Below are 64,671 nucleotides of genomic sequence, written 5' to 3' on the forward strand. Positions count from 1 at the left end.
TTTCTATCTTTTAAAAAATTTGGACTATATTAAAACATTTTCGATGCCAAAAATCTGGGGCTTAATAGAACCTTATACACCAAATAACAAAGATCTCTCTTAAATATTGCAACCTCTATCTTGAATCTTGATTTCAACTGACCTATTGACAGACGGACAAGGTTATATTTACTTAGAATTTTATGCTGATCAAGAATATACACACATTTTGGAGTTTATGTTACCTTCGTTGAAATTCAACGACACATAACAGTGGAAAAGGTTTGGTTTGTTTTGTAAGGTTGCCAAAGATAAACTTCTCATTGAAGTTTTTTCTTTGTTCAACTTTATACTTCGAGCTGACGATTGATGTTTGGGTTAAAAAAGTTTTTGTTGAAGAAGTTATTGAAAAATAATTTCGGTGGAGAATATCCACAAACAAATGGACTGATGAGATCCTGTGGCGAAGATCGGAACTAGTCTTCCCTGTCTTACCCCTTGGCGAACAATGCCAAACTATTTCCACTAATAAATTAGTTTTTTTAAAATAATAAAACAACAACAATGGGAATAAGCCAGACTATTTTGAAAAACAAAATTGTATCAGCTATCCCAATATGAGGTTGTAAAAATGTCATAACCCTAATGTCCAATACTGATAAAATTTTCAAAATATAATGTTATGGGGGGGAACATTTTTTAAAATCGAGATTTCCATTTTATTGATTTTTAGTACATAGGTAAAGAAAAGAATCGTCATTCTAAATATGTTTTTGTAACTAACCTTGACCGTTGCGCTAAAAAAGACTCTAAATTGCGGCTTGATATTATAATATATAATAAGCCGTCTAAAGTCATTGTCGTTTACAAAATTTTTACCTTTTTGCGGTGATATCAAAATACTTATATTTGCAAATATATTTTTGAAATAATAACGCTTATGCTTACAAAAAATATTTAGATCAGAGAAAAAAATGTTAGAGTTATTTCCCTTTTTCGTCAAAATTTCATGCAAAAAAGAAGATATTCCGTTGCAACCAATTTTTGCTTTATAGTATACCTATTGGCGAAAACTTTTAGATAATTATATTAAATCACAAGGAATTCCAATTGTAAATTAAAATAAAGTTAAAGTAAATATTACAAGACTTGAAACGCATAGAAACCGCGTAATAGTGGAAATGACATGGATGCATTTTCTGGGATTGGGACAACAACGGTTGGTGTTAAATGCTGCGTGTGCTGTTGCTGTCGATGGGTCTGCGGGGAGTTTCGTAATCTGACGACCAAGGAGTTACGTAATCTGACGACGACGACTCACTGGGGACTGTATTCACGCAGCATACAGCAACATAGTACCTGCAACCAATTTTTGCTTTATAGTATACCTATTGGCGAAAACTTTTAGATAATTATATTAAATCACAAGGACTTCCAATTGTGGCATAAAATTAAAATAAAGTTAAAGTAAATAATACAAGACTTGAAACGCATAGAAACCGCGTAATAGTGGAAATGACATGATGCCCATCCGATTTTCCAAAACACCGAAACACCCTTTTATTTGATAAGCACTTTGTGATATGCTATTTGGTGACCACTATGTAGCATCTGTTGCATATTTACATTGTATGCGCATCCGATTTCAATGATCACCATTAAAATATGCATCATTCTATGCCGTTTCAATGCGATCCATCTAAAACCGTGTTTTCGCACATTTTAAACAGGTGTTTCGCCCTATTTATCTAAGTACGAGTGACACATCTACAACGCGTCTAATTACGCAATATTTTCAAAAACTTGTTTTGCAAATTTTCGAAATTTGAGGGGTATCATATCCGTCTATCTACTGGACGGATTTAGACGTGCAATGGCCTGTTAGATTTAGAATGTTAGATTGAATACAAAATACAGGTTTTTTAGAAAAAGCTACGCAAAAATTTTCGATTTTGAGCGCAGATTGCCGTGATCCTTTGAAGGTTACACGACCATGTTATACATTAAGAAATGCGAAATAGGGAGTACTACAATCACATGCTACAATCACATAATAAACTTTTAGATAAATCCGACTGCGCGTCCTGATTAGAGCAAAAATTCAAAAAATAAATAATAATAATTGTTCCACAAACATCCCACATGGGACAAGGTAGACTTCTCTCATATCAATGAGAGAGTCCGAGCGGCTTGCCTTACGACACCACTTGTAGAGAGGTTTTACATGTCTAAAATACTCAGGAAATGTTGCCAACATTACTGAGGGGTATTTTGCCAACGCACATAGGTTTCAATCAGGAAATTTTTGGCCAAAACCCTATTTTTGAAGTTTCGAAATTTTAATTTGTTTTTGCACAGAATAATAAAAAACACATCAAGTCATCTGAAAATAATTAGTTTTTGTAAATTTCGTTAGTATTCGTTGATTGGCGCAGTACCAAATTTGACACTTATTTACGTAAAAATAAAACAGACATTGTGCTGTAAAATATACAATTTTTGTTGTATTGCGTCGCTGCATAAATATACAGAAGTGAGACCAAAGTTATTATGAATCGGGAAGCTGTTAATGAGTACTTTCATAATATTTACAAAAAGAACGAAGAAATTTGTAAAATTAGCGTAATAAAATCAATGTTTTTATATATATTGAAAATTATTTTTTACAAATATTTTTTAAATATATTTAAACTTTTAAAAAAATGTATTAATTTGTCCACGACCAAATCGAATTTGGAAGATAGCAGGGGGTCTGTACTAATAAATTCAGAAGTAAAATCGTGCTCAAATTTGCCACAGTTAAAATAAAGTGGATTTTTCTATTTTAAGATGGGAGAATTTTTTGTAAATACCTGTTGTGACTGTACGTAGTATCCAATTGAAATAGAACGGTAATACGCACATCTATCAACCGAGTTCCCTTAAAATTCATATTTAAGGGTTTCAGACTGTAGAAAACAAGTATGTATATTTTTTTTTTTGAAATAGGTCAATTTTTTGTCGTAGCCCCCACATAAAATTACTGTCCGATTTTAGATATTTGTGGATTTTAGCGACACTTTATGACCGATTCGGCTGAAATTTGGTATTTTGACCTCTTGGAAGATATGAATCCTTCGTACCAAAAATTATTAACATAGGTCAATGTTTTGGTTTAGACCCCACACAACGGGACCACCCTGTTCTTTTGGCAGTTTTTGGTAATTTTGGTCGTTAAAACGTAAGAATTGCTGTTTGTGCACATTTATTATAAATAATAATTAATTTCAATACAAAATGGACGTTGAAATAGTTTTGGCCAGAAAATTTGGATTTGGGACCATTGTGCAACGTTGAAAATTGAATGTTGCCTTACCGGTGAATCGAGTCTTCAAAATGTCAGCATGAAAGAGCACCGAAAAAAAAGAAGACACGTGTATCGGCGTTTTGAATTTTTACGTCGGGAAGTAACCTAAATAGGCGTGGCAAGTTCCGCCCATTTCTACAGGTTTTGAAATATTCGACATCAGATTCCTTGGAATCCTTGCATTTTAGGTATAAAGTGTCTTTGGCAATATTACTGTGAAAAAATGTGATCGTATCAGATCAAAATATTCTACAAAATTATTTGTCATAAAATTTTACTATAGGTTCCCGAATATACCAAAAGTCTAAATCGTACCTAAACTCCAGGAATCTGCCAAAAGTAAAAACACGTTTTAGGGTCTGAGTTTATTAAGTTTTGTCCCACAAAACTTCATTCTGTATAGAAGACGTCAAAGACAAAAATAATCTCCATCAAATTTCAATATAAGTCTCTGAATAAATGAAATATGTATTTGCAATCTGTATCAAGAAAATATATACATCAAATTTGCCAACAAAACACCCAAATATTTTTTCAATAAATTTGTTTTGTTTTTTTTTCGAGTTGATGCATGAAAGTAACATGAAATTTAGTTCCAGACGAAACGTGTAAAAAGAAGAAATATTCTACACAAAATTTCCTTGTAGACTCTTAATTAAAATTTATTTATAATAATTGTTCCACAAACATCCCAGACGGGACAGGGGAGACTTCTCTCATATCAATGAGTGAACCTCGATTCATATTAGCTCAATGAAATGGGACCTACTGTTTATAGTCGAGTCCGAACGGCGTGTCTTACGACACCACTTTATAGAGAAGTTTTACATGGCTGAAATACTCAGGAAATGTCGCCTACATTACTGAGGGGTATTTTGCCACCGTTGAAAATTTTGATGTTGCCTGGCCGGGGAATCGAACCCACGACCTTCTGCGTGCAAGGCGGGTGTGCATACCATGGCACCACGGTGCACCCAAAAAAAATGTATTTCATACTGAGTCAAAATCTCCTAAAATACTGCATTTTTTTGGGGTTGTGCCAAAAGAAGAAATGTTCCAAATCAAATTTCATTATGAGTCTCTGAACAAAAGAAATTTGTAGTTATAACATTTAACATCTTCAGGAGCTTGAAATTTAGGACCATATTCACCGTTTTTATTCACATGTTCGTTATCTGCGGTCAAAAATGCGGCGATAGCCTACGGCTATTGTCCTGTGAAAACATATCTGACATACGAGTCCTAACATCCATGATTTTGGCATGGTCCTAAATATTATAATGATGGCAGCTACTCCTGTTCTGATAAAATTGACTGAATTAACCCTAGGAACTGACATACATCTGTGTATCATGAATAATCATAACAAATTTACTTTGGATATGGCTAGTTACTTCGATTTCAAGGGCTAATTCATGCAATTTTATCAGAGCAGGAATAGCTACCATCATTATAGTATTTAGGACCATGCCAAAACCATGGATGTTAGGACTCGTATGTCATATATATATATATATATATATATATATATATATATATATATATATATATATATATATATATATATTCACTGAACAAAAGCCGTATATATATTCCCCGCATTTGCAGATACAATATCAGGAACCTATGACTTATCCTGATGACGTTATTTTAGTTTATAGTACTACAATACGTAATTTTTCAAAGTCCGATGTGGGTTATCAATATTATACCTATATATATTCACCATAGATATATCAAAAACAGTTTGGATCGAGTACACATAATCTTTTGAAAGAATTTAGTATGAAAAACATCAATATAATATATTTTTTGACCGCAGATAACGAAAATGTGAATAAAAACGGTAGAATATGGTCCTAAATCATAAAAAAGCGAAAGCTTCTGGAGGTGTTAAATGTTATAGCTACAAATGCACACTGGTCCCAACCTGCGACAAAAATCGAAAAATCGATATCAGCAAATCTCTGCGACAATTCAGCAAATTGTCTCTAAACATATCATATTTTAATATTCCAGCATTGTTGTTTAATTTATTACGGTATTTAACAAAACAAAACAGAAGAAGTTGACATTTACGTATGATCTCTTAAAAACTTTAAAAACATCAGTAAGGTTGTGACTTCTTACAAGGCAAGTAACTCAAAATTGAAAGTATAAAATTATGTTTTTCAAAATGGAAGTTTTAGTATAAGGTTTCCTAATTATTTTTACATATACATTTGTACACATTATTCGCATAAAATGTGCTGGAAATAAAATTTTTATAATACTTTTTTGTGGATTTTTTCCCAAGTCCTAAAAATTGAAGTTGAGTTTTACTAACTTCGCCATCGTTCGCCACTCCCCAAATTTATTGAAGAATGTTCGAAATAGTGTCAAGTTTATAAAACAGTTGGTTACAGCTGCATATATTTGCATTTCCGTGTGTGACATTAAAAATACTGACGATGCCTCTGGTCGTTTCAGTGGATATGCCGTATTACTGTATTCTCAGGTTCGTCTTTGTTTTGTGTTTTAATTGTTTGTTTTGGTTTTTCGTTAAAGATTTAGACATTTTCGTTTTGGGATCTACTTACGAGTGTATATTTGATGATATTTGTATATTTATGATATATGTATGATGCTACATATAATATGAAAAACAAGTAAAAATGTAAAGTTCGGTCGCACCGATCTTTATTATATCCCCTACCATGAAATATTCTGACCTCAAATGGAATAATTTGTTTCATTTTCTGTCCATTAAGACAGACCATTAAGACCTCCAAAAAGCAAATTACAACCAATTCGAACCGAAAATGTAGTAAAAAAACCTCAAAATAACTGAAATAGGGAGGTACAGTAATATGAGGGCTATACCGAAACATGGACTTAAGACCACAATTTTTGGCGCAGAAGGTTTTTGATCATTGAGAACTCCAAATGGCAAATTACAACCAATTCGGGCCGAAAATGTTGATAAAAACTTCAAAATACCTGATATCGGGAGGTACCGTAATATGAGGGCTATACCAAAACCTGGACCTAAGACCACAATATTTAGCTCAGAAGGTTTTTGTCCATTGGGGACCCCAAATGCCAAAGTACATCCAATTGGGACCTAAAATGTAGATAAAAGCTTCAAAATACATGAAATCGGGTGGTACCGCTACTTGGGGGCTATAGGAAAAACTGGACCCATATTGATGATTTTTTGGCTAAAGTATTTTTTACTTATTTTAAGCATATTGTGAAAAAATCAGATTGATTCTACGATTAGAAGTATTTTTGTCGCACCTTCCCATACAAGTGGGACCACTGTGAAATGTCTCTTGTTCAGAGGCTCTTAATGAAATTTGATTTGGAACATTTCTTCTTTTGACACAACCTCCAAAAAGTGCGTTATTTTAGGAGATTTTGACTCAGTATGGAATAAATTTTAATTAAGAGTCTAAACGTGTAACAAATAATTTCTACCTATCATATCTAATTTTGTAACGTCATTTTCTTAGCAAAGTATTTTACTTAGATATCTAGTTTGTTCTGGGACTTACAATGAAATTTTGTGTAGAATATTTCTTCTTTTAACTCGTTTCGTCTAGAACTAAATTTTATGTTACTTTCATGCATCAACTCGAAAAAAGAACAAAACAAATTTATTGAAAAAATATTTGGGTGTTTTGTTGGCAAAAATTATGTATATATTTTCTTGATATAGATTGCAAATACATATTTCATTTATTCGGAGACTTATATTGAAATTTGATGGAGACTATTTTTGTATTTGACGTCTTCTATCTAGAATGAAGTTTTGTGGGACAAAACTTAATAAACTCAGACCCTAAAACGTGATTTTACTTTTGGCAGATGCAATTTGGAGTCGATTTAGCAATGTTCGTCCGTCTGTCTGTCTGGCTGGCTGGTGCACACGACAACTCTCGAATGGATGACCCGATTTGGTCAAAAATGTATCATTCGTCATATTTTGTCCAAGCTTAGTTTCAGTTCGAAGATGGGCAATACCGTTCCACAACTTTCGGTACTTCCCCCCAATATTTATAAAATGTCACTAAAATGGTATGCACGATATCCCTTTAACGGGGCCACAAAATTCAGAAAAGACCCTAAATACATTTGAGCTGTCGGTAGATGAATGTTTCAATTCACATAGCGTGAGGGTATATTTCTGAGGGCAAAGCCGACTGATACTTTTTTACATGTTTTTCCTATTTTATACATTAATATGACCACAGCTTCCGCTTAAATTATTATTTTAAGAAATCCATCGATGAATCGCAATTTATTTGACCGAAATACGTTCAAATGTTATGGTATGCTCGTAGTACAACTGTTCGCGAGTTACTATACCACATACCTCAGTTTCAACATAAGTTAATTTTCTACAAAAAGGTCGATATATCGACACCTCCAAATAATAGTATGCTAAGTCTAAAAAGTGAGTTTTGCAGGAGAAGCTCTCAAAGTGTGGACATTTTTTTGAACTTCAGTACTATGCTAAGTCAATATTTGTTTATAACTTCTGTTCGGATTGACCGATCATTACCAAAATTTGACAGAATTTAAGTTAAAGGACGTTCGACACCTCCAAATAATAGTTTGCTAATTCTGAACTGTGAGTTTTGCAGGACAAGCTCTAAAAGTTTGGAAATTTCTTTGACCTTCAGTACTATGCTAAGTAAATATTTGTTTATAACTTCTGTTCGGATTGTCCGATTATTACCAAAATTTGACAGAATTTATGTTATAGGACGTTAAATATAAAAATGTAAAGAACTTGAAAACATGCTAAGTCGACTTAGCATACTATTGTTTGGAGGCGTCGATATGTATGTATGTTCTATATCTCTAGTATTTTATGGAGTAGCGTATCACATGGTAGGGCCTGTCCTACTATAACCCTCTCTTACTGGTTTTATTTTATTTCGGTCATTGCTGGTTTTGAACACACGAACTTCTGCTTTGTAGCCGAGCCCACTACACACTAGGCCACACACGCGAACATTAAGGGTTATTTCAACGCTAACATGTTCTTAAATGTGCACTACCGGCGGTGAGCGTTGAATACACGACCCTCTGATTTGTAGTCGGACACACACGCTCGGTGCCACCGTACTCATAAATTAGGAGTAATATAAGTAGTCATTATACCCTCAGCCTTTAGGCTAATGAGGGTATATACACTTTGATACGATGAAAATGTGCCTCATCGAAATAATGGTTTTAGACCCCAAGTATGTTTGGACGAAATGTGTTTCAGACAATTTGGAGTCGATCTAGCCATGTCCGTCCGTCTGTCTGTCCGTCTGTCTGGCTGGTGCGCACGATAACTCTCGAACAGATCAACCGATTCGGTCTAAAATTTGGCTTTCTTAATATTTTGTCCAAACTTAGTTTATGTTCGAAGATGGGTTATATCGGTCCACTCCTTCCGGTACCTCCCCCACAAAAGTTCGAAAATGTTCAGAAAATTTGTGCGCACGATAACTTGATCTTGAAGGAAGTAACCGATTTGGTCCACACTTTGCACATCGTGAAATGTCTACAAGACTTATACGAGGTTCCAATATCAATCGGTTCACGCCTTCGGTTACCCTTCACACAAAATTTCGGAAAAGTTCAGTTTAGGACCTGCTCTGCAACAACTTGTATTCATTGCCCCCCATACGACGGTACAAGTTTCATCAGGGGCAAGTCCATTCTTCCTGAGAAAATAGCCTGAAAGATGCAAAAAGCCCCTATGACACCGTGTGTAATGGATGGAGCTCTAGATAACTCTCGAATGGATCTGCCGATTCGGTCCAAAATTTGGCCTTCGTAATATTTTGTCCAAGTGACCAATGTAATCCATACTTTGGACATCCTAACATATCTACCAATAACATAAGCCATATCGGTCCACTCCTTCAGGTACCTCCCCTACAAAAGTTCAAAAATGTTCGGAAAAATTGTGGGCACGCTAACTCTTGAAGGGAGTGACCAATGTAATCCATACTTTGGACATCCTAACATATCTACCAGATATAGATCAGGTTGGAATATGGACTGCATTTGTCTACTCCTTCTGGTACCTCTCACACAAAATTTCGGATAAGTTCACTTTAAGACCTGCTATCGAATCACTTTGACTTTTGTTGAAGCGATTTGTAATCGCTACCTCCATTACGACGGTAAAAGTTTTTTCAGGGGCAAGTCCATATTTCTTAGGAAAACAACCCGAAAGTTGTAAAAAAATCCCTATGCCACCATATGTGGTTGTCGGTGAGCACGATGACTCTCGAACTGTTCAACGCATTTGGTCCATCATCTTCGTCATATTATATCCAAACTTAGTTTCATGGGGCAATACCGGTCCACAACTTCCGGTACTTCTCCCCAATATTTAAAAAATGTCACTAAAATGCTAGGACGATATCACTTGAATGGGGCAACCAATTTGGTCCAAACTTTGGATCTCCTAATATTTTGTCACAATTTAGTTCAACTTCTAAAATGGCCCATATCGGTCCTCCATAAGGGTACCTCCCCCACAAAGGTTCAACATTTGTGTATTAGTGCAGTTAATTCCTAATCCACATTTTTGTCGGCAAGTTTAAATGTCCAAAAAGGGCCACAAAATTCTGAAGAGGCCTTAAATACATTCGATCTGTCCGTAGGTGAAAGTTTCACTTCACATTGGCTGAGGGTATATATCTGTCGACAAAGCCGACTGACACTTTTTGACTTGTTCTAAGCTATTGGTAACAAACAGAGGCGATGATGACGAGGTCTTAGCACCAATCCCAGATGACGGAACTGAATATATACCACCCAGCCTTAATAAGGTTATGAGAGCAATAAAACGATTAAAACCCAAATAAGAGAGGGCTATAGTCGAACGGGACCGACCATGTGATACTCTACACCACTTCCTCTTGCACGAAATTTATTTTATATGATTGCGAAACATTATGTTATTGATATATGTATGTAATTATTAATTTATATTTTTGCATCGTTCATTATTGATAAAATTAGCATCAGAGGTGAGGTCAGAATATGCCCACAGAATTTAAAATTTTGACCAAAAATGAAATGAAGTAATTGTTGAAGCACTTTTTCCACTTTTCCACTACGATTGAGACACCTCCAAAACATGGTTTTTTTAACGTTTGAACAGCATCTTCCGGAGACAAAAATCGTTGACCACGACTATATTCTTGATATGCCGGGAATTAAATTAAATCATTGGGTTCCTAGTCAGAGCTGTACGGCGAATGACCCATCAATTCCACATTTTGTGTCGATGTGTGAGAGCTCGCATCGTCATAGTGCACAATGATACGTCTTCTCTTATTTCGTTTTTCGAATTTCTTAATAGATTTCAGACAAACAAATTGTTTAGTAGCCGTATAGTAGATGGTCAGTTTAGCCAAAGAAACAGGCGACTATTTGCTTCGAAGTACATCTTCCATAAACCTCACTTTCTTCTATGACGGTGTTAAATGCATTTTCTGAAATCAAACTAATAATAATCGTTCAACATTATGGTGGGTGGGTATACATGATGTCCGAAAATTCCAACAAAGAATTATTTTTCATTAACGATCTCACTGTAACATTTTCAAATATCAGATCTGATAATTATAGAATACATATTTTATAATCTTTTCGACCCATTTTTCTACGTTTTAATTAACCTTTTTTATTTTCTTTTTAAGATTAATTTGTACAGTGCTTGACTCTTTAGTAGTATCGTAATTAATGTGTGGTGGTATGGTATTCCATATGGTTTTTGGCGACCATAGGAATTTCAGTGACTTTGCACATTGACTGGGTTACTATGTCTAGCTTTAATTAAAATCTCGATACAAACATACATTCAACAATTAAATGCATTACAGAAAATTGGGCCACGAAGTAAATGAAACAGAAAAAGACAATGCAACTCTCCCTTAGCCCTTTAACACTTGCTGTTTCTGTTTCTTTTTAAATTATTAAACAATACTCGTTTGTACTCTAACCTCTAAAAATCGCCATTTAGTTCAATCCCCACCTGTTCATTATGTACTTTTTTCCCACTTTCCATATCACGATTAAGACGCAATTTATTTTTATTGTGTGCGAGTGTGTGCTCCTTTCAGAATTTATTTCTGGAATTGAATGGAATGACAAAGTATTACCGTTTAACAAAGAACTACAAAAGAAAAGGTGTTGAGCTACACTTGAACAATTGTGAATAATAAATCCGGACTTGCGTTGACGACCCAGTGACTGACATGAAAATAACAACTTGAACTGTTGTCAAAAAAAGAGAACAGAGATGAAAGATAAAAGGAGTACTGCAAAGCAAATAAAAGTGACAAGTAAACAAACACACACACACACACATAAACAATAGGAGTGAGTATAAAGCGGATAGGGTGGGTAGGTTAGTCGATTACAAAATACGCTACAGGAAGATTGGTCCTTAAAAAATATTAAAAACGTTACGTTTAATATGAAAATTATGAATAAAATCCAAGTTTATTGGTCTGTTGATCCATGAAAAATATGACAAAAATATTCCAAACTTTAGGTCAGGAAAAAGTCCCTGCCAAGAAGGAACCACCTACATATACAATGGATGATGTTGCGAGTGTCATCAGGAACGCAAAATCAACAAAAGCATGGGGCCCTGATTGAATTTGTATAGTAATGTGGAAACAGCTGGTTGAGCCGTAGGTCAACTATGTCACCCAAGTTCTCAACCTGTTGCTAGCCACCCACATTGTGCCCGAAGTCTAGAAAATAGTTCCCGCTACTGAAGCCAGGAAAGTTTCGCCTTTTTCGCCCGTAGCAAAGGCTCTTGAGGCTTAACTCCTCCCCAGCTTCAGAAATAGCTATCCGGTTGTCGATCATCAGCAACGGTTCCGTAAACAGCACAACACGACAACAGCAATGCACGTCATCTTCACAGATATTAGTCGAGGACTCAACCAGAACAAGACGTCCAATAGGACAGTGTTGGTGGAGCTCGATTTTTCAAAAGCCTTTGAAAATGTCGAGCACTCCACGCTATTTGAGGACATTGAGCAGACAACCCTCCGGCCAAGTATGTAACGTTGGATAATCAATTATATGTTTGGACGCCTGTCGTACGTCGAATTCAGGAACAAAAAGTCTAAGCCCGTAGAGCGGAACAGGGAGTTTCCCAGCGTGGGATGATATCTTCGGAACTATTTAACCTTTACATTTCCTGTATCCCATCCCCTCTTGATGGCATTGATGTTATTTTTAAAAGGCCGACCACCTTTTTCCAAGCTAGGAATTTGCAAATATCCGCCACTAAATCCTCAAGAGTCTAGCCGAAAGCAATTGAAGTACAGACAAAAAACCTTGTTGACCGAAATCTTGTTGACTAATCACAATAAGGTGGATAGGAACCCCCCTACCCAAGTCTGTTAGGTGGGATCTTCATGATTTATGAATAAAGCTCCAATGTTACAAGAGAGAATTCCTAGATAATTCAGCCACGACAAACCAGAGTAGTATTGGCTCAAATACGTTGGGGATGGTGTAGACGCCTAAATTCCTATAGGACAAGGATTGATAACACCGTGCAAAGCAGCTGCCCAATATGAGGCACAGGCGCACACGGTTCTCTTCACCTCTTCGACTAATTTGCCAAACATACTCAGCTAATTCCCAAAGCTTTGTGGTTACAGCCCATCGCAGCAGCAACATTCCCACAACTGGAGATAGACCCAGAGCTAAAATAAGCAGAACAAATAACTCACAAACATAACATATGCTGTTACAACAACAACAACAATGGGGCCGGTCTGGCATATGGTTTCTTACGTCTGGGCCCATGAGCTTTGGAGGTCGCTTCTACTGATGAGGTACCCAACTAAGCAGCCACATTCCCACAACTGGAGATAGACCCAGAGCTAGAATAAGCAGAAAAATAACATATGCTGTTACAACAACAAGAAGAACAACATTGGGGCCGGTCTGGCATATGCTTTCTTACGTCCGGGCCCATGAGCTTTGGAGGTCACTTTTACTGATGAGGTACCAGCCTCCACAGTACTATGCTTTTTCTCCATGGCTTTTTGTCCAAAGACAGCTAGATTGACTGTCTGAGAAACAATCGACTTTTCCGTCTAAGGCTACGGCCCTTCGGAGTAGCGGTCATGCTTCATAGTAATATTCTGCAGAACGTGACTCGTCTTCTCAGAAGATAATTGTTCCTCATTCAGTCCGGTAGCCTTAACTCCTTACAGACTATGTGTCTACAATAGACTGTTCTTCAGCTCTACCCTTGTCTTTGGGGATTGAATTGGGGGCTTAGAAGCAAACACCTTCTCCGGTTGCGCACCTTCACGTATTTCGTTTAGTCCAAAGTTCGTTGGTCTTCTTCATAATTTCTCAGTTTGATTTCCGTTTCAAAAAAAAGAACAGACTCGGCTTGAGTTGTTTCAAGTTCTGGGAGAAAGATCTTATCCACCTAAAGCTCATGGTGCATGAGAATAAATTATTTGTCCAAGGACTGTATTCAGACAATAGGTTCTTATAGCTTCAGCCTGCCTGATATTCCTGTTGATCCAGAGGTTATCTTTTGTATCTTTGGACATACCTTTCTAGATTATGAAGATCTTTCCTGACATGCTTGGATGGCTTTGCCTATAATAATTGTTCTACAAACATCCCTGATGGGACAAGGGAGACTTCTCTCATATCAATGAGTGCACCCCGATTCATATTAGCTCAATGATATGGGACCTACTGTTTATCGCCGAGTCCGAACGGCGTGTCTTAATACACCACTTGTAGAGAAGTTTAACATGGCTGAAATACTCAGGAAATGTCATCAACATTACTGAGGGGTACCACCACCGTTAAAAATTGTTTGATGCTGATTGGCCGGGGAATCGAACCCACGACACTATAGTGCCTATAGTACCCAAAGTTTTAAAATTTTCTCATGAAACCGACTTTACTTCTCATGACAAAGACCTTCTTATTTGCACTAATTCCGATCCCATCCCACGAATTTGCGGAGATACAGCAGAGAACAATTATAATGTTTCTCTAACTTCTTTGGATTCTCTGCCCTCAAATGTGCTTCCTGCCTCCAAAGTTTTTTTATCGACATGTGCCGATATAAGTCCACCTGAAACTGGTGTCCATAACCCCATCTTCCATCGATATGACAAGCTCGACGTCGGTCAAGGCCAGATTGAGTTACTTGTCCTCTGGGGAGCTTCTCCTCAACAAATCTCTCCAATCGGTGGAGGATTTATCTACTTTGCTTGTGTAAATTATCCTTAATAGTCCTTAATAGTTAGAGTCTCGTGTAAGCCGTTTCCGCCCATAGTTTCGGTTCTGTTGGGCAAAAACTGGTTTGTACCATTCATGGCTCTATCATTGTCCAAAGAGTTCGCCGTTTCGTCACCTATTCTATTAATATCTTATAATGCATCCCTACCTCATTCAGTCAGATAACAATCGTTTGAACACGACGACACAAGGCTTATAACAACGTTAACCACCGGTACTGGGTTATTTAGGACATGCATTTTGGTCCACAGGGAATCAAAAAAAATCTACAGTATTTAGGATGAAGTAGATACAGCATCCCTCGGAAAGTTCTATCATATTTCCTGCTTTCCTAGAACCGACATACCGAAGGATAGAAAAGACCCCGAAGATTAAGGAGATATGTTGAACCATCTCTGTCAGAGGTTGTCCTTAGACAGTTCTGATTCAACATATTTCATTTCGCATCCGCAGCCCGGGAAAATGCGCCCAAAAGGAGAATGAATGATTAAAAAAATACACGTTTATTAATCCCTAATGGTCTTTTATAAAGTCGATGCTTAGACCCTTTTTATACCCTCGCCCATAATATGGAGAGTATAACTAAATTTGTAACACATAGAAATATTAATCGGAGACCCTATTAAGTAAATATATATATCCTGATCAAAATAAAATTATAATTTGATATAACCATGTCAGTATGCCCCAATGTCCTTCCGTCCATCCGTCTGTTGAAATCAAGATGCAGCTCGTAATTTTTAAGATAGAGCTTTGTAACTTGGTATAGAGATTTCTTTAACTTTTAGGATGTTTGGTATTGCGAATGGGCTATATTGGTCCACGTTTTGATATAGTCCCCATAGAACGCTACCTCCCGATTTTGGGTATTTTGAAGGTTTTAGCCTCATTATCACACCGAAATGGCTGAAATTTGGTACTTAGGCTTAATTGGGAGTATACAACTTTCCCTCAGACATTTTTTGGTATAGGTCCACGCCTTAATAAAGCCCTCATAGAACGGTACCTCCTGATTTTCGGTATTTTGAAGGTTGTGGCCATAATTAAATATTGAAATGGCTGAAATTTAGTATTTAATATTCGTTGGGAGTATTCAACTTTCCCCTCTAAATTTGTCGGTATAGGTCCAGGCCTTCATATAGCCCCATAGAACGATACCTCCCGATTTTCGGTATTTTGAAGGTTGTGACCACAATAACCCACAGAAACGGCTGAACTTTGACATTTAGTCTTCGTTGGGGGTATTAAACGTTCCACTTGAAATTTGTAGGTATGGTCGATGCCTCCATATAGGCCCCATAGAACGCTGGCTTCCGAATTTCTGTATTTTGAAAGTTGTGGCTTTAATATTCGACCGAAATGGTCCCCATAGAACGATGCCACCCGATTTTCGGTATTTTGAAGGTTGTGGCCACATTAGCTCACCGAAATGGCTGAAGTTTAGTATTTGGTCTTCGTGGGGGGTATTCAACCCACCTAACCTATTTTGAAGGTTAGCGATACTGTTATACCGAAATTGCTGAAATTTGGTTTTTAGTCTTCGTTCTGGATATCAAACCTACCTCTCGAAAATTTTCGGTCTTCTCATGGTGGAGGGTGTAACAAGTTCGTCCTGTCCGAACTTAACTTGTTAAATACTTTCAACAATTTTCATGGGTCGCCTATATAATTTGTAGAGCATTCACTCTATAACTATGCTCTCAAACCCCACAACAAAATGCTTTGGAAAGTAGCCGTACAACGTCTGGTAAGAAACATTGGTGCCAACAACAAAAGATTACTATAATCACATTATACCGAACAATTACAATCAATTGAAGGCAATTTATGCTGTCGCATAAGAGCAGAGATCTGATGAAAATTTCTCTGACTGAGTGTGAGTGGGTGTGTGTGTGTGTATGAAGATATTAAGCCACAAATCTTGTTTTCTTCATTTCATTAGCCTGAAAAGACACAAAAAGATGCAAAATAAAACCAGAACACAGATAATGTAAACAAATAAAAAAAAAATAAACAAATAAAGGCTAGGGTGAAGAGTAAGGCAAATAATAAATACGTACATTTCTGATAGGTCATACATCAGATCGTCTTTCAGCAGGCAAGCGGGCAATCAGACAAACCAAAACTGCCATCAACACCATTTATTCAGTCAACTATCCATCCATTCAGCCGTTCATCCATCCATCCACTGGAATGTGTATGATACACTTACATGCCACTGGGCATCATTATCATGTAGTTTTATCCAGGTCTTGCTACGCATAACGACATCTGTTTTCGGTTACGCGGAAATTCGGATTTCAGAGAATAAGAAAAAAATCAATTCAATATATTTGTTTTGCAGAGAAAAAGAAAAAAAGTCGAAAAATTCCTGAAAAAAAAACAAAATTTTTTTTCCTGAAACAAACGTGAAAGGTTTAAGACAAATGAATTGTGACGCTGTATATGCATGGTGTTGGTAGCGTAGCTTCATCACATCACCATCATCATCAGTGTACGGTTGTCGCTGTCGTGATATGAATTTCATAAATCATTTGCTTTTGCAAAAATGGAAGGATTGTGTAAACAACAATATATGTGGAAATTTCTTATAATTTGCTGCATTTTTGGATTATTGTTATTGAACAATTTCACAGAAGCGGGTATGTATGAAAAAGGGGATGTGGTGGATCAGAAAATGTGTCCAGGATTTATATAGTTTTACTTTTGTAATTTGGAAGGATTTATAAGTTATTTTTCACAAGGTTTTTGTTCATGAAGATGTGGCAGGGAGGGGGGCGTATGAGTTGTGTCATTAGTTATACGCTCACCATGAACATCAGATAATAACATGCTTACCGACTAGAACATTTGGGGAGGGGTTGTATTTACAGTTTCCCAATTGGATGTTATCGTGCTCAACAGCCATTTTAGTGGATGCTGGCAGAGTTCTGATGCAATTATTTTACAAGGGCAACCTTCCGTAAAAAGTCTCAAACGATTCTTGAACACTTTTTATACTACACTTTATCAAACATTTTGAACTTTTCTGGGCGGAGGACTTACTCGAAGGAGTAGACCGATTTGGTTCAATCCGAACTAAATCTATGTTAGAAAGAAATATTAGGATGTACAAAGTGTAGACCGAATAAATTAATCCTTTCGTAAATAATCCAACCAGCCAGACAAATAGACTCCAAATTGTGTGAAACGGATGTGGACTTAACATATCTGATTTCTTAAACCATTATTCAGTATGTCACATTTCTGATCGTGGATCAGTGTAGCGAAGTTTGTTTCCCAGCAGTTAAATTAAAATTCTTTACTCTGGAGAACTTTTTGTCAGTAATCATGAATCGGGCGTCAAGCTTCTACATATTTTCCAAAAAAATTTTAAGGGAGACTTCTTATTGTCCATGAATGCTCCCCTTTTCATATTGGCTATTTATATGGGACCTTCTTACGATACCTCTTGTAGAGAAGTTTTACATGGCTGGAATACTCAGGAAATGTCGTCAACATTATGCTGATTTAGGATTGCCTACGAATAAGTGCGCCGTAAAATGCCTTTTCTACAACCCGCAAGGGGTAAACTTGGAAACCTTCTTCGACAAAAGCAACTTGGAGGCAACTCTCTGGTTGGTGGAATAAATTAATCCCGAATACCATCAACGTCATTCTGATCTCACGATCTCTCAGATCAATGCAAGAATACGATCAACAACGCAAGCTTAAGTGAGGTCTACATTGCTATCAAGCAATTATCAAATGGAAAAGGTGCAGGAAATGATGGTATATCTGGCGAATTATATATACAAAGCCGCAGTAAATCTCAGTGCTGACCTCTTCTTTTCTTCGATATCTGATGTCTGGGAGCTAGAGACCTTTCCGAATGAACGGAAAGATGGCATAATTGTGAAAATTACTAAGATTGAAGACCGACAATAGGCAAAAAACAATTAGTAATATTTGCTCAACGGCACTGAAGATCGCCTGGAGAACTCCATAAGCTCTGCTCAATCCAGTTTCCGAAGTGGTTGCTCATCTGCAGTTCATAAAAATATCATTCGTTTGATTATTGAACACAGTTTCGAATTTATTTCTGAGCTAAATTTACTTTTCAGAGATTTCGAAAAGGCTTTTGATAACATTTACGGTAACTGCATTGGGAATTTATTGCGCCAAAGAAGTATTCCGTCAGCGATTATAAATCTCGTTCTAGGATTTTGCTCGAGACTTATTTTGAATAAAAGGAAACTATGCCAACATTTTCAAGTTGTGAGTGGAGTAATACAGTTCTGCACACTCTCGCCTATTTTTATTGCACGTTATAGAGAACGTATTATCGACAACACCGTTTCGCAGGTGACAAAAGACGATAACAGCGAAAAATAAACAATAAACAGTGGATCCAATTATTCCACTGACAGACTCAATCAAAAGAACAGTCTACATATCAGTTAGCGAGTATTAATACGGGAGAGTAGCAGCTGCGCGAGTGAGTTTTAAATTATACCGCGAACTAATATCGTCAGTAGTAAAGAAGTAAATAGTGAAGTAAAGTGAAGTGTAAACTAAGTGAAGAGTACAAACAAAAACAAGTAAAAAAGCATTAAGTTCGGCCGGGCCGAACTTTTTATACCCTCCACCATAAAATATTCTGAACTAAAATGGAATAATTGGTTTTCATTCCTGTCCCCAACTTTAAGTGGGTACGTTAAAATGTCAGATAATGTACATAAAATGGTTCATTCGGAAGGCCCTTTTTTATGGTGCCTATATCTAACTAAGTATATTGACAATTTTTGGTGGGCTAGAAATTGACAGAAATTGACAGTTTTTGATGGTAGCCTTTAATGTCAAATAACTCCTAATTCGGTTAAAAATTTTACCTAGAATCCTCAAAATACCGAAAATCGGTAATATTATAGCTAATTCGGTCTACAAATGTGACTTAAAATGTCAAAATACCGTAAATCGGGGGTACCGTTATATGGGGGCTATACCAAAACGTGGCCCTATGTCCACGAGTTTTGTTATATATGTTTATTGACACTTAAGAACCCTAAATGTCAAATTATAGCTAAATCGGTCTGAAAATGTAGCTAAAACCGTCAAAATACCGTAAATCGGGGGGTACCGTTATATGGAGGCTATACCAAAACGTGGACCTATGTCCACAACATTTGTTATATAAGTTTACTGACATTTACGAACCATAAATGTCAAATTATAGCTACATCGGTCTGAAAATGTAGCTAAAAACGTCAAAGTACCGTAAATCGGGGGCTACCGTTATATGGGGACTATACCAAAACGTGGACCTATGTCCACAAATTTTGTTATATAAATTTATTGACACTTAAGAACCCTAAATGTCAAATTATAACTAAATCGGTCTGAAAATGTAGCTACAAACGTCAAAATACCGCAAATCAGGGGTACCGTTATATGGGGGCTATACCAAAACGTGGACCTAGGTCCACAACTTTTGTTATATAAGTTTAGTTACACTTAAGATCCCTAAATGTCAAATAATAGCTATATCGGTCCGAAAATGTAGCTAAAAACGTCAAAATACCGTAAATCGGGGGCTACCGTTATATGGGGACTATACCAAAACGTGGACCTATGTCCACAAATTTTGTTATATAAGTTTATTGACACTTAAGAACCCTAAATGTCAAATTATAACTAAATCGGTCTGAAAATGTAGCTACAAACGTCAAAATACCGCAAATCGGGGGTACCGTTATATGGGGGCTATACCAAAACGTGGACCTAGGACCACAACTTTTGTTATATAAGTTTAGTTACACTTAAGAACCCTAAATGTCAAATTATAGCTACAACGGTCTGATAATGTAGCTAAAAACGTCAAAATACCGTATATCGGGGGGGTACCTTTATATGGGGGCTATACCAAAACGTGAACCTATGTCCACAACTTTTGTTATATATATTTATTGATACCTAAGAACCCTAAATGTTAAATTATAGCTAAATCGGTCTAAAAATGTAGCTAAAAACGTCAAAATACCGCAAATCGGGGGGTACCGTTATATGGGGGCTATACCAAAACGTGGACCTATGTCCACAAGTTTTGTTATATATGTTTATTGACACTTAAGAACCCTAAATGTCAAATAATAGCCAAATCGGTCTGAAAATGTAGCTAAAACCGTCAAAATACAGTAAATCGGGGGGTACCGTTATATGGGGGCTATACCAAAACGTGGACCTATGTCCACAACTTTTGTTATATAAGTTTATTGACACTTAAGAACCCTAAATGTCAAATTATAGCTAAATCGGTCTGAAAATGTAGCTACAAACGTCAAAATACCGCAAATCGGGGGTACCGTTATATGGGGGCTATACCAAAACGTGGACCTAGGTCAACAACTTTTGTTATATAAGTTTAGTTACACTTAAGAACCCTAAATATCAAATTATAGCTACATCGGTCTGATAATGTAGCTAAAAACGTCAAAATACCGTATATCGGGTGGTACCGTTATATGGGGGCTATACCAAAACGTGAACCTATGTCCACAACTTTCGTTATATATGTTTATTGATACCTAAGAACCCTAAATGTTAAATTATAGCTAAATCGGTCTAAAAATGTAGCTAAAAAGTCAAAATACCGCATATCGGGGGGTACCGTTATATGGGGGCTATACCAAAACGTGGACCTATGTCCACCAGTTTTGTTATATATGTTTATTGACACTTAAGAACCCTAAATGTCAAACTATATCCAAATCGGTCTGAAAATTTAGCTAAAAACGTCAAAATACCGTAAATCGGGGGGTACCGTTATATGGGGGCTATACCAAAACGTGGACCGATATAGCCCATCATCGAACTTGACCTGCCTGCAAACAAAAGACGCATTTTCCCAAAATTTCAGCGTCGTATCTCCTTTTTTGTGGATGCCAGAGTGATTACCACAGACGGACGGACGGACGGACGTGCTCAGATCGACTTAGAATTTTACCCTGATCAAGAATATATATACTTTATAGGGTCGAAAATGAGTATTTCAATGCGTTACAAACGGAAAAACAAACTTAATATACCCTCCATACTATGGTGGAGGGTATAAAAAAACATGTTAAAAATCAAATTCTTAGATTAATAGAAATTTGTCTAAATTAACTTAAAGCTATCGGTTACATTCGTAACAATAGTTTAGAAGTGGTCTTTAACTGGATTTAATTTAGAGAGTCATCAATTTCGTTACAGTCAACAAACAGTCATTTTAGTTGGTCTCAGATTTTTAGTGCTTTTAGATCAGTATGTCGGGAAGCATGGACTTACATACCCACGAAATTAGTATCGTTGTAATAAGAATCACCAGGACTACCTGCTGTGAAAATTTAGATTTTTATACCCTTAATTATAATATGAAGGGTATAATTAAATTTGCTATTCCGTTTGTAGCACACGGTATGTACGGCCATCCGTCCATCTGTTGAAATCAAGTTTCAAAATTTCTATTACTCCTTGGATGTTTGGTATTGCAAATGGTGAACGTCTTCATATAGCCCCCATAGAACGGTTCTTCACGATTTTAGGTATTTCGAAGGTTTTAGCGTCATTATCAAACCGAAACGGTGTATTTAGTCTTCGATTAGGGTACCAAACTTTCCAGAAGAGAATTGTTGGTGTAGGCCCACGTCCTCATATGAGGCGCTCAGCGCCAGAGACGATCTTGGTGGCCAATCGACTGGCCCAAAACGTGCTCACCGAAGTGTTCATTCTATAAATTCATTGATTGATGCAATATGTGGGAAGTGGCGCCGTTTTCTTGTAATCAAATGTCGCCGAAATTTCAGACATCAAACAGTCGGCTATCGCGGCGCAATAACGATGAAGTCCTAACCGGCATCATTTTGAGGAAATAGGGTCCGAAAATTCCGCTGACCCACAAACAGCTATTTTTTTCTGGATGAAGTTGCAGCTCTTGAATCTTTTTAAGTTGCCCTTCTTTCCAAATGTTGCAATGCAATTAATATAAAGCCAGAAATGTGCCTCATCACTGAACAAAATTAAGTTCGAAACATACTCCCCACATAACACGAATTTTCGTAATAAAGATGAACGACTTGTAAACGTCGTAGAGGCGTAAGCTTTTCCATGGTAAAATGTCAAACAATACTAAACCAAAATAACATGAACACGTGGTATGAATCACGCGCGATTTGCCAAAAAAAGAAGGAAAATTATTTGTGCTTTGAATGTATCATAGTAATTTGAAGGCGCCTTTCTAAAAATGACATTTTTATAGCCGATGGCCGCTTCAGCTCAAAGACGAATGAGCTGATCTTCATATACTAAGTATATGTATAACAAGTAACAACGCTTTAAGTTCGGCCACCTCCATCTCGAGTTGTATTGAAACAAAATGGAATAATTAGTTTCCTTTAGTTTATGAAAATAATAAGCTTCTCCGCTACGGTATCCATACCAAAACATTGTCCTATATTAAAAAATGTCCGAATAAAACTTTTGTATCTATACTTCGAGGCTAAAAAATTAAAAATGCCGAAAATCGAAAGGTACAATTCTATGGTTGCTATATAAAAACGTAGAGCTATGGCAACAATTATTATTATTTATTTTTTATTTTTTTTTATTTTGGAAAGTTCAGTGCTCTCTACGAAGTTTAAATACGAAAATTAAGCCATTCCGATGCGACAATTAGGCTAAAATCCTGAAAATACCGAAAATCGGTACCCAGCAAAATTCGGATCCGTAATACCCTGGACAGACGGCAGCGTTTATTTGCATTAACTGCCTTAATTCAAATTAATTCGTGCATTACTCACATTCTTAATGCACAAAATCAAAGGGAATTTAAACTGAATTTAGAGGTATTTCAATATGACAATGCTGTAAAACGGAGTCCATATTCATGTAAGAGAGAGAGAGAGCATATTCATGCTCTGTGATACAATTTGAATTGCAAACAACAACAAAAGAGTTGTTTACCAGCAAACAGCTGTTTCGTAAATACAGAAACTGTCGTCTGTCTGGATAAAATTAAAGACAGTTCTTAATGCAAATTAACGCTGCCGTCTGTCTAGGGCATACATGACCACATTTGGCACGGCGGTGCCGATGATTTTCGGCAATTTACACGCACACTACCCGAATGCACAGAAAGAGTATAAAAGAGAGCAAATGTTTTGATTTGTTATTGTTTTGTAGCTTGCGTGATACTAACTTACTAACACACTGTTATAAGTTGCCAATATTCTGAATACATTCACATTTTCTCTATTCTCTTTTTGATCATGCCTGGTCTAGGGTATTAGTTATTATGTAAGCAACTACAGAGTAATGTAAACAAAAATAACTACTTATATTACTTCTTACGAAATTTTGAGTACAGTGGCACAGAGCATGTGTGTCCGACTACAAATCCTAGGGTTGTGGGTTCAACGCTCATCGTTTCATGCGAGCTTTTTGTTGGCAAAATAAAAATCAGATGGTGGTGCACATGTTAGTGTTTAAACAACTTGTAATGTTCGTATGCGTGAGCGAGTGTTTAGGGCGGTGATGCTCAAAATATTTTGTTTATTAGCCTCTCTGAGCGCGTCTTTCCTTTGCTAAACCAGGGCGGATGAGAATGAAGAGAACGTATGTTGTTGTTGGATTCACGTTAACGTATATGGGTGATCTTGGCTGGTTTAGGGTGTTCGGTTACAAATCAGAAGTTCGCATGATCAAATCCGGCAAAGACCAATTCCAAATTCCACCTCAACTGTTCTAAAAATATAATTTTTTTAGCTTATTTTTCAACTTCAAGTGGTCACATAGACTAATGAATTTATAGCAGCCAAAATCACCCATATACGTTAACGTGACTACAAGAACAACATATTTTCACTTTATTCTTATCTGTCGTGGTTAAGCAAAGGGAAGTCTCGCTCAGAGAGGCTAATGCACAAAATATTTTGAGCACTACCGATTTATAGCATTGGTGGGCAAATTGCGAGAGACTCATGTATTTTTTACACTTTTGTGTATGAGGCCGAGCATTTCTGCCCAACAGTGATTTATAGACTACAAATGTTTCTCAGTTCTTCTCTCCCAAAAATGTTAAAGCAAGAGATGTCGCACACAGTTGTTTACGGGTTGAGTGAAAGCTAACTAAAATGCATTAAAATATAAACATTTATGATGTTATTATTTACCAAAAAGGGTGCTTTAGTTAATTTGATTAGTAGAGCACATGCTGATGTCCAAAAATTTACAAAAACAGCTGTCAAATTGTAGAAAAACGAATAAATTATTTTAGAAGTTGAGTCCTTTTACTAGCCCCAGTTAGCTGGAAGTCAGATGACTAGCCCCAACGTCACTTTGTGCGACATCTGTTAAGAACAGAAAATGAAAGCTTTTGGTGTCTATACATTCATTAGTCTATGGTCGTCATAGAATAACTAGTAATTCAGTGCGACATGCCTCTGTTAAAATAATGGGTTAGTAGCGTTTGTAAGTAGTAGTGCCAAAAATTACTATTAAAACCTATTATTTAGTAAGGATTTTTTTCCTGGGCAGAAACGGTTCTATGGCTTCTATATCCAAACGTTGACCTATGGCAACAAATTTCTTTGGAAAGTTCAGCGCTCCCAACGAAAGTTAAATATGAAATTTGCCATTTCGTTGTGATAACTGGGCTAAAGCCTTTCAAATACAGAACATAAAAACCTTGACGGTTCAGTATATCGGCATGTACCGTTCTATGGAGGAAATTTCAGCCATTCCGGAGTGATAGTTAGGCCTAAACCTTACAAATACTGAAAATCGGGAGGTACTGATATAGGGGGGCTATATTAAAAGTGGGCCAACAGCAAAAATGTCTGGGAGAAATTTAGCCTCCCCAACGAAAATTCAGTGTAATTTGTAGTTAAACACACTTCACACTTACTAATGAGTCAAATAAGATTGTAAAGAAACAAGTAAGAACGGCGATAAGTTTGGCCGGGCCGAACTTGTTATACCCTCCACCACGACTTGTATTGCAGTAAAATGGAAGAATTAGTTTCCTTTCGTTTATTAAGAAGACTAAGTACCTAATTTCAGCAATTTTAAAATAACGAAAATCGGAAGGTACCGTTCTATGGGGGCTATATCAAAACTTCGATCTAGACCGACAAATTTCTGGCGGAAAGTTTTTAGACTCAAAGAATACTAAATACCAAACTTCCGATATTTTTATGGGGTCTCCGATAATGTGGATAAAACTGTCGAAAATCAAGAGGTACGCTTCTATGGGGGATATAGGAAGACGTGGACCTATACTAATAATTCTCTTCTAAAATATTTTATTACCCCATGGAAGACTAAATAACAAATTTCAGACATTTCGGTGGGATATTGACGTCACAATCCTCAGAATTACGAAAATCGAAAAATATCAAAAATTGGGATGTACTGTTCTGTGGGGGCTATACGAAGGCGTAGACCTATACCGACAAATTTAGAGGAGAAACTTGCCTACCCCCAAGGAAGACTAAATACCAAATTTCAGCCATTTCAATGGATTATTGTGGTCACAACATTTAAAATACCGAAAGTCCAGAGGTACCGTTCTATGGGGGCTATATCGAAACGTGGACCTATACCGACGAATTTCAGTCGAAAAAGTTTTTACATCCAACGTAGACTGAATACCAAATTTCAGTTGATTTTCGGTATTTTGAAGGTTTGTGGCCACAACGGGATGTACCGTTCTATAAGGACAATATGAAGGAGTGGACCTATACCGACAAAATTCTGGGGGAAAGTTTTATACCCCCAACGTAGACTTAGTACCGAATTTCAGCCATTTCGGAGGAATATTTAGGCCACAACCATCAAAATATCAAAAATTGGGATGTACTGTTCTATGGGGGATATACGAAGGCGCAGACCTATACCGACACATTTAGAGGAGAAAGTTGCCTACCCCCAAGGAAGACTAAATACCAAATTTCAGCCATTTCGATGGATTATTGTGGTCACAACATTTAAAATACCGAAAGTCCGGAGGTACCGTTCTATGGGCGCTATATGAAGGCGTGGATCCATACCGACAACATTCTGGGGGAAAGTTTTATACCCTCAACGAATACTAACTACCAAATTTCAGCCATTTTAGAGGAATATTGAGGCCAAAACCTTCAAAATACCGAAAATCGGGAGGTATTGTTCTATGGGGGGGCTATATGAAGGCGTGGACCTATACCGACAAATTTCATATTGAAACTTTTATACCCCAAATGAAGACTAAATACCTAATTTCAACAATTTCGGTGGAATATTCATTGCACAAACTTCAAAATACCGAAAATCGGGAGGTACCATTCTATGGGGGCTATATGAAGGCGTAGACCTATACCGACAAAATTCTGAGGGGAAAGTTTTATACCTACTACGAAAACTAAGTACTAAATTTCAGCCATTTCGGTGTGATAATGAAGCAAAAACCTTGGGTGGTACCGTACTATGGGGGCCATATCAAAACAGAGACCGATATAGCCCATTTGCAATAGCAAACATCCTACGAGTAATAGAAACTTCTATAATATATTTTTAATACTTTATCTTAAAAATTGCGAGCTGTATCTTGATTTTAACAGACGGAAGCACGGGCAGACGGACATGGTTTTATCGACTTATAATTTTATCCTGATCAAGAATATACATACATTATAGGGTCTCCGATGAATATTTCGATGTGTTACAAACGGAATGAGAAATTTAATTACACCTTTCATATTATGGGGGAGGGTATAATAACCCATTATTTTACAGTCTACTGTGCGTAATTATTTTAATTTACTATTTGTATGTAAGTTAAGCTTAATCTCATATTTGTTGTTTTCAAATTTAAAAACAACAAGTTTAAAGTGGGTGTAGTTAAAATTGATTACTTTTGGGGATGGCAGAGAAGACTTCACCCAAATCCAAGTTGTACAAAATTTAGTACCATTTAGTAATTTTCGCATAAATAAGTAAGAAACTACTGCAATCCTATACTCCAACAGTAATCTTAATCCTAAATGTAAGGATACCAGCTCCATCCGTTCTCCAAAATCAAAATTGTACCATACAGTACTTTTTGAGCACATAAGTACAAATTTCAAAACTACCTCAATCATACTTCCAGATTTCCGTTCATCCAAAAGCAAGTTGTAATAAATTTAGTACTCTTCCCACACATAAGTACGAATTTCCAAGCCTATCTCAATAGCTCAATCCTATACTCCAACAGTAGTCTTGATTCCAAATTTCAGGTTTCAAGCTCTATACGTTCTCCAAAAACCAAATTGTACCAAATTTAGTACTATTAAGTACTTTTCGCACATATAAGTAAAAATTGTCAAAACTACTTTCAAATCTCAATCTACACATCAACAGTAATCTTAATTGCAAATTTCAGGTTTCCAGCTCTATCTGTCCACACAAATCTTAGTTAAACTAAATTTAGTAGCTTTTGGTTTTTTTCGTACACATAAGGGCGAATTTCCAAAACCATTTCATTATATCTACACCACTTCACAACCTTGATTACCACACCAAATTTCAGATTCCAGCTATACCCGTTCAAAATATACAATTGTTAGCAAACTTAGTGAATTGTAGTACTTTTCGTACATATCTAGTTCAAATTTCCAAAAAAAAACCCTTTAGTATAACTTTCTAAATCTCCATCAGTTACCCTCATTCCAAATTTAGGAATTTTAGCCCTTTCCATTTTCCTAATACAAAGGGTACCCTATTTAGTGCCTTTTAGTACTTTTCGTACCCTTCTAGTTCGAATTTCCAAGAACTTAACCTTATCTCAACCCTACACACCAACAACAACCCACACTCAAAATTGCATGTTTCTAGCTTCAGCGGTTTCTGCTGGGCGAAGATCTGTCAGTCACTAACTCAGCACTAAGCTCCGTTATACACTCCGGGTCATCCGAATAGGTTTGTCTTTATATGTTAAGGTGTCTTCAGCTTTGTTTGGATTACAGCTCCATACTATATAGGTTTTGAAAGTCCTATACTATGCCAACATTCACAAGAAAATCATAACAATGTTGCCATATTTTCGGAAAATATCCCAGTTATATGTAGTAAAAATTTACCAAAGAAGCGTTCAATTTTTTGGCTCATCTGAATAGGTTTGAAGCAAATAAAATTAGAAAAGGTACCACCTATGCAAATTTTGCCCAGTTTTTTTATTTGAGTTAGTAAAATGGAACATTCCTTTAAATCCTACGAAAAGTTTGACTCACTTTATTAGGAACGTGGGTTTAAATCTCAACATGGAAAAGTTACCAACAAGTTTCATATAAAATCAAGAAATATTTCAACAAAATTTTATAACCCTGCTTTCAATGACTTTTTGATTTCGTAAGCTTCGAAAATTGTCTTAGAGCAAATACCAAGTGTTAGCAATAATATTAGGTTCGATTTATTCATTATTTATCTATCCTATATCCTATAAATTTAAGCATTATAGTGATCAGAACTTCCCCACAGTTGACATGTATCATAGATGCTCGAAAATTGGTCTGGAAGAATGCCTCTTCGACGACAAATAGCGTAGAAAATATTAATTCAAATTTAACACAAATGGGTATGATACCCGCGACTTTTATACCGATGTAGTAACTATATAGTCAGGTCAAAACATTTTTTTTATGTTCTCAAGTCATAAAAGAAACCCGAATAAACATAAAAGAATGGACTACAGAGGTGCCATGTCAGTATAAAAGCCGGAGATATCATACCCCTTTGTCGGGCCGAAATTTTTATACCCTCCACCATAAAATATTCCGAACTAAAACGGATAATTATTTTCTTTCCTGTCCACAATTTTAGGCGGAGATATTTTTTGACCACTGATATCAAAATAAGGTGAAAAAGCACAAAAATGGGAACCTTTTATGGGGCTATATCAAAGTGTGGTGGAGAAGTTTTGTGACCACTAGAAACCTCAAATGTCGAATTGCAGATACTTAGGCCAAAAACTGTACCTAAAATCCAAAAAAAAAACGAAAATCGGGGGGCACCGTTATATGGGGGCTATACCAAAACATGGACCTATATTGACAGTTTTTGGTGGAGATGTTTTGTGACCACTGGGAACATTAAACGTCAAATTAGCTACAATCCTCAAAATACCGAACATCGGGAGGTATCATTATATGGGGACAGCTCCAAAACATAGACCTACCTTTACAGTTTTTGGAGGAGACATTTTGTGACTACTGGGGACCTCACATGTTAAATTACAGGTAGTTCGGTTGACAAATATAGCTAATATTTTAGGGGAGATGTTTTGTGCCCACTAGGAACCTCAAATGTTCAATAGCAGGTAGTTTGGTCGAAAAATGTAGTTAAAATCCTCAAAATACCGAAAACCGGGAGGTACCGTTATATGGGGGCTATACCAAAACATGGACCTATGTTTACGGTTTTTAGTGGAGATATTTTGTGACCACTGGGAACCCCAAGCGTGAAATTACAGCTAGTTCGGTCAAAAAATGTAGCTAAGATCCCCAAAAAGAACCGAAAATCGGGAGGTACCGTTATATGGGGGCTATACCAAAACATGGACCTATGTTGACGGTTTTTACTGGAGATATTTTGTGACCACTAAGAACCCCAAGCGTGAAAATACAGCTAGTTCGGTCAAAAATGTAGCTAAAATCCCCAAAATACCGAAAATCGGTAGGTACTGTTATATGGGGGCTATACCAAAAAGTGGTCCGATATAGCCCATTTTCGAACTTGACCTGCCTATCGAAAAAAGACACTCGGGTGCAAAAATATAGCGCTCTAGCTCAATTATTGCGAACGCAAGAGTGATTATAACAGACGGACATGGCTAGATCGTCTTAGAATTTTATCCTGATCAAGAATATAAAGGGAGTTTTTTAAGCCCGATAGAACTTGAAATTGTAAAAAATAACACAAAAAATTAAGTTGTAATCAAATTTTTTTTATTCGAAAGATCAATACGTGACATTAACATTTGAAAATGATTTCGGGCATATGGGCACCGCGGCTGTTCTTGACGAAGTGCATTCTGGACGTCCAATTTTTGGCCACTTTTTCGAGCACTGCTGGCCGTATGTCACGAATAACACGAACAATGCTGACCTCCAAGGCATCAATTGTTGCTGGTTTATCAGCATAAACCAGTGACTTCACGTAGCCCCACAGGAAATAATCGAGAGGTGTCAAATCGCACGACCTAGGAGGCCAATTGACATGCTGATCTCCAAGACATCAATTGTTGCTGGTTTATCAGCATAAACCAGTGACTTCACGTAGCCCCACAGGAAATAATCGAGAGGTGTCAAATCGCACGACCTTGGAGGCCAATTGACAGGCCCACTTCTCGAAATCAACTTATCGCCAAATTTTGATTTCAATAAGTCGATGGTTGCGTTCGCCGTATGGCACGTAGCGCCATCCTGTTGAAACCACATCTCCTCCGGATCAATGTCATCCATATTTTCACACAAAAAATCATTTATCATGGTGCGGTAACGATCTCCATTAACCGTAACGCGAGCTCCGGCCTCATTTTTGAAGAAATAAGGTCCGATGATGCCACCAGCGTGAAAACCGCACCATACGGTGCATTTTGCTGGATGTAATGGAGTCTGTAGGGTCTCTTGTGGATTGGTCTTACTCCATATGCGGCAATTTTGCTTATTAACAAACCCGTTAAGCCAAAAATGCGCCTCATCGCTGAACGCCATACAAATGACGAAGTCGTCTATAAGTTGCGCGAATCGACGACTGATTTTCAAAGTAAATTTGGATAATTTCGTAGCGTTGTTCAAGCGTGAGTCTATTCATGATGATTTGTCAGAGTATACTGAAACAAATAAAAAAAAAGTTTCATTAATTTTTTGTGTTACTTTTTACAATTTAAAGTTCTATCTAGCTTAAAAAACACCCTTTATATACCTTATATGGTCGCAAATGATTACGTCGATGTATTACAAACAGAAAAACAAACTCAATATACCCTCCATACTATGGTGGCGGGTAAAAAAACTGGGCAAAATTTGCATAGGTAGTACCTTTGTACCTTTGTATATATATATTCTTGATCAGCGTAAAATTCTAAGACGATTTAGCGATGTCCGTCTCTTTTGTCTGTCCGTCTGTTTTTTAATCACATGTGTTTTTATACCCTCATCCTTTAGGCTCATCGAAATAACGGTTTTAGACCCCAAGTATGTTTGGACGAAATGTGTTTCAGACAATTTGGAGTTGATTTAGCAATGTCCGTATGTCTGTCGGTCTGGCTGGCTGGTGCGCACGATAACTCTCGAAAGGATGAACCGATTCGGTTCAAATTTTGGCTTTCGTAATATTTTGTCCAAACTTAGTTTAAGTTCGAAGATGAGCTATATCGGTCCACTCCTTCCGGTACCTCCCCAACAAAAGTTCCAAAATGTTCGGAAAATTTGTGGGCCCGATAACTCTGAAAGGTAGTAACCGATTTGGTCCATACTTTGCACATCGTGAAAATTCTACCAGACTTAGATGAGGTTCTAATATGGACCCAATCGGCCCACTCCTTCGGGTACCTCCCACACAAAATTTCCGATAAGTTCAGATTAGTACCTGCTCTTGGATCGCTTTGATTTTTGTTGTAACAACTTGTATTCATTGGCCCCCATACGACGGTAAAAGTTTCATCAGGGGCAAGTCCATACTTCCTGAGAAAATACCCTGAAAGATGCAAAAAGCCCCTATGACACCGTGTGTAGTGGATGGAGCGCAAGATAACTCTCGAACGGATCTGCCGATTCGGTCCAAAATTTGACCTTCGTAAACATAGTTTACATTCAAAGATAAGCCATATCGGTCCACTCCTTCATGTACCCACAAAAGTACAAAAATGTTCGGAATGATTGTGCGCACAATAACTCTTGAAGGAAGTGACCGATGTAATCCATACTTTGCACATCTTAATATATCTTCCAGATATATTTCCGGTTCGAATATGGGCTATATTTGTCTATTCCTTCTGGTACCTCTCACACAAAAATTCGGATTAGTTCACTTTAAGACCTGCTCTCGAATCGCTTTGTTGAAGCGATTTGCATTCGCTACCTCCATTACGACGGTAAAAGTTTTTCTAGGGGCATATTTTTCAGTCCATTCTTCTTAGGGAAACAGCCCGAAAGGTGTAAAAACCCCTATGTCACCATATGTGGCGGTCGGAGAGCACGATAACTCCCGAACTGTTCTACCGATTTGGTCCAACATTTGGTCTTCGTCATATAATATCCAAACGTTATGTTTCATAGGGCAATACCGGTCCACAACTTCTGGTATTTCTCCCCAATATTTAAAAAATATCGCTAAAATGCTAGGGCGATATCACTTGAATGGGGCAACCAATTTTGGTCCAAACTTTGGATCTCCAAATATTTTGTCAACATTTAGTTTAACTTCTAAAATGGCCCATATCGGTCCTCCCTAAGGGTATCTCCCCCACAAAGGTTCAACATTTGTGTGTTAGTGCAGTAAATTCCAAATCCACATTTTTGTCGGCAAGTTCAAATATCCAAAAAGGGCCACAAAATTCTAAAGAGACCTTAAATACATTCGATCTGTCCTTAGGTTAGTGTTAAACTTCACATTGGCAAAGCCGACTGACACTTATTTACTTGTTGGTCTGAACTTAGATCAAGTTCGAAGATGGGCTATATCGGTCCACGTTTTGGTATAGCCCCATATAACGGTACCGCCCGATTTCAGATATTTTGACGTTTTTAGCCGCATTTTCAGACAAAATTAGCAATAATTTGACATTTAGGGTACCCAGTGATCAAAAAAATTCTCCAGTAAAAATGATGGACATAGGTCCACGTTTTCTTATAGCCCCCATATAACGGTACAGCCCGATTTCAGGTATTTTGACGGTTTTAGCTACATTTTCTGGCCGAATCAGCTATAATCTGGCATTTAGAGTTTCCAGTGATCAAGTAACTTCTTTACCAAAAATTGTGGGCATAGGAACGGTACAGCCCGATTTCCAGTATTTTGAAATTTTTAGCTACATGTTCTGGCCGAATTAGCTACAATTTGCCATTTGGGGTTCTTAGTGATCAAGAAACTTCTCCACAAACAAGTAAAAAAGTATCAGTCGGCTTTGCCGACAGAGATATACCCGCAGCCTGGGCAAATTGAAACACTTTTTTCACAAAAAACTTATGTATTTAGAGGGTTTCAAAATGTTGTCGTATGAACCGACAAAAATGTTGATTAGGATTAAAGTTCAAAATTTTTGCGGAAAAGGTACTTAAAGGAATGGACCGACCATGGGTGTGCCAAAGGGGGTTTTTACACCCTTCGGGCTGTTTTCTCAAGAAGTATGGACTTGCCCCTGAAATAACTTTTACCAGCGAATGTAAGTTGCTTCAACAAAAATCAAAGTGATTCAATAGCAGGTCTTAAAGTGAACTTATCCAAAATTTTGTGTGGGAGGTACGGGATGGAGTGAACAAATATAGTCCATATTCGAACCTGATCTATATCTGGTAGATATTATGAGAATGTGTAAAGTATGGACCAAATCGGTAACTTCCATCAAGAGGTATCGTGCGCACAATTTTTCCGAATATTTTTGAACTTTTGTGGGGTAGGTACCTGAAGGAGTGGACCGATATGGCTTATCTACGAACTTAAACTAAGTTTGAAAACAATATTACGAAGGCCAAATTTTGGCCGGAATCGGCATTTCTGTTCGAGAATTATCTTGCGCTTCCACCCATAAACATGGTGTCACAGGGTTTGTTTTTCAACTTTCAGGCTATTTTTCAGGAAGTATGGACTTGCGCCTGAGGAAACTTGTACCTTCGTATAGGGGACAGTGAATACAAGATGTTACAACAAAAACCAAGGCGATTCGTGAGCAGGTCCTAAACTGAACTTTTCCGAAATTTTGTGTGGGAGGTACTCGAAGGAGTTTACCGATTGAGTCCATATTGGAACCTCATCTAAGTCTGGTAGAAATTTCATAATGTGCAAAGTAATGACCAAATCGGTTACTTCCTTCAAGAGTTATCGTACGCACAAATTTTCCGAACATTTTCGAACTTTTGTGGGGGAGGTACAGGAAGGAGTGGAGCGATATAATCCATCTTTGAACTTGAACTAAGTTTGAACAAAATATTACGAAAGCCAAATTTTGGACCGAATCGGCAGATCCGTTCGAGAGTTATCTTGCGCTCCAACCACTACACACGGTGTCATAGGGTTTTTTGTAACTTTCAGGCTATTTCCTCAGGAAGTATGGACTTGCCCCTAATGAAACTTACAGCGTCGTATAGAAGACAGCGAATACAACTTGCGTAAACAAAAATCAAAGCGATTCGAGACCAGGTCCTAAACTGAGCTTTTCCGAAATTTTGTGTGGGAGGTACCCGAAGAAGTGGACCGATTGTGTCCATATTGGAACCTCATCTATGTTTGGTAGAAATTACACGATGTGCAAAGTATGGACCAAATCCGTTACTCCCTACAAGAGTTATTGTACGCACAAATTTTCCGAACATTTTCGAACTTTTGTGGGGGAGGTACAGGAAGGAGTGGAGCGATATAATCCATCTTTGAACTTGAACTAAGTTTGAACAAAATATTACGAAAGCCAAATTTTGGACCGAATCGGCAGATCCGTTCGAGAGTTATCTTGCGCTCCAACCACTACACACGGTGTCATAGGGTTTTTTGTAACTTTCAGGCTATTTCCTCAGGAAGTATGGACTTGCCCCTAATGAAACTTACAGCGTCGTATAGAAGACAGCGAATACAACTTGCGTAAACAAAAATCAAAGCGATTCGAGACCAGGTCCTAAACCGAACTTTTCCGAAATTTTGTGTGGGAGGTACCCGAAGAAGTGGACCGATTGAGTCCATATTGAAACCTCATCTAAGTTTGGTGAAAATTACACAATGTGCAAAGTATGGACCCAATCGGTTATTCCCTACAAGAGTTATCGTGCGCATAAATTTTGCGACAATTTTTGAACATTTGTGGGGGACCTACCTGAAGGAGTGGACCTATATGGCCCATCTTCGAACTTAAATCCAATCTGGACAAAATAATTCGATACCCAAAATTTGAACCGAATCGATTGATCCGTTCGAGAGTTATCGTGCGCACCAGCCAGACAGACAGACGGACAGACAGACAGACCGACAGGCAGACGGACGGACATTGCTAGATTTACTCAAAATTGTCTGAAACGGATATCGTACAGACATACTTGGGGTCTAAAACCATTATTTCAATGAGTCACATTTTTGGTCGTATCAAAGTGTAAATACCCTCTTTAGCCTAAAGGCTGAGGGTATAAAAATGATGGTCATAGTAGACCTATGTTTGGCACAGCCCCTATATAGCGGCACCGCCCGTTTTCAGTTATTATCACGTTTTTAGCAACATTTTCAGGCCGAATTAGCAATAATTTGACATTTAGGGTACCCAGTGACCAAGAAACTTTTCCACCAGAAATGTTGGACAAAGGTCCACCATTTCTTTTCGCCCCCATATAATGGTACAGTCCGATTTCATGTATTTTGACGGTTTTAGCTACATTTTCTGGCCGAATCAGCTATAATTTGGCATTTAGGGTTTCTAGTGGTCAAGTAACTTCTTCACCAAAAATTGTGGGCATAGGTACATTCGCAACAGAAAGAAAACTAATAATTCCAGTTTCGCTCAGAGTATTTCATGATGGAGGGTATAAAAAGTTAACTTAACGCTTTTTAACTTGTTTAAATTTTATTTGATTCAAATCTATTCAGATGAACCAAAAAGTTGAGCATTTTTGGTACATTTTTATTATAACAGGATATTTTGCGAAAATATGGCAACACCTCTCACAAACTATACAGTATGGACCTGTAATTCAAACACAGTTGAAGAGACCTTAACATATAAAGAGAACAATTTTTAAACCTATTCACATGAGCGGGAGTGTATACAAAAATTTTCGACCGATTTGTGGTATTTGAAGCACCAAACTTCTTATATCTGTCCAATTTTGATAGAATTTGAAATGAGTTACGGAATTTTGTCTAAAAATAAATTATATCATAAATATTATAAATGGTATGGGGTATCATAAAGTCGGCATCGCCCGACTTTGATCCTTTGCTTACTGGTTTTAATTCTTTTTGTGTTGCACCTAATTCTTAAAAAGACGCTCTTGTCGTCTTTTGCATCTTCTGAAGAAGTTTTCTTAAATACATAAATTATTTTCCTAAGTCGAACTTACATGTAGTTTTTATTTCTAATCATAGGTTTATTTCTTCTTTTTTCCTTTTCATGTTCAAATACGCCTCTAAAAACATGGAAATTGCACCAACAATAACAATAAATAATTTCTTTCAAAATTTAATCAACTTTGTTCTACATGTGGATGTGGCAACTATGCGCTCGCTGGCTTTACACCAAAAAAATATTTATCAATTTGTATACGACTAACAACAACAACTTTCTATCTTCTCATCGATATGATGATGTGTTTATTGGATTCCTAATGAAAACCAAAAAACGATGATACATTTGCTAACGTTTATGGCTAACATATCCCGGAATATGGTTAACATCATCACCACCACTTTGCCTAAAATCCAACACAAAACTAAAACTTTTCCACCAACTTGTTCAACACAAATCATCGACTATGATCCTGATTGTATGTGCAAACGCCCTGATCTACTTCGGTCTTTGCATTTCACATGAACACGGCCACATCAATTACCACACATGGACACACACCCCCACACCTATACGCCATTACTCAATATCGAACTGCAATTACTGCAACTGCAGGATGGACATCCCAGTGTTGGAAAAAACATAATTCCGGTTCAATTCAAACGCCTGATGGTGAATTTAAACGCCCTTTTGGCATTCTCTGCACATATCAATGTTTTCTGTGGTTTCATCCAGTGTAAGTTACAGCTGCATTTGGCTTTTTTATTGTTTTTCATTTTTTTTTTCTTTTTATTAGAGAAATATGATAAGCCTTTGATATCTTGTTTTGGTATTATTTTATTTTGAATTTATTTTTGTATGTGAAAAAATATTTTCCCATTTTTATTTGCTTGATTGGGCTAAAGGCATCGGATTTAATTTTTTCTTTGAGTTCTATTATCTGCTAGTGAATTGGTGTTTTCGTTTCACAAGAGTATTCCTTCGAAAATAATAAACTTTATACAATAGTGTTTAATGCTGAATCTGATATCCAGTTGGTTTTTTGTAAAGGTAACACTACAATTATGTGGGTAATCTTAAATTGGGAAAGGGACTACAAGGTAAATAATTCAACAAACAAGTAAAAAACAATTAAGAACGGCGTTAAGTTCAGCCGGGCCGAACTTGTTATACCCTCCACCACAATTTGTATTGAAGTAAAATGGAATAATTACTTTCCTTTCGTGTATGAAGAAGACTTAATACTAAATTTCAGCAATTTCGGTAAAACAATGTGAGGCACCATTCTATGGGGGCTATTTCAAAACGTCGATCTATACCGACAAATTTCTGACGGAAAGTTTTTAGGCTCAAAGAAGACTAAATACCAAATTTCCTATATTTCGGTAAGAGAATGTGGCTAAAACTTAAAAAATACCGAAAATCAAGAAGTACGCTTCTATGGGGATATAGGAAGACGTGGACCTACACTGATAATACTCTTCTGGAATATTTTATAACTCTTGGAAGACGAAATAACGAATTTCAGCCATTTCTGTTGGATATTGACGTCACAATCTTCAGTATTACGAAAATCGGGAGGTACCGTTCTATGGGGGCTATATCGAAACGTGGACCTATACAGACGAATTTTAGTCAGAAATGGGCAATATGAAAGCGTGGACCTGTACAGACATATTTCTGGCGAACAGTTTTATATCACATTGAAGACTAAATACCAAATTTCGGCCATTTTGGTGGAATATTGAAGACACAACCTTAAAAATACGAAAAATCGGGAGGTACCTTTCCATGGGGGCTATATGAAGGCGTGGACCTATACCGACAAATTTAGGGGGGAAGTTTGAGTACCCCCAACGAAGTCTAAATACCAAATTTCAGCCATTTCGGTGGAATATTGAGGCCACAACGTTCAAAAAACCGAAAATCGGGAGATACCGTTCTATGGGGGCTATATGAAGGCATGAACAGATGCAGGCAAAGTTCTGGGGGAAAGTTTTATACCACCAACGTAGACTAAGTACCAAATTTCAGCCATTTCGGTGTGATAATGAAGCTAAAACCTTCAAAATACCGAAAATCGGGAGGTACCGTTCTATGGGGGCTATATGAAGATTTGGAGCGATACCGAAAAAATTCTGGGGGGAAAGTTTTATACCCGTAAAGAAGACTACGTACCAAATTTCAGCCATTTTGGTTGGATAATGAAGCTAAAACCTTAAAAATACCGAAAATCGGGAGGTACCGTTCTATGGGGGCTATATCAAAACGTGGATCGATATATCCCATTTTCAATACCAACCATTCTGCAAGTAATAAAAACTTCTGTACCAAATTTTGACTCTCTATCTTTAAAATTGCGAGCTGTATCTTGATTTCAACAGACAGACGGACGGACGGACGGACTGAAGGACGGACGGACGGACAGACGGACATGGTCAAAAGTAAAGCAAATACTGGCAGGAGCCGTGTCCTAAAATGTCCTATATACAGATCCCTAATTAATTTTTTTAAAATAGCCTAGGTTAATCCCATTGTTGTTGTTTTAATATTTTAAGACCCCATATAACCGTACCTACCGATTTTCGAAATATTAAGAGTTTTAGCTACAATTTTTAGCCGAATTATCTGTTAAGTGACATTTAAGGTTTCCTGTGGTCACAAAACTTCTCCACCAAAAATTGTCCATTTAGGTCGATGTTTTAATATAGCCGCCATATTTTTAGCTGCCTAACTTGCTGAGATTTGACATTTGAGGTTCTTAGTGGTCACAGCACTTCAAAACCAAAAATTATTTATGTAGGTCCATATTTTGTTATAGGCCCCATATAACCTTATCTCCCGATTTTCGCAATTTTAAGAGTTTAACAACAATTTTTAGCCGAAGTAGCTGTAATGTGACACTTGAGGTTCTTCGTAGTTACGAAACTTCACCACGGCATCATTACTGCAGTAGCCGCTCGCTATATACCTGCTGGTCGAATACCCAAAATAAGACAAAATTTCCCAGTATGTGAGTGAGTATTTAATAAGTTTCCTCAACCTATCGTTAGCCACCCATATTATACCAGAAGCCTGGAATGTTAGCAAGGTGGTAACGCTACTGAAGCCTGACAAGGATGCCGGCAGAGGTGAATCGTACAGGCCGATTTCACTCCTGTCGCCAGTAGAAAATATCTTGGAGGCACTACTCTTCCCCACTATGTGAAGGTGTTTTCCAGTTGCCCAACATCAACATGGATTTCGAAAAAAGGCATAGTACTACAACAGCATTAGACATATCAGTTGAGGACTGAACTAGAAGAGGTAATGATACCGTCAAGAAGAGAAAAGACTTCTCTCCAGCCATGTTTGAGACGTTGGCTAATCAACTATATGTGCGGACTCCAGTCGTTTGTGGAATTCAGAAACAAGAAGTCCAAAACCCATAAAGTGAAACTGGGAGTTCTCCAAGGAGGGGTGATATCTCCGGAATCTCTACCTTTCTGAAATTCCACACCCTCCAAACCCTCCATATAGATCGTAATGTATGCGGATGATTGTACGATCTTTTGCGTCGGGTCCTATCGTCGATGAATATGAAAATATCCCCCGCTAAATCCACTGCCACATTGTTCACCACATGGACGGCTCCCACTGAAGACGTTGGTCGATGGTGCACTGATTCCGACAACTAACTAACCCAAAATACTGGGTGTAACGTTCGATAGCATGTTTATGTCGTCTGCGTCAGGTCCTCAAGTTGCTGGCAGGCAGAACTTGGGGTGCTGACAAAGACACCTTGTTGACCATCTACAATGCAATAGGCCGGTCTGTGGTAAGCTATGCGGCGCCAACGTGGTCTGTAGAAGTAGAAGAAGATTCAAACCTGCCAGAATACTGCCATGAGGACTGCAACAGGGTGCATCCAGTGGACCATCTTCATGAAGAGACGAAGGTTTTACCGGTGCGTTAACACAACAAGATGTTGTCGATGCAGTACCTGCTTGGGTGTTATCGCAGTGAGCATCCCTGTCACGATTTATTGGAAAGGCTTCCACCACCCAGACACGTCAAGAGAGATCTTCGCGATCTAAAGAGAGAGAAGACCTAAGGTATAAAAGAGAACCTTTTTCAGACAAGCTGGATAGCATTCACCACCATCCATCCATCGCACCAGAAGGACGCTAGCTGCCAAGGCAAACACGAATGGTTTTAGCCCAGTTAAGATCCGGACGATGCAGCCGCCTCAATTCATATTGGGCCCGAATTGTCGCCACTATATCCAACACATGCCCAGCATGTGAATTAGGACCACACGATACACTTTTTTAGCTGCCCAGTTAACCCACTCGTCTGTCTCTTGATTCCTTGTGGACGCAACCACTTCAGGTTTCAGATTTCATGAGTCTGGATACAAAGGAACCAGAAACTGAGAACTGAAATAAAACACGAACGAACGTTGCTACAACAACAACAACAACAACCACGAAATAGCGTCAACATAGGTCCATGTTTTGGTATAGCCCCCACAAGACAATACCCCCAGAATTTCGATATTTTGAGGATTTTAGCAACATCGTTTAACCGAATCAGCTGTAATTTGACATTTAAGGTTTTCAGTGATCACGAAACTTCTCCACCAAAAATCATCAACATAGGTCCATTTTTTGGTATAGCCCCCATATAACAATACCTCCAGATTTTCGGTATTTTGAGGATTTTAGCTATAATTTTCAACCGAACTAGCTGTAATTTGACCTTTGAAGTTCTCAGTGGTCACGAAACGTCTCCACCAAAAACGGTGAACATAGGTTCATGTTTTGGTATATAACGGTACCTTCCGATTTTCGATATTTTGAGAAATTTAGCTACAATTTTCAACCGAACTACCTGTAACTTGACAGTTGAAGTTCCTAGTTATCACACAACATCTCCACTAAAAACCGTCAACATAGGTCCATGTTTTGGTATAGCCCCCATTTAACGGTATCTCACGATTTTCGGTACTTTGTGGATTTTAGCTACAATTTTTGACCGAACTACCTGTAATATAACATTTGAGGTTTCCAGTAGTCATAAACACCCGTTAAAGGTAGTGAGCTAAAATGTGCCGAGCGATCACCCATAAGAACGTTAAAAACTTGTGTTTGGGCGTCGGGTTAGTAACCCTCCCCTAGACAAAGCAGCCTACAATGAAAAAACGAAAGAAAATAACCTCTAAAGTTAACGAACCCCGCAAACGTTTTAAGGACCATGATCTGCGAATCTGCACCTGGAATGTTCGCACTCTTTATAGAGAAGGTGCAGTCTTCGCATTGGCAGACGTACTTGAAAAGTACAAGGCCGATATTACTGCCATGCAGGAAATACGACGGATTGGGAAATGCGTCACAACAACACCTAACGGTGACGCACTGTATTATAGCTGCCATGACGTAAAGCATGAGTTTGGTTGCGGATTCGTAGTTAGTCGGAGACTAAAACATCTGGTATCCAGCTTCACCCCAGTGAATGAAAGACTCGCTGCCATTCGGTAAGCTGCAATCGCAACAGATAGCCACAGCATATTCCACTCAACTGGCCCAACTGCTTAATCAAAGCACTCCTCGTCCCGATAACATATCAGGACACTCCATGCAAACAGCCGCAAAATCGGTACTTGGATACCAGAGACCTCCACCAAGGAATCCATGGTATGACCAGGAGTGTCGTGCTGCTACCGAAGAGAAAAATGCGGCATATAGGGCTACTTTACAATCAGTAGCAACGCGTAGGGCACGAGAGACGTATCGGGCAAAAAGGAGAGAGGAGAAACGTCTTTTCCGCAGGAAAAAGAGAGGGATGGAAAAGCGGGAGTGTGAACAAATCGGGATGTACAGGAGACAGAATGAAGTCCGGAAGTTCTACCAAAGATTGAAACATTAAACTGATGGCTTTGGAACTGGCACATCCTCCTGTAGAGACCAACAAGATAATCTGGTAACTGATACAGATAGTGTGCTAAGGATATGGAAAGAGCATTTTTCCAAACTGTTGGTATCCAATAGTAGCGAAGTCGACGAAGATACCAAAGATCCAATCGCAGAAGATGGTATTGAATGTATACCGCCCGGTCAAGATGAGGTAAAGACAGCAATAAACCGGCTGAAGAATAATGAGGCAGCAGGAGCTAATGGCCTACCAGCCGAGCTGTTTAAAACCGAAGGCGACACGCTGATAAGGTGTATGCATCAGCTAGTTAGCTCCATCTAGCAGGAAGAACACGTACCCGACGATTGGAACCTGAGAATCCTGTGTCCAGTCCACAAGAAGGGTGATAAGACTGTATGCTCCAACTATAGGGGCATAAGTCTTCTCCCTATTGCCTATAAGACAGTGTCAGGGATATTGTGCGAACGACTGAAGCCCAAGGCCAACGAAATAATTGGACCATACCATTGACCAGATATTTACCCTGCGGCAAATCCTGGAGAAGATCCCAGAGATGCAGATCGACACCTACCACCTTTTTGTCGATTAGAAAGCAGCCTTCGACAGCCCGCTACGTTCAAAGGTATTCCAAGCAATGTCTGAATTTGGTATCCCCGCAAAGCTCATTCGGCTTTGTAAAATGACTCTGACACAAGATCTTCAGTTAAAATAGGAAAGAACCTCTCCGAAGAGTTTGTACCAAAAGAGGTTTCAGACAAGGATACAGCCATTCGTGTGATCTTTTCAACATCTTGCTAGAAAAGGTTATAGGGGAGGCAGACGTCAAAAGAAGTGAGTGGCACAATCTACACTAATAGCCACATGTTACTTGCTTATGCTGATGATATAGACATCATGGGACGATCAGTAAAAGATGTAACCGATAATTTTATGAAGGTCGAAGGAGAATCTGCTAAAGTTGGTCTGGCGGTAAACGGCGAGAAGACCAAGCTGATGGTGTCGACGCGCAATGCGTCCATTGAGATCGGACCAACTGTTGAAGTTGGTTCCTATAATTTTGAGGTAGTAAAAGACTTCGATACCTCGGCACCGCCGTAAACACAACAAACAACATCAGTTGTGAAATAAGAAGAACAGATGCTACTTTGGCTTAAGTAAGCACAAGTGGATGAAGAGATGACGAGGCGCGGTATTCCAAAAAACGAAGCACTAAACAGGGAGAATTGGAGATCTTTTCTTAGTTTGGTCTATGGAACAAATGTTCGGTAAAGGGCCAGCTAAGTAAAGTAAGTAAGAAGGGTATAAAAAGTTCAACCGATCCGAACTTAACGACTTTTTAATTGTTTAAATTAGATTGGATAATTCAGATATTTGTCGCAAAATTTTTGCACCTACAATTGTGGACAGGAAAGGAAACTAATTATTTTTTATGATGGCATAAAAAGTTCAACCGAACCGAACTTAACGACTTTTTACTTGTTTTTGTTGTTTGACACCCCTTTATGTAGGGGAGCTGTATTAGGCGTTAAAGATAAATTCCCAATTAATAACACGGTGTGGTTAGTGTCTGCATGAGGTTAAAGGGAACAATTATAAATTCTGGACTTTGGCATGCTAAAACCAATTCGCAGCCTTATGATATATAAAGCCGAAGCGTTTCGTGTGGCCACAAAGCAACAAACAAATGACATTGCTTCTGAGGAGGTTGGTAGCGAGGTATCACAGGTCCGAGGTACCACTGAACTATGTGAAACTTAAATTCGTTAATTATACCCTCCACCATATCGAGGGTATAATTAAATTTGTCATTCCGTTTGTAACACATCGAAATATTGGTCAGCATAAAATTCAATGTCGATTTGACCATGTCCGTCTGTCCGTCCGTCCGTCCGTCCGTCTGTCTGTTGAAATCAAGATACAGCTCGCAATTTTAAAGATAGAGAGTCAAAATTTGGTACAGAAGTTTTTATTACTTGCAGGATGGTTGGTATTGAAAATGGGATATATCGGTCCACGTTTTGATATAGCCCCCATAGAACGGTACCTCCCGATTTTCGGTATTTTTAAGGTTTTAGCTTCATTATCATACCAAAATGGCTGAAATTTGGTACGTAGTCTTCTTTAGGGGTATAAAACTTTCCCCCAGAATTTTTTCGGTATTGGTCCACACCTTCATATAGCCCCCATAGAACGGTACCTCCCGATTTTCGGTATTTTTAAGGTTTTAGCTTCATTATCCTACCAAAATGGCTGAAATTTGGTACGTAGTCTTCTTTAGGGGTATAAAACTTTCCCCCAGAATTTTGTCGGTATCGGTCCACACCTTCATATAGCCGCCATAGAACGGTACCTCCCGATTTTCGGTATTTTGAAGGTTTTTGCTTCATTATCCTACCAAAATGGCTGAAATTTGGTACTTAGTCTACGTTGGTGGTATAAAACTTTCCCCCAGAACTTTGTCGGTATCGGTCCATGCCTTCATATAGCCCCCATAGAACGGTACCTCCCGATTTTCAGTATTTTGAATGTTGTGACCTCAATATTCCACCGAAATGGCTGAAATGTGGTATTTAGACTTCGTTGGGGGTACTCAAACTTCCCCTTTAAATTTGTCGGTATAGGTCCACGCCTTCATATAGCCCCCATTTAAAAGTACCTCCCGATTTTTCGTATTTTGAAGGTTGTGTCTTCAACATTCCACCAAAATGGCTGAAATTTGGTATTTAGTCTTCAATGTGATATAAAACTTTTCGCCAGAAATATGTTTGTACAGGTCCACGCTTTCATATTGCCCCATTTCTGAATAAAATTCGTCGGTATAAGTCCACGTTTCGATATAGCCCCCATAGAACGGAACCTCCGGATTTTCGTAATACTGAAGATTGTGACGTCAATATCCAACCGAAATGGCTGAAATTCGTTATTTCATCTTCCAAGAGTTATAAAATATTCCAGAAGAGTATTATCAGTATAGGTCCACGTCTTCCTATATCCCCATAGAAGCTTACTTCTTGATTTTCGGTATTTTTTTAGTTTTAGCCACATTCTCTTACCGAAATATAGGAAATTTGGTATTTAGTCTTCTTTGAGTCTAAAAACTTTCCGTCAGAAATTTGTCGGTATAGATCGACGTTTTGAAATAGCCCCCATAGAATGGTGCCTCACATTGTTTTACCGAAATTGCTGAAATTTACTATTAAGTCTTCTTCATACACGAAAGGAAACTAATTATTCCATTTTACTTCAATACAACTTGTGGTGGAGGGTATAACAAGTTCGGCCCGGCCGAACTTAACGCCGTTCTTACTTGTGTTTACTTCTTTACAAAGGATTTAAAGTTTTTTTTTGCGAACTTCTTATCTATACACATTTAAATACAAATTTTTCAATTAATTCTTATTTTCTTCTTTTTTCAGATTTCCCTATTGTGAATTTATATTCGATTTACGTTTATCCCGCCATTTTACCGTTCTACCAGATTGCTATGAGGTGCATTGCAACGAAACATTTAGTTTTTTTAATAGCGGCTGATGTTCGTTCATCAGTCGCCATTTAAAAATACAAAATGTTTAATTAAAATGTGTATAAATTAAATAAACAATTTTATGTTATTATTATCTTATTTATAAGCATTTTGTTTATATATAAATATTTGTTAAATAAAAAATGAATTTTTCGAAAATTTAATTGAAATATTTTAACTTACTTTTTTGTTTTGTTTTGATGGTGGTCTTCGGGGATTGCATTTTGCATCCATGCATATATACACACACGCATGCACACAAATTCATTTAAATTTTGAAATAATTCATTTATTCAACCATTCATGCATTTATTCTAATTCTCACGTGCTAATGACCCGGTTCAGTCTGTCAGTCAGCCGACAGTCATTCATTCATTCACTTGATAATTTTTAGTTAGGCAAATGTTCGAATCCATTTAAATTTTTGAACCCGCACAAAAATGGCCTTCAGCAAACCAATGTCATTCACAAATATGCCAAACCCATATATTTTTCTTGATGAGAATGAGAATATTTTTGTGTGTTGCATTGTGTTGCGGTTATTGTTGTTGGTGGAGGTGTTATTGCTCTTTGCTGAAATGCGATTTGGAGGAAATAATGATGGGAAAGCAGAAAGCTGAAATTTTTTGCTTGCAGAGGATGAAATTAATTTATAATTTTTTATAATGAAAGTTAAGGAAATTTGAACCCCTCTATTTGTGAATTTTTTAGTCTGGAGGATGTACCTGAAACAAAGGATCTATATCCCCACAAACAAATATATCTCTAATCAGATTTACAATACACATTAGCCGCCTTCCTGGAAATAGAAGACCCCTTCAACAGAGTTTGAAACTCAGCAATAGAACAAACCCTAGATATCTTCGGAGTGGAGCCATTTATCAGTAGCTGGATAACTACCAGGCTGCAGAGTAGAGTCAATAGCCTTGAAAACTTTGGATACTTTGACCACATGTTGTGGCATAGGGACGAACCCATTGAAAACTGAGATGGTGCTATTCACTGCAAAAACCAAAAATACAATCCCTAATCTACCGTAAATACAAGATCAAGAAATACCCCTATCAGACGCCAAATATTTAGCCTATTCTAGACCAAAACTGTCAACCGTTTAGGAATGTGGAGAGAGAGACGGCCGGTCCGAACTTGTTATAGGCTCCACCACTAACTGTATTGAAGTAAAATGGAACAATTAGTTTCCATTCGTTTATGAAGAAGACTAGTTACCAAATTTCAGCAATTTTCGTCGATCTGTACTGACAAATTCTTGCGGAAAGTTCACCGCCAAGCGGCTCATATTTATACGCCTTTTTAGCGGGTTCATCATCGCTCATTCTTATGATATGGCCTAGCCAACGCAGTCGTTGCATCTCAATACGTTTAACTATATTGATGTCGTTGTATAGCAGATACAGCTCGTGGTTCATGCGACGTCGATATTCACCGTCCGTATATCTTTCGAAGAATTTTTCTCTCAAATACACCAAGCACTGCCTTATCTGCTTGCGCAAGTACCCAAGCTTCAGAACCATTCATCAGCACGGGTAGTGTTTTGTAAAGCGTTATTTTTGTTTGACGAGATGTGGCTTTGTTTTTAAACTGCTTACTTAAGCCAAAGTAGCATCTGTTAGCCAATACAATTCTTCTTTTTATTTCACAACTGATGTCGTTAGTTGTGTTTACGGCGGTGCCGAGTTTTTTACTACCTTAAAATTATAGGAACCAACGTCAACAGTTGGCCCGACCTCTATGGACGCATTGCGCGTCACAGGGCTTCGGAGTCGGAGTTGGAGTCGGAGTCTAGCAAATTTTGCTGGAGTCGGAGCCGGAGTCGTGAAAAAAAGCTCGACTCCGACTCCGGGCAACAATTTGTTCTACATTTATCAAAATTTGTCAAATCAATTTAATTTATTTAAATGATCATCGTTTAAAAAAACCCTTAATCTCTATTTTGACTACAAAATGTATATCGGAAGCATTTTTGGGTCAATTGATTGGAATAATGTTTGCATGCTCCAAATATACTTGGGTAAGATCTTTTAGAAGATTTACAGGTCATTTTAAGGAAGACTCACTGGTCTTCACTTGTTTTTTTATTAGAAGTCACTTATGTCTGCTGTTAAAGAACCTGTTGGACTTCTATGAAAGACCTTATAGTACTTTAAGGGAAATCATACGAAAGACTTACCACGGTGCCCCTTAACCAAATTTAAATGGTAGGAGCTTACACCTGAGAAGTTTTCGCGGATTCTGAAACTGCAATAGCCTGAGGGCTTTTTAAATAAATCGCGGTCAAACTTCACACTTATAGGGGTTTTTTAAATTTTCACGATTTTGCTTGAAAACCGCAAGTCCTATGGAAATGATGTAAAGAAAATGTTGTAGCAGTGAAAATTTTCTCTGCACTGACTGTATCGCCTCTTTACAAAACTATGTCATGACTACAATTTACCAACTTAAACTTATATATCTCAAAAATGATAGAACCTAGGAAATTATTGCAAAAGTCAGTATTGTAGAGAATTTCCACAGCTATATGATTTTCTCCAGTCCCATTTCGATAAGACTTGCCGTTCCCAAGCAAAATGGTGCAAACCTAATAATAAAAACCTAAACATGTGACCTAAACTTCTATATCTCAAAAATGGTAAAACCTACGAAACTGTAAAGGTCAATCCTCTAGTGAATTTTTGCAGAAACAATATTTTCTTTAGCCCTATTTCGATAGGACTTATCGTTTTTAAGCAAAATCGTGAAAACATAAAAAAAACCCTAAAAATGTGAACTTCAAGTAACCTTAACCACGAAAGTGTATGTTAAGGGGAAATAGGCTATTTTGGTCTTCTATCACGATGCGGTGTTAAAATATCGTTAATTTTCCATAACTCAAAAAATTACAAAGAGTGTTACCGGACAGTAATTATGGTAATTTGATATTTCGAGTCTCAAATTCGGAAAATTGTAAATATACTCGTATGTTGGTGTTTAGGTAGGGAAACCTTGTAACGATATCGTCCGATCGCATTTGCTTTGAATGGGTTTGCTACATGTTCTGAAGTGTAAGTATCCTGAAGTGCTTGTTACTTTGTATTCTGTATTGTCAACGAAAAAAAAACGAACAACTATGTTTTGGTATCCTCCCAATGTAATGTATCTTGAAAGTTCAAACTGAAATGACTGTAATTTGTGAATTTTATTTTATCTATTTTCGGAGTCGACACCGAAGTTGGAGTCGGAGTCGAGAAAAAAGTTGGACTGGAGTCGGAGTCTGCCCAAAAATGGCTCGACTCCGAAGCCTTGGCGCGTCGACACCATCAACTTAGTCTTCCCGCCGTTTGCCGCCAGACCCAATAAAGGTATCTGTTACTTCTCTTACTGATCGTCCCATTATGTATATATCATCACCATAAGCAAGTAACATGTGGCTCTTGGTGTAGATTGTGCCACTTCTTTTGACGTTTGCCTCTCGAATAACCTTTTCCAGCAGGATGTTGAAGAGATCACACGAGAGGCTGTCTCCTTGCCTGAAACTTGGGTCTTCCCCAGGATTTGCCGCAGGGTAAATATCTGGTCAATGGTGGACTTGCCAGGTCTAAAGCCGCATTGGTATGGTCCAATTATTTCGTTGAACATAGGCTTTAGTCGTTCGCACAATATCCCACCCACGATCTTGTAGGCAAACGGGAGTAGACTTATGCCCCTATAGTTACCCAGCAAAAATACTCATTACAAATTGGCCTACTTTCTCATTATTTTAACATGGGCATGTCATAGGGAGTAAGTACTTATTTTTTGGCACTTAAAAGTAAATAAATAAGTACCTAAATAAGTAGTTACAACTTGAAGTAACCAGGGAGTCACTACTTATTTATCTACTTTTTAGTGGCCAAAAAATAAGTACTTACTCCCCATGACATGCCCGTGTTAAAATAATGAGAAAGTATGCCAATTTGTAATGAGTATTTTTGCTGGGTAGAGCATACAGTCTTATCTCCATTCTTATGGACAGGGCACAGGATACTCAAGTTCCAATCGTCGGGTACTCGTACTTCCTGCCACCGTTCTGCCTGCCAGATGGTGCTAACTAGCTGATGAATACACCTTTTCAGCGTGTCGCCTCCGGCTAGTAAGCCATTGGCTCCTGCTGCCTTATTATTCTTCAGCCGGTTTATTGCTGTCTTTACCTCATCTTGACCGGGCGGTATACATTCAATACCATCTTCTGGGATTCCATCTGTGGTATCTTTGTCGTCTTCGCTGGATACCAACAGGTTTGAAAAATGCTCTTTCTATATCCTGAGCACACTATCTGTATCAGTTACCAAATTATCTTGCTGGTCTCTACAGGAGGAAGTGCCTGTACCAAAGCCATCAGTTTGATGCTTCACTCTTTGGTAGAATTTTCGGACTTCATTCTGGCTCCTGTATATCTCGATTTCTTCACACTCCCGTTTTTCCATCTCTCTCTCTCGTTTCTCCTCTCTCCTTTTCTCCCGATAGCTCTCTCGTGCGCTACGTGTTGCTACGAATTGTAAAGTAGCCCTATATGCCGCATTTTTCTCTTCGGTAGCAGCACGACACCTCTGATCATACCATGGATTCCTTGGTGGAGGTCTCTGGTATCCAAGTATGGATTTTGCGGCTGCTTGCATGGAGTGGGCAATACTTTGCCATTGCGCTGATATATTATCGGGATGGGGAGAGCTTTGATTAAGCAATTGGGCTAGTTGAGTGGAATATGGTGTGGCTATCTGTTGTGATTGCAGCTTACCGATGTCTAATTTTCGTGTTGTGTCTTTTCGTACTTTGTTTGCTACGTTTAACCGGGTGCGTACCTTTGCTGCAACTAGGTAGTGGTCCGAGTCTATGTTTGCTCCTCGGAACGAGCGCACATCCAACACGCCCGATGAATGTCTTCCATCCATCACAACATGATCAATTTGATTTCTTGTTTTCTGATCTGGAGACAGCCAGGTGCCCTTATGGATGTCGAGATGTTTAAATCTGGTGCTGCTAACTACCATGTTTTTTGCCGCTGCGAAGTCTATCAGCCTCATGCCATTGCCAGATGTTTCATTGTGGAGACTGAATTTTCCGACTGTTGGGCCAAAGATATTTTCCTTTTCAATTTTGGCCTAGAATAATTTTAGTGTCATGGGCAGGACAACGGTCATACGTTTCTTCTTAGCGCTCATAAAGAGTGCGAACATGCCAGGTGCAGATTCGCAGATCACGTGGAGTGAAACAACACCCGATGGTGGAGTGTAACTACTCCCGAAGGTGGAATGGAACAAAACCCGAAGGTGAAGTGGAACAACACCCGAAGGTGGAGTGGAACAACACCTGAAGATGTAGGGGAATAACACCAGAAGTTGGAGTGGAACAACACCCGAAGGTGTAGTGGAACAACATCCGGAGGTGGAGTGAAACAACATCCGAAGGTTGAGTTAAACAACACCCGAAGGTTTAGTGGAACAACACCTGAAGGTGAAGTGGAACAACACCCGTAGGTGGAGTGAAACAACACCCGAAGGTGGAGTAAAACAACACCCGGAGGTGGAGTTAAAAAACACCCGAAGGTGGAGTGGAACAACACCCGAAGGTGGAGTGAAACAACATCCGAAGGTGTAGTGCAGTAACACCCAAAGGTGAAGTGGAATAACACCCAAATGTGGTGTGAAACAACACCCGAAGGTGGAGTGGAACAACACCCGTAGATGAAGTGGAACAACACCCGAAGGTGGAGTGAAACAACACCCGAAGTTGGAATGGAACAACACCCGAGGGTGGAATGGAACAACACCTGAAGGTGGAGTTAAACAACACCCGAAAGAGGAGTGGAACTTGAACTTGACGCTCTGTTTGGCAGAATGCTGTTAGAGACTGGATTGTGTGTAAACCCATGGTGCGCAGTCTTCTGGAAATTAGCATAGGACAGCGACATAATAGGTGCTTCTTCCTTATCATCGCACAGCCTGCAGTGTTCAGCCGTGTCACCTTCTTCCCATTTACACGTCATTGATCTTGTTCAGCAGTGACCAGTAATAATCCTCTCTACGAGTTTCAGGTCGGACTTCTTCATCGCGAGAAATGACGTAGTTCTTGGTTTGGATGGGGTTGACCAGATTGCCCTTGAAATATTGCAGCTTTGCCAGAGTTGACAATACTAATCCCGACATCTCTGTTCTAATATTCCCATGAAGTGACACAGTGGTGGCTTGATGCAGTTGTCGACTTCCATGTTTGGTGACTCCGATCCGCGGCATGCAAGTTCATCGGCTGCTTCATTCCCCTTGATGTTGCAGTGTGCTGAGACACAACACAAGGTGACGATTGATTTTACTAACTCCAAAGCGAGGCTGCAGTCCAGGACCACCGCGGACTTGATATGATGAGACTTGAGTGATTTGAGGGCCGCTTGGTTATTGACAAAAATAGTCACCGGTCCAGCTATGTCCCATTTCATGTTATTTATCAGTTCCGCGGCTTTCCTGATCGGAAAGATTTCGGCTTGGAAGACACTACAATTTTCGCCCAACTTGTATGAGATTTGTATACCAAGGGAGTCGCTGTAGACACCTGCTCCTGTGCCTGTTTCCTTCTTAGAGCCATCAGTATAGATCTTATTTCCGCTGGATGTGGCGAAGGTAGTATTGTTGCCATCGCTTAGGCCGGCATCCTTATTTTTGTAAAGATAAGGTTCCTGTACCAAAGTGATGTCAACTTCGGATTTTGTGAGGGAAAGTAGAAGTTCAGCAGCATTGATGCAGGTTGATCTGCATGATGCGAAGCGGGTGCTATTGTAGTTCCTTTACTGTCTTTGACCTAGACGGAACCTTATCCATACTAGGCCACGCCCTCACCCTTCGGACTGTGACTGATAAGTTTCCAAGAGCAGGTCTGGAGGTTGGGGTTCTCTCTTCCGAGTATTGTCAGTATCCATGCAGGGTTGACCGCGGGCGGTGGCACCCATGCCGAGAATACCCTTCTACTGGGAATCCATTTCACCCCCACCGCCGACAGTTGACAGCCCTCCCAGAGTTCACCAAGGCCATCTATTGTTTTGACAAGGAAGTTTAGGTATTCCCTGTTTTCACAGCAGATGACCTTGATGCCTCTGTATGGTGCGGCACTGCCGAATTGAGTGTGCTTGGGAGGCTCCCCCTCTCCTGCAAACACTATATCACGCAGCTGGTTCTCAATCTGCCGTTAATGTCTATCACTGATCTTGCCGTCAGGATCTGCATTGTTGATGACTGCTATTCGTAGTTCATCCGGCACCAGCTGTCTATCCGTTTTCTTCTTCTTTCCCGTCCCGCTACTTTTGGGAGGAGATCGGGAAGTCACCTTTTGACCCAAGTTGGCCTTGGTAGTGGTGGAATTCTCGCTCTCGTTCCCTTGGTAACGGGCAGAGTAGTAGAGGGCTTGATGTCCTGTCTCGAAGTGGGTCTCTTGGCCTTGGCCCACAACAAACTGAAATACTTAAGTATACAGTCATACAAAGTGAATGAGAATTATCCTGTAATAATCATTACAATGGTCAGTAAAGATTACATCGTAACGCACTGTTCCCGCAGTAATGCGTCTATAATGGCAGTATATTGAGGCATTGTGTTATTGGGTAGTGGACCGTAATGTTGTTGCATTTATGTACGTGACCATTTTGTCACGTTACAAGAGGTCCCTGTTTTGGTATAGTCCCCATATAATGGTACCAACTGATTTCCGGCATTTTCGGTTATAGCTAAATTTTTAGACCGAATTAACTGTGATTTGGCATTAAAGGTTCCTAGAGGTCAAGAAACTTCTCTCTCAAAAATTGTGGACATAGGTCCATGTTTTGGTATAGTCCCCATATAATGGTACCACCCGATTTCAGGTATTTTGAAGTTTTAGCATAATTTTCAGACCGAATTAACTGTGATTTGGCATTAAGGGTTCCTAGAGGTCAAAATGCTTATCTACCAAAAATTGTGGACATAGGTTAATGTTTTGGAATAGCGCCCATATAACGGTAGCACCCGATTTCGCGTATTTTGACGTTTTTAGCAACATGTCAGATAGTATTATTTTCAATTTTCCATTTAGGGTTCCCAGAGGTCAAATACTTCTCTACCAAAAACTGTGGTCCAAGTTTGGTTATAACTCCCATATATCGCACGATTTCAGGTATTTGGATGTCGTTTGGCATTTAGGGTTCAAAGTGGTTAAAACACTTCTCCATCAAAAATTGTGCACGAAGAACCACGTTGTGAATTCCATTTAACAAATAACCTAAATAACCTTCCTTTCCGCCATCTGCAGCCAATGCCAACTCAGTAGAGATTTAAACGGCTTCGCATGGTTTGCGTTTTTTGCTTTTTCCACTTGAATTACAATTTTTGGTTATTAATTTTTGCCACTCATCATCATCGGCATTGCAGTTTAACATTTAATCTTTTGCTCTTGAATAGCTGCAGTTTATTGATATTTGTAAATTGTGAAAAAACAACGCTGAAAACTTTCGCATGAAAACCTAAAAATAAAAATTCACAATAATGGATTAAAAACAAAAAAACGCAAATAAAAACAACAAAAAATAGATTTCTATAAACAAATGTGTACGACCCTCACCCAAATAAAAGCAAATGCTGCTGCTGTTGGTGATGATGATGATGACGACGATGATGAAAAGTTGAAAACTAACATTAGCACCGCATAAACATAAACGATGACAACAACCCAGCAAACCAAATGTCGGATGTCCGACATATCGGAACAATTTCGGAAGCAAAATCGTTCAGATTTCGTATCTATTTCTATACGATTTTTCGTAGGGGAATTCGTTCAGATTTCAGAGAAAATGTCGGAAGTAAATTTCCCTTCGAATATGCTAATGTTTTTCTTCCGATTTCGTTACGAATTCGGATCGATATGTCGGAAACAAATTTCCCTTCGCACAACAACCACCTTTTGTATATAACTAACAAGCAACATTTTAGTTTGTTGTCGTAAAACAAAATGGTTGGTTATAAAATTCGCATATACATTTTTCAAATATTTCAAATATAAATGCAACATAAAATAATTCAAGCTAGTGCTGATAGACTCAACATATTCGTACACAGAGTTTGCATTGTTCTACTATAACTACAAAATGATAACAACAGGGAAAATCATTAGATATCTTTGAAATTACAATCTTCCAATAAAAAACATAACAAAAAAATTACCAATAAACAAGTAAGGACGGCGTTAAGTTCGGCCGGGCCGAACTTGTTATACCCTCCACCACAAGTTGTATTGAAGCAAACTGGAATAATTAGTTTCCTTTCATGTATGAAGAAGACTTAATACTAAATTTCAGCAATTTCGGTAAAGCAATGTGAGGCACCATTCTATGGGGGCTATTTCAAAACGCCGATCTATACCGACGGAAAGTTTTTAGGCTCAAAGAAGACTAAATACCAAATTTCCTATATTTCGGTAAGAGAATGTGGCTAAAACTTAAAAAATACAGAATATCAAGAAGTACGCTTCTATGGGGACATAGGAAGACGTGGACCTATACTGATAATACTCTTCTGGAATATTTTATAACTCTTGGAAGACGAAATAACGAATTTCAGCCATTTCGGTTGGATATTGACGTCACAATCTTCAGTATTACAAAAATCGGGAGGTACCGTTCCATGAGGGCTATATCGAAACGTGGACCTATACCGACGAATTTTCGTCAGAAATGGGGCAATATGAAAGCGTGGACTTGTACAGATATATTTCTTGCGAACAGTTTTATATCACATTGAAGACTAAATACCAAATTTCAGCCATTTTGGTGGAATATTGAAGACACAACCTTCAAAATACGAAAAATCGGGAGGTGCCCTTCCATGGGGGCTATATGAAGACGTGGACCTATACCGACAAATTTAAAGGGGAAGTTTGAGTACCCCAACGAAGTCTAAATACCAAATTTCAGCCATTTCGGTGGAATATTGAGGCCACACCGTTCAAAAAAGCGAAAATCGGGAGGTACCGTTCTATGGGGGCTATATGAAGGCATGGACCGATACCGACAAAGTTCTGGGGGAAAGTTTTATACCACCAACGTAGACTTAGTACCAAATTTCAGCCATTTCGGTGTGATAATGAATCTAAAACCTTCAAAATACCGAAAAGCGGGAGGTACCGTTCCATGGGGGCTATATGAAGGTGTGGACCGATACCGACAAAATTCTGGGGGAAAGTTTTATACCCCTAAAGAAGACTACGTACCAAATTTCAGCCATTTTGGCAGGATAATGAAGCTAAAACCTTCAAAATACCGAAAATCGGGAGGTACAGTTCTATGGGGGGGCTGTATGAAGGTGTGGACCGATACCGACAAAATTCTGGGGGAAAGTTTTATACCCCTAAAGAAGACTACGTACCAAATTTCAGCCATTTTGGAAGGATAATGAAGCTAAAACCTTAAAAATACCGAAAATCGGGAGGTACCGTTCTATGGGGGCTATATGAAGGTGTGGACCGATACCGACAAAATTCTGGGGGAAAGTTTTATACCCCTAAAGAAGACTACGTACCAAATTTCAGCCATTTTGGCAGGATAATGAAGCTAAAACCTTAAAAATACCGAAAATCGGGAGGTACCGTTCTATGGGGGCTATATGAAGGTGTGGACCGATACCGACAAAATTCTGGGGGAAAGTTTTATACCCCTAAAGAAGACTACGTACCAAATTTCAGCCATTTTGGTAGGATAATGAAGCTAAAACCTTAAAAATACCGAAAATCGGGAGGTACCGTTCTATGGGGGCTATATGAAGGTGTGAACCGATACCAACAAAATTCTGGGGGAAAGTTTTATACCCCTAAAGAAGACTACGTACCAAATTTAAGCCATTTTGGTACGATAATGAAGCTAAAACCTTCAAAATACCGAAAATCGGGAGGTACCGTTCTATGGGGGCTATATCAAAACGTGGACCGATATATCCCATTTTCAATACCAACCATCCTGCAAGTAATAAAAACTTCTGTACTAAATGTTGACTCTCTATCTTCAAAATTGCGAGCTGTATCTTGATTTCAACAGACAGACAGACGGACGGACTGACGGACGGACAGACGGACATGGTCAAATCGACATAGAATTTTATGCTGATCAATAATATATATACTTTATAGGGTCTCCGACGAATATTTCGATGTGTTACAAACGGAATGACAAATTTAATTATACCCTCCATATGGTGGAGGGTATAAAAAGAGGCATTAGAGAAACATTTTTTCCTTCGATAATCATACGAAATTATTCCAAAATCGTTCAGAAATCTTTACGAAAGTTCGGAAGGTACCTCCGATTTTCATACGACATTATTCCGAAATCGTTCAGAAATCTGTACGAAAATTCGGAGGAAAAAATTCGAATTCCGAATTTCCCAAGGATTTTCTTCCGATTTCGTTGCGAATTCTGATCGAAATCGATCCGATTTCGCTCCGACATTTCGTTCCGAAATTATGTCAACCACTTCGTACAACTTTCGTTAAGATATCGTTACGATTTCGGATCAGATATCGGACGTAACGTCCGAAGTTTGTTCCGATTTCGTTACGATATCGGTACGATTGGTTTGCTGGGAAAATATCGAGTGATGGTCTGAGTGTGTGTGTGTGTGTGAGTGGATGAAGATTTTTATTTAATTAAAGTTAATCAAACAAATAACTGACATTCGCATAATTTCATTTGGTTACTCTTTTCTGTATTCTGTTTTTATTGTCTTTGGTTATTTTTGGTTCAGTGGCAAATGGGTGCAAGTAATGTCTACGCCTTCCCACCTCGGAAACTCGAGGGGAAAGTGGTTTTAAATAAATATTGACTTTCGCACCCAAACTAAGGAAATTGTCAAATTTTGGGAGCCTCTGTCTTTTGGTGACCCTCCAAGTTTCAAGATGACATTCTTAAAAGCTTCACTATAACCAACGGTGAATCTACTGTGGCACTCAAACTTACACCGACCTAGCCCACCTTTACTATAACAATACATTTTTGTACCCTCCACCATAGTATGGAGGATGTATTAAGTTTGATTTTCCGTTTGTTACGCATTGAAATAATCATTTGCGACCCTATAAATTATATATAGTCTTGATCAGGGTAAAATTCTGGGTCAATTTATGCATGCCCGTCCGTCCCTCTGTCTGTTGTTATCACTCTAGCATTCACAAAAATGGAGATATGAGGCTGACATTTTGGGAAGACGAGTCTTTTGTTTGCAGGTAGGTCAAGTTCGATGATGGACTATATCGGTCCAAGTGTTTGTATAGCCCCCATATAAAGGTAAATTTCAATTTTCGGTATTTTGAGGATTTTAGCTACAGTTTTAACCGAACTAGCTATAATTTGATAATTGAGGTTCTCAGCATTCACGAAACTCCTTTACTAAGAATTATGAATATAGGTCCAAGTTTTGGTATAGCCTCTATATAACGGTACCTCCCGATTTTCGGTATTTTGAGGATTTCAGCTACAATTTTTAACCGAACTAGTGTAAAGTGGTTTTCTCGTTGGCTGAGGTAAGCTCAGTTGCGTCCAAGGTCTCCATAAGGACCCACTAAACCTTACGAAATGAAACAAGTAAAAAGTCGTTAAGTTCGGCCGGGCCGAACTTTTTATACCCTCCACCATAAAATAGTCTTAATTAAAATCCATTGTCGAAAAGTTGTTCCATCTAAAATTGTTTAAATTACACTGTGAACACAAATGTAGGGGCAGAGATAATTCCTTTTAGAGATGAAAGCCCTTGGTGTGTGTATATTAAAAACCCCGAAGGACAGATGCGCCGTGAGTCGAACTTCCGCGTTATGGCGTGATGAAGTTTTTGCAAGAGACCCTGTAAGCCATCATGAATTAGCATTATATCTTTGATTGTTGTTTTTGTAGAGCACTTAAGCAACAGTGAACAAAGATATAAAGCTAATTTCTGATGGCCCACAGGGCCTCTAACAAAAATTTCATCACGCCATAACGCGGAAGTTCGACTCACGGCGGATCTGTCCTTCGGGGTTCATAATATACCCATCAAGGCCTTTCTTCCCCAAGAGGAATTTTCCGTGCCCAAGACTTTCACCTCCGTTTTGTTGCACAGTGTTATCTAATCTAATCTAAAAAATCTGTTCAGCTAGGCGAAAGGTACCACCTACGGGGCTATATCAAAGAGTCATCCTATCTTTAAATTTTTTGGCGGAAAAGTTTTATAGCTGCAGGGAACTTCAAGAGTCAAATTGAGGGTAGTTTCATCAAAACAATGTAGACCCTCAAAAACGGACCATGTTGACGAATTTTAGTGAAGAAATTTCGTGACCACTGAAAATTCCCGAAAATCGGGAGGTACAGTTATATGGGGGGATATATCAAAACATGGACCTATATTGACGATTATTTTTGAATAGACAAAATTGTAGCTAAAATATTCAAAATACCGATCATTACAGCTAGTACGGTTAAAATTGCAGCTAAAATTCTCAAAATACCGAAAATCGGGAGGTACCGTTATATGGGGGCTATACCCAAACATGGACCTATGTTGACGATGTATGGAAGAGATGCTTCATGACCACTGAGAACCTCAAATGGCAAATTACAGCTAGTTCGGTTAAAAATTGTAGCTAAAATTCTCAAAATACCGAAAATCAGGAGGTACGGTTATAAGGGGGCCATACCAAAACATGAACCTATGTTGACGATGTTTGGTGGAGATGTTTCATGACCACTGAGATAGACGGTTACAAATTGTGGCTATAATTCTCAAAATACCGAAAATCGGGAGGTATGTTTATAAGGGGGCTATACCAAAACATGGACCTATGTTGACGATGTTTGGTGGAGATATTTCATGACCACTGAGAACCTCAAATGGCAAATTACAGCTAGTTAGGTTGAAAATTGCAGCTAAAATTCTCAAAATACCGAAAATCGGGTGATACCGTTATATGGGGGCTATACCAAAACATGGACCTATGTTGTTGATGTTTCGTTGGAGATGTTTTATGACCTGAGAACCTCAAATGGCAAATTACAGATAGTTCGGTTAAAAATTGTAGCTAAAATTCTCAAAATACCGAAAATCGGGTGGTACCGATTTCTGGGGGCTATACCAAAACATGGACCTATGTTGACGATGTTTCGTGGAGATGTTTCATGACCGCTGAGAACCTCAAATGTCAAATTGCAGATAGTCCGGTTAAAAATTGTGGCTAAAATTCTCAATATACCCAAAATCGGGAGGTACCGATATATGGGGACTATATCAAAACATGGACCTATGTTGGCGATGTTTCGTGGAGATGTTTCATGACCACTGTGAACCTCAAATGTCAAATTACAGCTAATTCGGTTAAAAATTGTAACTAAAATGCTCAAAATACCGAAAATCGAGAGGTATGGTTATAAGGGGGCCATACCAAAACATGGACCAATGTTGACGATGTTTGGTGGAGATATTTCATGACCACTGAGAACCTCAAATGGCAAATTACACCTAGTTCGGTTAAAAATTATAGCTAAAATTCTCAAAATACCGAAAATCGGGAGGTACCGATATATGGGGGCTATACCATAACATGGACCTTTGTTGACGATGTTTCGTGGAGATGTTTCATTACCACTGAGAACCTTAAAAGTCAAATTGCAGATAGTTCGGTTAAAAATTGTGGCTAAAATTCTCAAAATATCGAAAATCGGGAGGTACCGCTATATGGGGACTATACCAAAACATGGACCTATGCCCATATCCTTTGGGATATAAGTTTGTTGATCACTAGGAAACCTAAGTGCCAAATTATAGCTAATTCGGTCTGCAAATGTGGCGAAGGACGTCAAAATACCTCAAATCCGGAGGTACCGTTATATGGGGGCTATACCAAAGAGTGGACCGATATAGCCCATCTTCGAACTTGACCTGCCTATGAAAAAAATACCCTCGGGTGCAAAATTTCAGCACTCTATCTCAATTATTGCGGACGCTAGAGTGATTACAACAGACGGACAGACGGACGGACATGGCCAGATCGTCTTAGAATTTTATCCTGATCAAGAATATATATACTTTATAGGGTCGCAAATGATTAGTTCGATGTGTTACAAACGGAATGACAAACTTAATATACCCTCCATACTATGGTGGAGGGTATAAAAAGACTAGTATTCTCCTTTTCCTGGGGGCTAATACGGGGATTTATTGATTAAATACTAATTTACAATCTACTTGTGTTTAATTGCGATAAGAATGAATTCAATTGGTATATATTTGGATTAATAGTTGGCGTGAGGATTATGCAGACTCGCTGCGGTTTGGCAGCTCAGGAGCTCTTGTTGAATTTGCGGGTTCTTCTTCGAGGGAAACGGTGTTGTCTGTGTTCGGCTGCAGATAATCGGGAAGATGATGTATTCTGTGTTCGGCTGCAGACGATCGGGAAGACGATGAATTCAGTGTTCGGCTGCAGATGATCGGGAAGACGATGAATTCAGTGTTTGGCTGCAGATGATCGGGAAGACCATGAATTCGGTGTTCGGCTGCAGATGATCGGGAAGACGATGTATTCTGTGTTCGGTTGCAGATGATCGGGAAGACGATGTATTCTGTGTTCGGTTGCAGATGGTCGTTAAGACGATGTATTCTGTGTTCGGCTGCAGATGATCGGGAAGACGATGGATTCGGCGTTCGGTTTCAGATGATCGGGAAGACGATGTATTCTGTGTTCGGCTACCAATGATCGGGAAGACGATGGATTCGGCGTTCGGTTGTAGATGATCGAGAAGACGATGGATTAGGCGTTCGGTTGCAGATGAACGGGAAGACGATGTATTCTGTGTTCGGCTGCAGATGATAGGGAAGACGATGGATTAGCCGTTCGGTTGCAGATGAACGGGAAGACGATGTATTCTGTGTTCGGCTGCAGATGATCGGCGTTCGGCAGTTGATGCTCTGGAACACTATGGATTCGGCTGTTGATGCTCGGGTATCGGTTTTCGGGAACACGATGGGTACAGCATTCGGGTGTTGACACGATAGATTTGTCGCTCGGGTGTTAGTCTAGAGCAACGGCCTAGTTTCTACCATGTACTACTATTACCTGAAAACCCCGAAGGTCCAGTGCTGAATGGAACAGATGACTCGAGATCCCTGTGGAACTGAAAAACCCGAAAGTCCAGTGCCGAATAGAACAGATGATCCAAAGGCCCTGTAGAACTGGAGAACCCGAAGGTGCAGTGACGAATGGAACAGATGACTCCAAAGCTCTGTAGAACTGAAAAACCCGAAGATCCAGTGACGAATCGACATATAACTCGAAAGCCCTGTAGAACTGAAAAACATGAAGGTCCAGTGCCGAATGGAACAGATGACTCAAGAGGCCTGTAGAATTGAAACCCCCAAAGGTCCACTGCAATTTATTAGCCACTACAATTTAATGGGTAGCCTCCAAAAAGTATTCCCAACTCGGTAACACCAAAGTGTACGTTGGCGGATTTAGAACTCCCTACAGTAGCCAGCTCGCCACCAACATCTAACTTTGAAATATAAGAGTGTCTCGAGGTATGCAGTGAATGCGAATTATTCACCCCTTAGCACTGACTACGATGGTTGCAAGAATACACTGGAGCGAAATGTACCAGTACGTGGCCTGTTATACCGCTAGTGTCAGGTAGAAATAATGTACGGTGGAGTGTTGTTAAAGAGCTGTTTCTGTATATCTGTATGGAGTTTCTTGGTAGTAGTTGTTGTGTTATGTAAATTGAGATTTGAGGTTCTCAGTGGTCAAGAAAGTTCTCCACCAAAAATCATCAACATAGGTTCATATTTCGTATACCCCCCATGAAACCCTACCTCTCGATTTTCGATATTTTGAGGATTTCAGCTAAAAATTTTAACTGAACTAGCTGTAATTTGACACTTGAGGTTCTCTGTGGTCACGAAAGTTCCCCACCAAAAATTGTCAACATAGTTCCATATTTTGGTATAGCCTGCATATAACTGTACCTCCCGATTTTCGGTATTTTAAGGATTTCAGCCACAATGTTTAAGCGAACTAGCTATAATTTAACATTTAAGGTTCGTAGTGGTCATGAAAGTTCGTCAACTTAGGTTCATGTTTCGGTATAGCCTCCATATAACGGTACCTCCCGATTTTCGGTATTTTGAGTATTTTAACTACAATTTGTAACCGAACTAGCTTTAATTTGACATTTAAGGTTCGCAGTGGTCACGAAAGTTCTCCAACCAAAATCGTCAACATAGGTCCATGTTTTGGTATAGCGCTCACATAACAGTACCTCCCAATTATCGGTATTTTGAAAATTTCAGCTAACATTTTTAAACGACCTAATTGTAATTTAACATTTAAGGTTCTCAGTGGTCACGAAAGTTCTCTACCAAAATTCGTTAACATAGGTTCATATTTTGGTATAGCCCCCATATAACGCTACCTTCCGATTTTCGGTATTTTGCGGATTTCAGCTAGAATGTTTACCCGAACTAGCTGTAATTTGACATTTGAGGTTCTCAGAGGTCACGAAAATTCTCCCCAAAAATCATCAATTTAGGTTCATGTTTTGGTATAGCCCCCATATAACGCTACCTCCCGATTATCGGCATTTTGAGGAATTTAGCTAGAATTTTTAACCGAACTAGCTTTAATTTGACATTTGAGGTTCGCAGTGGTCACGAAAGTTCTCCAACCAAAATCGTCAACATAGGTCCATGTTTTGGTATATCCTTTATATAAGGGTAACTTACGATTTTCGGTGTTTTGAGGATTTCAGCTACAAAAGTTCTATACACCACTAATACATATTTTCTTTAAATCAACTTAACCGATGGGCTATATCGGGTACTTACACCACTAAAGTCCACACATTTCCGATTATGTACAGTTTAAGGTCAGGTCGCAAAAGGTTTTGGATTTTTTACCGCAGGTAGTCCTTGTCGTTCTGATTGCCATGATATATTTTTGTGAACCAGTCCATACCTGCTATGATAATGGACTAAAAGTTCTAAAAACATATGCGACACCAATTAAATTAACAGATGGTCTTCATCGTGTGCCTCCTCACGCCCTACAAATTTTCAATTTTTTCATTAGGATTTTTCTTAAATTTGCACTGAAAATTGTCTTTGTGACTTTGTGCAGAACGATATATTATTTCTCCTCTCCACCGCCTACTACAAGACTCTTAAAATTTCACTTGAATGCAGTTTCAGGGCTATTCGAAGGTTTTTTGAAATTTTCACCGAAGGTAGTCCAAGTGGTACCGTTCACCACTATATAATGTCTTTTTGTTGTAAGCAAGTCCATACTTGCAGCGATAATAGTCCAAAAGCTGTAAAATCC

At 38.5% G+C, this 64,671-nt stretch overlaps 1 protein-coding gene across 1 annotated transcript; it reads left to right on the forward strand.

Annotated features, from left to right (window-relative positions):
• The first annotated feature begins 16,747 nt into the window (after positions 1-16,747).
• Positions 16,748-46,453, forward strand: LOC141397838 (uncharacterized). Its single transcript, XM_073974595.1, has 3 exons — positions 16,748-17,271; positions 37,479-37,599; positions 46,193-46,453. The coding sequence occupies exons 1-3, from the start codon at positions 17,178-17,180 to the stop codon at positions 46,305-46,307; spliced, it is 330 nt and encodes a 109-aa protein (XP_073830696.1). The 5' UTR covers positions 16,748-17,177; the 3' UTR covers positions 46,308-46,453.
• Positions 46,454-64,671: the final 18,218 nt, after the last annotated feature.

The sequence above is a fragment of the Musca autumnalis genome, unplaced genomic scaffold (genome assembly GCF_047663935.1).
Source record: "Musca autumnalis isolate F117 unplaced genomic scaffold, ASM4766393v1 scaffold_3, whole genome shotgun sequence".
Classification (NCBI taxonomy): Eukaryota; Metazoa; Arthropoda; class Insecta; order Diptera; family Muscidae; genus Musca; species Musca autumnalis.

Excerpts from the sequence above, each read along its gene's own strand:
- LOC141397838 (XM_073974595.1), top strand. The coding sequence starts at position 17,178 with ATGGAAGGATTGTGTAAACAACAATATATGTGGAAATTTCTTATAATT. Across the intron at positions 17,272-37,478 it reads GAACAATTTCACAGAAGCGG|GATGGACATCCCAGTGTTGG; the intron begins GTATGTATGAAA and ends CTGCAACTGCAG. Across the intron at positions 37,600-46,192 it reads TTTCTGTGGTTTCATCCAGT|ATTTCCCTATTGTGAATTTA; the intron begins GTAAGTTACAGC and ends TTCTTTTTTCAG.